This window comes from Oncorhynchus gorbuscha, linkage group LG10 (genome assembly GCF_021184085.1).
Source record: "Oncorhynchus gorbuscha isolate QuinsamMale2020 ecotype Even-year linkage group LG10, OgorEven_v1.0, whole genome shotgun sequence".
NCBI classification, from domain to species: domain Eukaryota; kingdom Metazoa; phylum Chordata; class Actinopteri; order Salmoniformes; family Salmonidae; genus Oncorhynchus; species Oncorhynchus gorbuscha.
This window is the reverse complement of record NC_060182.1, coordinates 89,986,476-90,057,824: the sequence shown is the minus strand read 5'-3', so window position 1 is coordinate 90,057,824 and position 71,349 is coordinate 89,986,476. Positions and strand designations below refer to the sequence as shown.

Sequence of the window (71,349 nt, the reverse complement as noted above, 5' to 3'; positions counted from 1 at the left end):
CGTGGGAATGAACCCACAACTCTGGCGCCACACAGTACCAACTGAGCCACCCTCCCAGGGGCTTACTGAAAGTGGACACGGGGCTTACTGAATGTGGACACGGGGCTTACTGAAAGTGGACACGGGGCTTACTGAAAGTGGACACGGGGCTTACTGAAAGTGGACACGGGGCTTACTGAAAGTGGACACGGGGCTTACTGAAAGTGGACACGGGGCTTACTGAAAGTGGACACGGAGCTTACTGAAAGTAGACACGGGGCTTACTGAAAGTAGCTTACTGAAAGTGGACACGGGGCTTACTGAAAGTAGACACGGGGCTTACTGAAAGTAGCTTACTGAAAGTGGACACGGGGCTTACTGAAAGTGGACACGGGGCTTACAGTACAGTACAGGACAATATTACTTGGATCCAGTAGGTAGAGTATGTTTGTGCTGGGACTGATCTGTCTTCTCAGTAGGGTTTCGCCCTGTTAATCCAGGCTAATTTCACATCGTTCAGACTGAACAGGGAGAACCACATAACAGAGGTACGTAGAGTTAGATACAACAGAACAGTATCAGGGAGGGACGTAGAGTTAGATACAACAGAACAGTATCAGGGAGGGACGTAGAGTTAGATACAACAGAACAGTATCAGGGAGGGACGTAGAGTTAGATACAACAGAACAGTATCAGGGAGGGACGTAGAGTACAGTAGATACAGCAGTAGAACAGACTCAGGTACAGTAGACAGTAGATACAGCAGTAGAACAGACTCAGGCACAGTAGACAGTAGATACAGCAGTAGAACAGACTCAGGTATAGTAGACAGTAGATACAGTAGTAGAACTGATTCAGGTACAGTAGACATTAGATACAGCAGTAGAACTGACTCAGGTACAGTAGATACAGCAGTATAACAGACTCAGGTACAGTAGATACAGCAGTAGAACAGACTCAGGTACAGTAGACAGTAGATACAGCAGTAGAACTGACTCAGGTACAGTAGACACAGCAGTAGAACAGACTCAGGTACAGTAGACAGTAGATACAGCAGTAGAACAGACTCAGGTACAGTAGACAGTAGATACAGCAGTAGAACAGACTCAGGTACAGTAGATACAGCAGTAGAACAGATACAGGAGCTAGATAGTGAGAGACAGAGTGGTGCTGCAGTGAACAGCACAGAGAACTATAACCTGCAGCGAGGACAGTCTGGAGGGTAGAGACTCATAATGATAATACAGCGGAATGTGCCATTGAGGGAGAGCGGGAAAATGACCGAACGCACACACACAGACAGACACAGACAGACAGACAGACAGACAGACAGACAGACAGACAGACAGACAGACAGACAGACAGACAGACAGACAGACAGACAGACAGACAGACAGACAGACAGACAGACAGACAGACAGACAGACAGACAGACAGACACACACACAGAGAGACACACACAGACACAGACAGACACACACACACACAGAGTAATGAAGCCGTGGTCTTACCATTCATGGCTGCAGGTGGCAGAGGGGGCGGCTCCCGTTCCTCTACTCAGCCGGCCGGCTCGCAGTCATCTGCAAAACACACACGCCCACACTAGTGTCCAAGCACACAAACACACTGAGCAAAACGTCCTCTCATTAATAATGAAGGGAGGGCAGAGCGCTGCTCATCCCAGAGAGAGAGATAAGGAGAGAGATAAAGAGAGAGAGAGAGATAGAGAGAGAGAGATAAAGAGAGAGATAAAGAGAGAGAGATAAAAAGAGAGAGAGAGAGAGAGAGAAAGAGAGAGAGATAAAGAGAGAGAGATAAAGAGGGCAGTAAAAAGAGAGAGAGATAAAGAGAGAGTACACAGTGGCAGAATACCTGACCACTGTGACTGACCCAAACTTAAGGAAAGCATTGACTATGTACAGACTCAGTGAGCATAGCCTTGCTATTGAGAAAGGCCGCCGTAGGCAGACAAGGATCTCAAGAGAAAGACCGGCTATGTGCTCACTGCCCACAAAATGAGGTGGAAACTGAGCTGCACTTCCCAACCTCCTGCCCAATGTATGATCACATTAGAGAGACATATTTCCCTCAGATTACACAGATCCACAAAGAATTTGAAAACAAACCCAATTTGATAAACTCCCATATATACTGGGTGAAATTCCACAGTGTGCCATCACAGCAACAAGATTTGAGACCTGTTGCCACGAGTAAAGGGGAACCAGTGAAGAACAAACACCATTATAAATACAACCCATATTTATGCTTATTTATTTTTCCCTTGTGTACTTTAACCATTTGTACATTGTCACAAAACTGTATATATATGACATTTGTAATGTCTTTATTGTTTTGAAACTTCTGTATGTGTAATGTTTATTGTTAATTTTTATTGTTTATTTCACTTTTGTATATTAACTACCTCACTTGCTTTGGCAATGTTAACACGTTTCCCATGCCAATAAAGACCCTTGAATTTAATTGAATTGAATTTGAATTGATAAAGAGAGGAGCAGCTGCTCAGTTTCTCATTGGTCAGTAGGTTAACAGGGTTTCTCCTGTTGCCCTTAGAGTCACACACAGAGACCCCAGGGCCACGTCCCAACTCTACAGCTACACAGAGACCCCAGGGCCACGTCCCAACTCTACAGCTACACAGAGACCCCAGGGCCACGTCCCAACTCAACAGCTACACAGAGACCCCAGGGCCACGTCCCAACTCTACAGCTACACAGAGACCCCAGGGCCACTTCCCAACTCTACAGCTACACAGAGACCCCAGGGCCACTTCCCAACTCTACAGCTACACAGAGACACTAGGACCACGTCCCAACTCTACAGCTACACAGAGACCCCAGGGCCACTTCCCAACTCTACAGCTACACAGAGACCCCAGGGCCACTTCCCAACTCTACAGCTACACAGAGACCCCAGGGCCACTTCCCAACTCTACAGCTACACAGAGACCCCAGGGCCACTTCCCAACTCTACAGCTACACAGAGACCCCAGGGCCACTTCCCAACTCAACAGCTACACAGAGACCCCAGGGCCACTTCCCAACTCTACAGCTACACAGAGACCCCATGGCCACTTCCCAACTCTACAGCTACACAGAGACACTAGGACCACGTCCCAACTCTACAGCTACACAGAGACCCCAGGGCCACGTCCCAACTCTACAGCTACACAGAGACCCCAGGGCCACTTCCCAACTCTACAGCTACACAGAGACCCCAGTAGGCCGTCATTGTAAAAGAAGAATTTGATTTAACTGACTTGTCTAGTTAAATAAAGGTTGAATAAAAATCCCCTTGTTCTCCCCAGCTACAGCAGGATAATGTAACCCGTAAAAGAACCGCTTCCAAACTCAAACACACCATTAACCGACATGAACAAGCCATTGTAGTGGTTACAGTGGTCAGGAGAACGCATGGCAGACTGGTCGACTATACAGATCAATTACAATTAACAGGAAAAATGTAGAAAACACTGTGTGTGTTCGACTAACATGGACATTATTTTGATTTACTGAGAAGAAAGCCAGCAAGCCAGAAAGGCAGCCAGCCAGCCAGCCAGCCAGCCAGCCAGCCTGCCTGCACAGGTGAAGGGTAGAGGTGTGTGTGAAGAAAGGTGTGTGTAATAACAAGCATAGCACCAAAACATCTAAACTCCTCAACAAGCATTTTCGCTAGATATTTGTTGGCTTTCTTGTGGAGGCAACCAGCTCTTCCTTAAGCTCACGAAGGCTTCTCCTCTTGACAGCATTATTATCCTTGCTTAGCAAACCCAACTTACTTACGTAAAAGTAGATGACACAGTGACTCACTGTAGCTCAGTTGGTAGAGCATGGCGCTTGTAACGCCAGGGTAGTGGGTTCGATTCCCGGGACCACCCATACGTAGAATGTATGCACACATGACTGTAAGTCGCTTTGGATAAAAGCGTCTGCTAAATGGCATATATTAGATCTTGATGCTATGACGGCCATAACTGAATCCATGGTGTTTATTAACTCATTCATACCCCCAGACTTATTCCACATTTAGTTACATCCTGAATTCAAAAATGTACACACAATAACCCACAATGACAAAAGTGAAAACATGTTTTTAGACATTTTTGCAAATGTATTAAAAAAATGAAATACTTAAATATCTAATGTTCATAAGTATTCATGCCACTGAGTCAACACATGTTAGAATAAGCTTTGGCAGTGATTAGAGCTGTGAGTCTTTCTGGTTATGTCTAAGAGTTTTGCACACCTGGATTGTACAATATTTGCACATCATTATTTAAAAAATTCTTCGAGCTCTGTCAAGTTGGTGGTTGATCATTGCTAGACAGCCATTTTCAAGTCTTTCCATAGTCAAATCTGTAACTAGGCCACTCAGGAACATTCAATGTCATCTTGGTAAGATACTCCAGTGTATATTTGGCCTTGTGTTTCAGGTTATTTTCCAGCTGAAAGGTGATTTAATCTCCCAGTGTCTGGTGGAAAGCACACTGAACAAGGTTTTGCATGTGTCTAGCTCCATTCTGTTTATTTTTATCCTAAAAGACTCCCAAGTCCTTGCCGATGACAAGCATACCCACAACCTGATGCAGCCACCACAGTGCTTGAAAATATGAGGAGTGGTATTCGGTAATGTGTTATGTTAGATTTGTTCCAAACTTAACACTTTCTATTCAGGACATTGAGTTAATTTCTTTGCCACATTTTTTTCAGTTTTACTTTAGTTAGTTGTTGCAAACAAGATGCGTGTTTTGGATTGTTTTATATTCTGTACAGGTTTCCTTCCCTTCACTGTGTCAATTGGGTTAGCATTGTGGAAGAACTACAATGTTGTTCATCCATCAGTTTGTTCCTATCACAGCCATTAAACTCTGTTTTAATGTCACCATTGGCCTCATGGTGAAATCCCTAAGTGGTTTCCTCTCCGGCAACTGAGTTAGGAAGGACAATGTATCTTTGTAGCGGCTGGGTGTATTGATACACCATCCAAAGTGTAATTAATAACTTCACTATTCTCAATTCAAGATTCAATGGCTCCTCCAGTTTTTTTTACCCATCTACCAATTTGTAAGTCGCTCTGGATAAGAGCGTCTGCTAAATGACTTAAATGTAAATGTAAATACCAATAGGTGCCCTTCTGTGCAAGGCATTGGAAAACCTCCCTGTGGTTGAATCTGTGTTTGAAATTCACTGCTCGACTGAGGGATCTTACAGATAATTGTATGTGTTGGGTACAGACGAGGTAGTCATTCAAAAACCATGTTAAATACTGTCATTGCACACAGAGTGAGTCCATGAAACTTATTATGTGACTTTTTGTTAAGGATTTAGGCTTACCATAACGAACCATAACAAACCAAACAAACCATAACGAACCATAACAAACCATAACAAACCATAACGAACCATAACGAACCATAAACCATAACAAACCATAACAAACCATAACGAACCATAACGAACCATAACGAACCATAACAAACCATAACGAACCATAACGAACCATAACAAACCATAACGAACCATAACAAACCATAACAAACCATAACAAACCATAACAAACCATAACAAACCATAACAAACCATAACAAACCAAACGAACCATAACGAACCATAACGAACCACATAACAAACCATAACAAACCATAACAAACCATAACAAAGGGGTTGAATACTTAGGCACTGTATGTGGCAGGGACTCCAGAAAATCACAGACTGTAAAGGCGAAAACCACACCAACGCCTTGCTCTCGGATAAGGGAAACATGGGGACTGTCTGCCCACGAGGACTGTCTGCCTACGAGGACTGTCTGCCTACGAGGACTGTCTGCCTACGAGGACTGTCTGCTCAGGAGGAATGTCCGCTCACGTTCGCCGTGGCCGACACGAGTAAGACATTTAAGCATGTTAACCCTCGCAAGGCTGCCGGCCCAGACGGCATAACAAGCTGCATCCTCAGAGTTGTGCAGACCAGCAGGCTGGAGTGTTTACAGACATATTCAATCTCTCCCTATCCCAGTCTGTCATCCCCTCTTGCTTCAAAATGTCCACCATTGTTCCTGTACCCAAGAAAGTGAAAGTACCTTCCCTAAATGTCTATCGTAGCACTCAGTCCTGTCATCATGAAGTGCTTTGAGAGACTAGTCAAGGATCATAGCACCTCCATCTTACCCAACACCTTAGACCACGTGTCAAACTCATTCCATGGAGGACCGAATGTCTGCAGATTTTTGCTCCACCCTTGTACTTGATAGAATTAAAGTCACTAATTAGTAAGGAACTCCCCTCACCTGTTTTTTTTAGGTCATTTTAAAAAAAAACATTTAAAAAAACTAAAACATACAGACACTTGGCCCACCATGGAATGAGTTCGACACCCCTGCCCTAGACCCACAACCATTTACATACCGCCCCAACAGATCCATGGATGTAGCAATCGCACTGCCTTTCCCATCTGGACAAGAAGAATACCTATGTAAGAATGCTGTTCATCGACTACATCTCATCCCTCAACACCATAGTGCCTTCCAATTTCATCACTAAGCTCGGGGCCCTTGGGTCTGAACCCCGCCCTGTGCAACAGAGTCATATGGACTTCCTGAAGGGCCGACTCCAGGTGGTACAGGTAGGCAACAAAAACTCCACCACACTGATCATCAACAAGGGGACCCCACAAGGGTGCGTGCTCAGCCCCCTTCTGCACTCCCTGTTCACCCATGACTACGTGACCATGTGCATGTCCAACTCAATCATCAAGTTTGCAGGTAACAGCGGTAGGCCTGATTACCAACAATGACGAGACTACAGGGAGGGAGGTGGTGAGGGCCCTGGTGGAGTGGTGCCAGGAAAATAACCACTCCCTTAATGTCAACCAAATGAAGGAGCTGATCAAGGACTTCAGGAGAAAGCACGTCCCCGACCACATGAGTGGAGAGGGTGAAAAGCTTCAAGTTCCTCAGCGTGCATGCAAAATAGCGCACCCAGAGAAGCCAAGGGAGGTGATAGGTCGGAATGAAGTGGACCCACAATTGTACAAAAATAATACCTGAATTTATTACAGATATAGGGTTTCAGGATACAAGGCTTGTCTCAAACAGTCCATAGCAGCAACATTCAGGACATGAAAACTCACAAAAAATGATAAATGTCGAGTCTAAAACTCAGCGTCTCAAAAGGGTTCCTACTGCATCTAAGTCTGGGCCTAAATGGTAAACTTCTGATGACCAGGTGGCGAATCGCATCTCTGCATGTCTGGCAGACATATCAGTGTGGATGACGGATCACCACCTCAAGCTGAACTTCGGCAAGACGGAGCTGCTCTTCCTCCCGGGGAAGGAGTGCCCGTTCCATGATCTCGCCATGACTCCATTGTGTCCTCCTCCCAGAGCGCTAAGAACCTTGGCGTGATCCTGGACAACACCCTGTCGTTCTCAACTAACATCAAGGCGGTGGCCCGTTCCTGTAGGTTCATGCTCTACAACATCCGCAGAGTACGACCCTGCCTCACACAGGAAGCGGCGCAGGTCCTAATCCAGGCACTTGTCATCTCCCGTCTGGATTACTGCAACTCGCTGTTGACTGGGCTCCCTGCCTGTGCCATTAAACCCCTACAAGTCATCCAGAACGCCGCAGCCCGTCTAGTGTTCAACCTTCCCAAGTTCTCTCACGTCACCCCGCTCCTCCGCTCTCTCCACTGGCTTCCAGTTGAAGCTCGCATCCGCTACAAGACCATGGTGCTTGCCTACGGAGCTGTGAGGGGAACGGCACCTCAGTACCTCCAGGCTCTGATCAGGCCCTACACCCAAATAAGGGCACTGCGTTCATCCACCTCTGGCCTGCTCGCCTCCCTACCACTGAGGAAGTACAGTTCCCGCTCAGCCCAGTCAAAACTGTTCGCTGCTCTGGCTCCCCAATGGTGGAACAAACTCCCTCACGACGCCAGGACAGCGGAGTCAATCACCACCTTCCGGAGACACCTGAAACCCCACCTCTTTAAGGAATACCTAGGATAGGATAAAGTAATCCTTCTCACCCTCCCCTCCCCCCCCTTAAAATATTTAGATGCACTATTGTAAAGTGGCTGTTCCACTGGATGTCATAAGGTGAATGCACCAATTTGTAAGTCGCTCTGGATAAGAGCGTCTGCTAAATGACTTAAATGTAAATGTAAATGTAAACAGCATAACTAGGGGATTACCCCTTTTCCAGATCTAAACAGAGCCCAACTCCCCTTACTGGGACTAAATATTGTCTACCAGAACAGCCTAAATCAACTGTCTGTGGAGCACAATGTAAAATGGTGTTCAAATCTCAGCTGAAAGAAAAGGAAAACATGTATCCCTTTTGATCCTAAACCCCACCCACACTTATTAACCAATGAGAAGCAGCATTTAATTAGAATAACTTTACTTTGTTAATTAGACCAGGTAACACTATGGAAAACATGATTCGTTAATTGATTTCATTTGTTTAAAATCACCATATTTCGTCATGTACAACTTAGTTTAAAAGACAGAGCTACATCAAATAGAAGATGATTAGAACTACTACTGAGGGAGAATAAACGCATGGCTGAACTACATGCTAATTATCTAACACACCACACCTGGTTTAAACCTGAACAACCAACTCGGTAGCAAACAACAAAGGAACACATAAACTGGTAGATAGCCATGCATGGAAAGGTCAGAAACACCTGAACTGGTAGATAGCCATACATGGGAAGGTCAGGAACACATAAACTGGTAGATAGCCATGCATGGGAAGGTCAGGAACACATAAACTGGTAGATAGCCATGCATGGGAAGGTCAGGAACACATAAACTGGTAGATAGCCATGCATGGAAAGGTCAGAAACACCTGAACTGGTAGATAGCCATGCATGGAACTTTGCACTTTATCCAAACCACACATGTATATATATTGAATCATTTAAAGATAATATTAACTTCCATTTTAAAATGGTAATGAGGCCAGACGAAGGCTGCCTCTTCACAGTGCACATCACTGACAACCTGAAAATGGTCCACACACACAGACAGTGTGGTGAAGAAGGTGCAACATCGCGCCTCTTCAACACAAGGAGGCTGAAGAAGTTTAGCTTGGCCCCTAAGACCCTCAGGAACTACTACAGATGCACCATTGAGAGCATCCTGTCGACCTGTATCGCCGTCCGGGCTCTACAGAGGGTGGTGAGTCACCAGGGGAACACTGCCTGCCCACCTGGTGTCACAGGAAGGCCAAGAAGATCATCAAGGACACGAGGTCACCCGAGCCACAACCTGTTCACCCCACTACCATCTAGAAGGTGGAGACAGTACAGGTGCATCAAAGCTGAGACCTAGAGACTGAAGCACAGCTTCTATCTCCAGGCCATCAGACTGTTAAATAGTTATCATCAGCCGGCATCCGCCCACTACCCTGCCCTGAACATTAGTCACTGTTACTAGCCGGCTACCACCTGGCACTCTACCCTGCACCTTACAGACTGCTGCCCAATGTACATAGAGTCATTGAACACTGGTCGCTTTAACAATGTTTACATACTGTTTTACCCACTTTATATGTAAATACTATATTCTAGTCAAGGCTATATAACTACTGCTGTACACACCTTTTCTATTCATACACTGTCCATACACACCATCATATACATTTACAGTGTATTTACACTGAACAAAAATATAAAATGCAACATGTAAAGTGTTGGTCCCATGTTTTCATGAACTGAAATAAAAGATCCCAGAAATGTTCCATATTCACAAAAAAAAAGGTTTCTTTCTCTCAAATTTTGTGCACACATTTTATACATCCCTGTTAGTGAGCATTTCTCATTTGCCAAAATAATCCATCCACCTGACAGGTGTGGCATATGAAGAAGCTGATAAAAACAGCATGATCATTACACGGGTGCACCTTGTTCTGGGGACAACGTAGAATGTATGCACACATGACTGTAAGTCGCTTTGGATAAAAGCGTCTGCTAAATGGCATATATTATTATTATATTATATAAAAGGCCACTCTAAAATGTGCAGATGTCACACAACACAGTGCCACAGATGTCTCAAGTTTTGAGGGAGTGAGAAATTGGCATGTTGACTGCAGGAATGTTCACCAGAGCAGTTGCCAGCAAATGTAATGTTAATTTCTCTACCATAAGCCGCCTCAAATGTTGTTTTAGAGAATTTGTATTATGTCCTACCGGCCTCACGACCAAAGACCACGTGTATGACGTGTGGGTGAGAGGTTTGCTGATGTCAACGTTGTGAACAGACTGCCCCATGGTGGCAGTGGGGTCATGGTATGGGCAGGCATAAGCTACTGACAAACAACACAATTGCATTTTATCGATGGCAATTTGAATGCACAAAAATACCTGATCCACACCACTACATTTTAACAGGGCAGGTGACCAACAGATGCATATCTGTATTCCCAGTCATGTGAAATCCATAGATTAGGGCCTAATGAATATATTTCATTTGACTGAATTCCTTATATGAACGGTGACTCAGTAAAACCGATTACATTTTGCATGTTGCGTTTATATTTTTGTTCAGTATTTATTCTGGACTCTGACACTGCATGTCCTAATATTTCTATAATTCCATTCTTAAAATTTTGGAGAAAAAAAAAATGTTCAGAATTGACCAAAGGGACATTTCTAAATTGATCAAATGGGACAGATATGGCCTGTGGGCCACCAGTTGAATAGCCCTGCCCTACAGGATGCTGGAGGTTGAGGCTTTAGAATTTATCTGTCCTGTCCCAAATAAACCCTTAGCGCCTGACCATAGAACCTTACAGATGGGAAGGTTTGGACAGGTGTACTAGAGGTAAACTAATGTGGTAAATGGCAGAGGAGGAAGAGACAGAGGGAGGGGTGGAGGGAAGGAGGGGTGGGTCACTCTCCCTCTCAGACCCGATCGGTCTTTCTGTCCTTCTCCCTAGGATCTAAGGGGTAGAGGCTAGGGGCTGTTTCTGTACAAACCTATCTGTATCGGTGAGAAAGGTGTCCATGTAGGTGCCTGTCTGGAAAGGAGAAAGGCCTAATCCAGGATGCAAAAGAGTCTAGGAAAACATTACTAACAGCCAGGGATCCCCTAGGTCTTTGTGGAGCCTGCTGACACATAACACTGAGCAGCACAACAGGAGAGAATGGGGTCTGACAGGACAGAGAACACAGGCAACTCCATGTTTACAATCCATTTAGAGGAGCGGAGGAGAGAAGGGCTGGGAATTGCCAGGGACCTCACGATACTATCAGGATACTTAGGTGCCGATACAATATGTATTGCGATTCTCACGACTCTATATGTATTGCGAATCCATACTGCGATTTAGGATGAAGTAGTTTTGGTGCAGGGAATGCCACCTAGCGTGAGCTAACGCCACCTAACGCGAGCTAACACCACCTAACTCGAGCTAACGCCATCTAGTGCTCAAAAGAAAGTATATGGATTCTGCACTGACCACATCTAGTGTTGAAAAGGAGAGAATACCGCTACAGAGAGAACAGAGTGACAACTCTGGGCCTGTAGAGATGACATCATCAGAACACCAGTTAACCCTGTCATCATTCTCTGTGGGAGTTCTACTCTACCAAACAGGGAATAACAGAACCCATATCAGGGCTGAGATACAGAGACCGAACAGACAGGAGAGAGGGTAGGAACAACACAGTCACGGTCCATACCTCTCACTGATCTATTGAGGCAATTCCGTTCGGGGCGATGAGCGCTGACTCAACACACACCTGAGTCATCCTGTCACAGCTCAGGAATGCAGACTGGCAGCTCTGAGAGAGAAATATAGAGAAAAGGAGAAAAAAAGAGCTGAGAGAATGAGAGCATGTAGGGTGGATTGAGGGATACGCCTAGCCGTGACGTGGCCTAAAGCCCATCTCACCATGGTGACATCAGGACTTTAAATGGTGAACTATAGAGATATTTCAATCACTGCAACATGAACACAGATTAATGATGTTTACCTTTCTTTCTTTCGGGGCACGCCTCGCCCTCCATTGTTTCACCCTGAAGCCTTTGGGTGAGTTCCATCTAGAAACTCCCTCTACACAGGCCTGGACAGATGATCATTGGGCCTACAGACAGATTAGCTGACAACGTCAGGAAAACGATGCAGGAGTTTCAATGGGGCAGAAGTCTGTTTGTTTGTTGTGATTCTGGACGGCCAGATAGCTAGCAATATTGACAAGAAACTGTGGGGAATCGTAAGTGGCTCGTTTGAGCTAGTTTAATCTGGTTCTTGATACCTTGTCTTGAGGTGTTCTGACTGATACCATGTCTATGCTAATATGGCTCAAATTCACTAGCTAGCTCACCAACAACTATATCAATGTATTTGAGAATCAACATGTGCTCATTGTGCAAATGTATTTATTTTTCAATAAACATTGAAAAGGAAATATAGTTTACATGACGTCAACAGTCTCTGCGTCTCTCTCTGTCTCTGGTAATGATGCACCGATATGCTGTAATAGAAATAAGGCCATGCTATTTCAACAAAAATAAATCATCCTCCCTGATCTTAAAAACAGCACCGACCATCACTGCAACCCATCTATAGCATATTGACATACTGAAGACCGCTCCAGACATTGTAAATATCTCTATATCTGCCTGGACCTACCAAGGATGAAGTTCTCCACAGCCAATCACAGACAAGATGGCGATCAGTGAACAGTTTCCCAAAAACATCTTAAGGCTAAATGAATCATTTTAGCGCAATGGTTCTAACGATGAATTTAACCTTGATCTAGAGAATATTTAGGTCACTTGATCTGATCTAGGCTGGATTGGCTTAATCTGGATTGGCTTAATCTGGATGAAGGCTTAATCTGGATGAAGGCTTAATCTGGATGAAGGCTTAATCTGGATTAACGGGTGTGGAACTACTTACAATCTCCCCCTGATCACAGTCAAGACCAGAGCTACTGTTGGTATAGTTTGGGTTATGGGCATTTCCATGGTAATGGAATTTGCGTTGAGACTCAAGATTTATCACTTAAAATGTATTCCAAACATAAACCATTGATTTCAAAGTTTAACGAACCATACAACTCTATGCACAAAGACTATTTTTAACACATTTACACAGAACATTTCACAAAACCTTGTTAACTGGAAGAACTGTGCAAATGCAAAGTTTGGTACGAGAATTTCGGTAAAATCGATTCGTTTTTTTTTTGTTTTCCAAAAAGTCTAAAATATCTGCTCCAAATTAAGATTCATCGATGTCTTCAGAAAGAATGGGGTGTCAGCTACGACATGACACAATGGACACAACGGTTATTGAACTATTGAGTTCAGTAAAGTACAGAACAGTACAGTACAGAACAGTAGAGAGGAGTAGAGTACAGTAGAGTAGAGAGGAGTAGAGTTCAGTACAGTACAGTACAGAACAGAACAGTAGAGAGGAGTAGAGTACAGTAGAGTAGAGAGGAGTAGAGTTCAGTACAGTACAGTACAGTACAGAACAGTACAGTACAGAACAGTAGAGAGGAGTAGAGTACAGTAGAGTAGAGAGGAGTAGAGTTCAGTACAGTACAGTACAGAACAGAACAGAACAGTAGAGAGGAGTAGAGTTCAGTACAGTACAGTACAGTACAGAACAGTACAGTACAGAACAGTAGAGAGGAGTAGAGTACAGTAGAGTAGAGAGGAGTAGAGTTCAGTACAGTACAGTACAGTACAGAACAGAACAGTAGAGAGGAGTAGAGTACAGTAGAGTAGAGAGGAGTAGAGTTCAGTACAGTACAGTACAGAACAGAACAGTAGAGAGGAGTAGAGTACAGTAGAGTAGAGAGGAGTAGAGTTCAGTACAGTACAGTACAGAACAGAACAGTAGAGAGGAGTAGAGTACAGTAGAGTAGAGAGGAGTAGAGTTCAGTATAGTAGAGTTCAGTACAGTACAGTACAGTATAGCACAGAACAGAACAGTAGAGAGGAGTAGAATACAGTACAGTAGAGTACAGTACAGTAGAGTTCAGTACAGTACAGTACAGAACAGTAGAGAGGAGTAGAGTACAGTACAGTAGAGTAGAGTTCAGTACAGTACAGTACAGTACAGTACAGTACAGTACAGTACAGTACAGTACAGTACAGTACAGTACAGTACAGTACAGTACAGTACAGAGGAGTAGAGTTCAGTACAGTACAGTACAGAACAGAACAGAACAGTAGAGAGGAGTAGAGTTCAGTACAGTACAGTACAGAACAGTAGAGAGGAGTAGAGTCCAGTAGAGTTCAGTACAGTACAGTAGAGTACAGAACAGTAGAGAGGAGTAGAGTTCAGTACAGTACAGTACAGTACAGTACAGTACAGTACAGTACAGTACAGAACAGAACAGTAGAGAGGAGTAGAGTTCAGTAAAGTACAGAACAGTAGAGTACAGAACAGTAGAGAGGAGTAGAGTCCAGTAAAGTACAGAACAGTAGAGAGGAGTAGAGTTCAGTAAAGTACAGTACAGTACAGTACAGAACAGTAGAGAGGAGTAGAGTTCAGTACAGTACAGTACAGAACAGAACAGTAGAGAGGAGTAGAGTTCAGTACAGTACAGTACAGTACAGTACAGTACAGTACAGTACAGTACAGAACAGTAGAGAGGAGTAGAGTTCAGTACAGTACAGTACAGTACAGAACAGAACAGTAGAGAGGAGTAGAGTTCAGTACAGTACAGTACAGTACAGAACAGTAGAGAGGAGTAGAGTTCAGTAAAGTACAGTACAGTACAGTACAGAACAGTAGAGAGGAGTAGAGTTCAGTACAGTACAGAACAGAACAGTAGAGAGGAGTAGAGTTCAGTACAGTACAGTACAGTACAGTACAGAACAGTAGAGAGGAGTAGAGTTCAGTAAAGTACAGAACAGTAGAGTACAGAACAGTAGAGAGGAGTAGAGTTCAGTAAAGTACAGTACAGTAGAGTACAGAACAGTAGAGTACAGAACTGTAGAGAGGAGTAGAGTTCAGTAAAGTACAGAACAGTAGAGTACAGAACAGTAGAGAGGAGTAGAGTCCAGTAAAGTACAGAACAGTAGAGTACAGAACAGTAGAGAGGAGTAGAGTCCAGTAAAGTACAGAACAGTAGAGAGGAGTAGAGTTCAGTAAAGTACAGTACAGTAGAGTTCAGAACGGTAGAGAGGAGTAGAGTTCAGTACAGTAGAGTTCAGTACAGTAGAGAGGAGTAGAGTTCAGTACAGTAGAGTTCAGTACAGTAGAGAGGAGTAGAGTTCAGTACAGTAGAGTTCAGAACGGTAGAGAGGAGTAGAGTTCAGTACAGTAGAGTACAGTACAGTAGAGAGGAGTAGAGTTCAGTACAGTAGAGTTCAGTACAGTAGAGTACAGTACAGTAGAGAGGAGTAGAGTTCAGTACAGTAGAGTTCAGTACAGTAGAGAGGAGTAGAGTTCAGTACAGTAGAGTTCAGTAGAGGAGTAGAGTTCAGTACAGTAGAGTTCAGTACAGTAGAGTAGAGAGGAGTAGAGTTCAGTACAGTAGAGAGGAGTAGAGTTCAGTACAGTACAGTAGAGTTCAGTACAGTAGAGTTCAGAACGGTAGAGAGGAGTAGAGTTCAGTACAGTACAGTAGAGTTCAGTACAGTAGAGAGGAGTAGAGTTCAGTACTTCAGTTCAGTACAGTAGAGTTCATTAGTTCAGTACAGTAGAGAGGAGTAGAGTTCAGTACAGTAGAGAGGAGTAGAGTTCAGTACAGTAGAGAGGAGTAGAGTTCAGAACGGTAGAGAGGAGTAGAGTTCAGTACCGTATTTAATTTCAGTAAATACCAATCACCTCACTGAAGACGTTCCTTTAAACAAAAGTAGACTCGGTCATAAGTCTTTATATGGGCCAATAAAACTCAGAATAAAAAGGAAGGTTTTACGTCTCCCGTAGTCTGAGGATGGTTTCAACCTTCCAGACTTGGAAGTGTATCAACTCACTATTCCAGGGCTTCTAGTTCAATGCACTAAAGACAAAACAATGGGAACATATTGAAGATGAGCTCTTCCCCAGAATATTCTTACCTGTCTATTTTCAAACGGATAAAGCTAAGAACATTAACATATTCATAGTTAACATCACTATTAAAAAACATGGAAGAATACGAAACGTATTCTACAACAACCAGTATTACTCCCTAAAAACACAACCTGTCACAGCTCTGGAACAATCCCCTGTCCCCATCTGTTTATCCACAGCTGATAGCTTTTTATCCCTGGCTCTGTTTATTCATCAGACACATTGTTTATCCCTGTCCCCATCCGTTTATCCTACAGCTCTGTTTATCCCTGTCCCCAAACAGCTCTGTTTATCCCTGTCCCCAACAGCTCTGTTTATCCCTGTCCCCAGAGAAATCCCTGTCCCCATCACAGCTCTGTTTATCCATGTCCCCACACAGCTCTGTTTATCCCTGTCCCCAACAGCTCTGTTTATCACAGCTCTGTTTATCCCTGTCCCCAAAGCTCTGTTTATCCCTGTCCCCATTTGTTTATCCCTGTCCCCATCACAGCTCTGTTTATCCAATTGTTTATCCCTGATCATCTGTTTATCCCTGTCCCCATATCTGTTTATCCCTGTCCCCAGCTCTGTTTATCCCTGTCCCCATCCAGCTCTGTTTATCCCCCCCTAACACAACTCTGTTTATCCATGTCCCCATCACAGCTCTGTTTATCCCTGTCCCCATCACAGCTCTGTTTATCCCCCATCACAGCTCTGTTTATCCCTGTCCCCATCACAGCTCTGTTTATCCCCCCATCACAGCCCCATGTCCCCATCAGCTCTGTTTATCCCTGTCCCCATCACAGCTCTGTTTATCCCTGTCCCCATCACAGCTCTGTTTATCCCTGTCCCCATCACAGCTCTGTTTATCCCTGTCCCCATCAGCATCCCTGCTCTGTTTTTATCCCTGTCCCCATCACAGCTCTGTTTATCCCTGTCCCCATCACAGCTCTGTTTATCCATGTCCCCCCCATCACAGCTCTGTTTATCCCTGTCCCCATCACAGCTCTGTTTATCCCTGTCCCCATCACAGCTCTGTTTATCCATGTCCCCATCACAGCTCTGTTTATCCCTGTTTATCCCTGTCCCCATCCCTGTCCCCATCACAGCTCTGTTTATCCCTGTCCCCATCACAGCTCTGTTTATCCATCACAGCTCTGTTTATCCATGTCCCCATCACAGCTCTGTTTATCCCTGTCCCCATCACAGCTCTGTTTATCCATGTCCCCATCACAGCTCTGTTTATCCCTGTCCCCATCATCCCTGCCCCATCTGTTTATCCATGTCCCCATCACAGCTCTGTTTATCCCTGTCCCCATCACAGCTCTGTTTATCCATGTCCCTGTCCCCATCACAGCTCTGTTTATCCCTGTCCCCATCACAGCTCTGTTTATCCCTGTCCCCATCACAGCTCTGTTTATCCCTGTCCCCATCACAGCTCTGTTTATCCCCCCATCACAGCTCTGTTTATCCATGTCCCCATCACAGCTCTGTTTATCCATGTCCCCATCACAGCTCTGTTTATCCCTGTCCCCATATCCCTGTCCCCATCACAGCTCTGTTTATCCATGTCCCCATCACAGCTCTGTTTATCCCTGTCCCCATCACAGCTCTGTTTATCCCTGTCCCCAGCTCTGTTTATCCACTGTCCCCATCACAGCTCTGTTTATCCCTGTCCCCATCACAGCTCTGTTTCCATGTCCCCATCACAGCTCTGTCCCCTGTCACAGCTCTGTTTATCCATCTGTTTATCCCCCCATCACAGCTCTGTTTATCCCTGTCCCCATCAGCTCTGTTTATCCATGTCCCCCCCATCACAGCTCTGTTTATCCCTGTCCCCATCACAGCTCTGTTTATCCATGTCCCCATCACAGCTCTGTTTATCCCTGTCCCCATCACAGCTCTGTTTATCCCATCACAGCTCTGTTTATCCCTGTCCCCATCACAGCTCTGTTTATCCCTGTCCCCATCACAGCTCTGTTTATCCCTGTCACAGCTCTGTTTATCCCTGTCCCCATCACAGCTCTGTTTATCCCTGTCCCCATCACAGCTCTGTTTATCCCTGTCCCCATCACAGCTCTGTTTATCCCTGTCCCCATCACAGCTCTGTTTATCCCTGTCCCCATCACAGCTCTGTTTATCCCTGTCCCCATCACAACCCCATCTGTTTATCCCTGTCCCCATCTGTTTATCCCTGTCCCCATCACAGCTCTGTTTATCCCTGTCCCCCCCATCACAGCTCTGTTTATCCAGCTCTGTTTATCCCTGTCAGCTCTGTTTATCCCTGTCCCCATCACAGCTCTGTTTATCCCTGTCCCCTAACACAGCTCTGTTTATCCCTGTCCCCATCACAGCTCTGTTTATCCCTGTCCCCATCACAGCTCTGTTTATCCCTGTCACAGCTCTGTTTATCCCTGTCCCCTAACACAGCTCTGTTTATCCCTGTCCCCATCACAGCTCTGTTTATCCCTGTTTATCCCTGTCCCCATCACAGCTCTGTTTATCCCTGTCCCCATCACAGCTCTGTTTATCCCTGTCCCCATCAGCTCTGTTTATCTGTTTATCCAGCTCTGTTTATCCCCCCCATCAACACAACTCTGTTTATCCCTGTCCCCATCACAGCTCTGTTTATCCCTGTCCCCATCACAGCTCTGTTTATCCCTGTCCCCATCACAGCTCTGTTTATCCCTGTCCCCTAACACAGCTCTGTTTATCCCTGTCCCCATCACAGCTCTGTTTATCCCTGTCACAGCTCTGTTTATCCCTGTCACAGCTCTGTTTATCCCTGTCCCCATCACAGCTCTGTTTATCCCTGTCCCCACATCACAGCTCTGTTTATCCCTGTCCCCATCACAGCTCTGTTTATCCCCCATCACAGTCCCCATCACAGCTCTGTTTATCCCTGTCCCCATATCACAGCTCTGTTTATCCCTGTCCCCATCACAGCTCTGTTTATCCATGTCCCCATCACAGCTCTGTTTATCCCTGTCCCCATCACAGCTCTGTTTATCCATGTCCCCATCACAGCTCTGTTTATCCCTGTCCCCATCACAGCTCTGTTTATCCCTGTCCCCATCACAGCTCTGTTTATCCCTGTCCCCATCACAGCTCTGTTTATCCCTGTCCCCATCACAGCTCTGTTTATCCCTGTCCCCATCACAGCTCTGTTTATCCATGTCCCCTATCAGCTCTGTTTATCCCTGTCCCCATCACAGCTCTGTTTATCCCTGTCCCCATCACAGCTCTGTTTATCCCTGTCCCCATCACAGCTCTGTTTATCCCTGTCCCCATCACAGCTCTGTTTATCCCTGTCCCCATCACAGCTCTGTTTATCCCTGTCCCCATCACAGCTCTGTTTATCCCTGTCCCCATCACAGCTCTGTTTATCCCTGTCCCCATCACAGCTCTGTTTATCCCTGTCCCCATCACAGCTCTGTTTATCACCAATCCTCACTAGCTCTCTTGTTGACCCCTATTCGATGGCCCTCAAGTTATGGAAAACAAAGCAAGTTGTGTGCATTGCAGTCTGAGTGTTAAACAATCCACCATGAGTTCAACCTTCACCACCTGCTATGTACAGGTGAGTCTGGGTCATTCAGCGCTACCCAAATGAATGCAGGCCTAATAGAAGATAACATCTAATACCATGTCCACTCCACTATCAACAACAGCAGCCTGTCTGGGGGATGGGATGTTACATCTGTGTAGAAACACATCACCGAGGTTTGCTGACATAAAACAAAAAGTAAACAGGCACGAAGCCCCTGGGTATGTAGATCCACAGGACAACACCAGACAGACACAAAACAACCGTTCAAGTGGAGGATAAGACGGTTTAGTTTATTTACAATGTAGGCTAACAGTGTCAATAGTATCAGAACCCCTTTGCATTGTGCTATGTTGTACTGCTGCTATCAAATCTAGAACTGACACCTCGCTGGCTACTGTGGAAGTCTCTGATCACTTGTCTCAAGCAAGAGACACACATTTGCAACCTGCTCAACGTGTTTGGTTTGAGTTTTGTGCATGAGATACGGTTTTAAACACAACAGGCTAATTATTGGCTATCTGGATAGCAATGTCTGCTTTGTCATTTTAGCTATCTTTTAGTTCGAACAACTTCAAACAGGTTCCTGTGATGAAGGCACACTTATCAGTGTTGATTTGTTTTTAAAACAATCCCATGTTTCAAGCGCATCAAAATAAATCCCTCGTTATGGATAATACAACTATTACGTAGCTAAGTACATTCAATCAATATTTTATTTAAGTAAGGGCAACAGCTCCTTGTAAGGAAGGGCAGTAAAACTCAATGTTTTCGCAAGCAATATCTTCCCAACAAAAATAACATGGGCTCGTTGGGAAAGGCGGTTTGGGGTCCTTACCTCTCATCAACTTTATCTTATTTTCTGTCCGCAGTAAAAAAAAATCTAAATATCCCCGACAAGGTCTCCCTGGCGTTATGTAGCCTTCTCGTAATGGCAGAATTGTGTAATTCCGAGAGTAATGTGTAGTTTAATAAACCGGACCGGTTGCTGACAGCTTGATCACATTGACAACATGGATGACGGGCGGGTCGCCGGTGCGCGGCGAAGTTTGACTGGGAGGAGGGGAGCGCGCATCGAGTTCTCCAGCTGATTCGACAATCATCTTCTTCGGTATTGTAGCGATCGCACATTTGTTTGTGTATGCAACCACCTACTGTGCGGGAGTGAGTGGTCGATCACGTTACATTTGTTGATACAAAGATTTAAAAGGAATCATCATTTAAAATTGTAGCAACAATTACACCTTGTTACTCTTCTGCAGTAAAACCGTGTACACCCAAGTACTTTTTTAATTGAACCTTTATTTAACTAGGCAAGTCAGTTAAGATCAAATACTTATTTACAATGACTGCCTACCCCAGCCCAACCCGGACGAAGCTAGACCAATTGTGCACTGCCCTATGGGACTCCCAATCACAGCCAGATGTGATGTTGCCTGGATTTGAACCAGCTACTTCTCTGCAGCTGTCAACACAACATCTATTCTTTGCATTCCATTTATGCGGTACAGGTGATAACCATGGAAATTAATGCTAAGAAGCCAAACTTACTGGAGCACAAATTTGTATCTCTATGTATTGGCCTAGGACTACTACTCACCCCCTATCATCCTCTGCTCAGCATATGGCATCTTCTGTTAAACTCTGACAACCTCAAACTGTCTCTATTGCACAGGGAACTTCTGATCCCCAGCAACATATCCCCCCCCATACGACACATGTGTTTGTCCCATGCCCTCCTGCACAATTCTCACATCTCGGAATCTCCATCCTATACACTGCTGCATCATGTAGCTCAGTTGGTAGAGCATGGCGCTTGTAACGCCAGGGTAGTGGGTTCGATTCCTGGGACCACCCATACGTAGAATGTATGCACACATGACTGTAAGTCGCTTTGGATAAAAGTGTCTGCTAAATGGCATATATTATTATTATGACCATAATGACCACTGCTGCATCATGACCATAAGCTTGGCATCTAAAACACCTTAGTGGGTTCGGCACAAAAGCTCTCAAGGGATAACTGACATATACTAACATGACATTGCCAGTTAAAGACTCCGCTTCAAAACTCAAAAGGACAGACCGTGTCTTCTCAGTTTCACCACGCTCGCCACCAGGCCTGCGTCACAGACCCAGGGAATCCTCTATTTCAGTTGCTCCACCTCAACACTTAACGCCACCCCCAAAAAAATCAAAAGGTGCCCTGCTCCGGAGAGTAAAGCACAGGTCTTGTCCCAAGTAAAGTCACAGGTCTTGTCCCAAGTAAAGTCACAGGTCTTGTCCCAAGTAAAGTCACAGGTCTTGTCCCAAGTAAAGTCACAGGTCTTGTCCCAAGTAAAGTCACAGGTCTTGTCCCAAGTAAAGTCACAGGTCTTGTCCCAAGTAAAGTCACAGGTCTTGTCCCAAGTAAAGTCACAGGTCTTGTCCCAAGACGTGTGATGCGAAGCACCTGCTCCCTCTGGGTGGAAGAAACGTGGGAAATGATCACAAGTCCAAATCAAGCAACCTTCACTGATTTAACAGTAAACTATTTATTTTCCACCCAGCCTGAGACTAAATGTGGGTCAGCCAAAAGGCAGGGATTCTCTTTCTCCAAAAATGTCACTCTCACTGGGCCAGAATCATTCTTTGCATGACCATCGGGGTGAGGCTCGGACTCTGAGGTCTCCACCACACCTGCCACCACAGTTATTATTTAACTTCACTCTCGTCAGGTTCAATTTCTGAGCCATCAGAGACAGCGGAGTACAGTTTGTAGTACTTGGTGCCATTCTTGCTCAACACATCTTCCGTCCTGCACTGGGCTCTTCTTCTTCTTTCTCGCTGTCCATAACCACGTCTATCTGTTCACCATACTCATGCCTCACCTTCATCCATGCCTTACCTTCATCCATGCCTCACCTTCATCCATGCCTCACCTTCATCCATGCCTCTCCTTCATCCACTGTATTGTTTGCAGAAAAGACCCACCTTCTGTTCCTTATTAACCCAATTTACTAGTCTGGCTGTCGCTGGCCTGGCCATGCCCGCAAAATGTGCCACAGTCGTCAGCCAGGTCTCCTCCTCGTCATCCATCTTGGGACATGTCACATCCTTCCACCCCTGATCTAAGGTCAGTTTTGCGGTCAGTTATTGGTCGTATACCCCTCCTAAGACATAGCATGCATCAACTAATGGTTAGGGTGCCACATCATCAACTGCACCGTTGGGCATCTGATTGATATATTACTGTGTTCAAATGAACTGGGAACTCTGAAATCTCCAACGTCTGACTTTAGTATGTTCAACGGGGAACTCAGAAGAAAAAAGCTAGTTCCGACTGGGGACAAATAGTTTTGAATGGTCATCCAACTCAGAATTCCAAGTCGGAAACTCGGGCATCTTTCTAGAGCTCTGAGTTTCCGACCTCAAGATCACTGGCATCATGATTTGACCTTTAATAATAATAATAATAATATATGCCATTTAGCAGACGCTTTTATCCAAAGCGACTTACAGTCATGTGTGCATACATTCTACGTATGGGTGGTCCCGGGGATCGAACCCACTACCCTGGCGTTACAAGCGCCATGCTCTACCAACTGAGCTACAGAACCCCAACCCCCCTGATGATGAAGCTCATGAATTCAGAATAAGTGGGAAACTTTATGCATTTCCGTCTTCTGTGACCTCTTTCGTCATCTATCCAAGATATTAGCCCAACACATGATATGTTTCTGAAATTCGCAAGACATGAACTAATCACACAAAAAGGACAAATGTTGACACAATATTCAGTGGAAGCATGACACACCCATTTGTGTACACTGAGCTAAAACCATATTTTCAGTTCGCATTTGGTAAACTGTGACAGAAGGTTAGATAGACTGTCTCAGTCTATTTGTTCCCCAAAGACAATTCAATTCAATTTTGTGTGATTAGGAAACATGACATAGTAATTTAATAGGATCTCTGTGGTTGTACTGCCAGAGGGTAAGCTGATCCTACGGACATACTGACTTCCCAAGCCAGCCGCAAACACACACCCAGCCACACACACCCAGCCACATGGCTCAGCTCACCCCTGGAAGTTGCCCCATCAGTTCTTTGATACACTTTAAATTCTACTGCCTAAAGAAGTCTTGCACTTGCATCACAAATCACCTAGCAACTGCACCAGGCGCCATGTTGGAAGACCAGAGTCGGTCTGGTGGACTGGCCAATCAGCTGTTGTCGAAAGAATTGATGCGGTATCCTTCCAACTTCCCTCTATGGACGGGTTGGTTGTTTAGCAACAAATCCGACTGGTGCGCAACTATGGCGTAAACTATATTTCATCCCCAACGTTTATTGAATACAAAGTTGCATAATGAGCCCTTGACTCTCAAATACATCTTTACAGTTGTTGATTAGCTAGCTAGCAAATATTTTGTCCAATTATCATCAGTTGTGTTTATTCATGGACATCAAGTGAAGCCAGGCCCCCCTCCCCCAAACAAACATTAAATTATTTATCTTTCGTGTCTTTGTGTTTCATAATTTTCCTTCAATTCACAAGAGGCAGAACGTATCTCACAGGAGAAAGCATCAGAGCGAGTAAAACAGCGCCACTCTGTCTCTCAACGTATAGGCCATCTACAGTGGGGCAAAATAGTATTTAGTCAGCCACCAATTGTGCAAGTTCTCCCACTTACAAAGATGAGAGAGGCCTGTAATTTTCATCATAGGTACACTTCAACTATGACAGACAAAATGAGAAAAAATATCCAGAAAATCACATTATAGGATTTTTAATGAACTTATTTGCAAATGATGGTGGAAAATAAGTATTTGTGTGTACAATGTGATTTTCTGGAAAAAAAAATCTCATTTTGTCTGTCATAGTTGAAGTGTACCTATGATGAAAATTTAAGTGGGGGGTGCAGGGCTGTTGACCGGGGTAGGGGTAGCCAGGTGGAAAGCATGGCCAGCTGTATAAAAATGCTTATTGAAATTCTCAATTATCGTAGGTTTATGAGTGGTGACAGTGTTTCCTAGCCTAGAACTTTTTTTGGAGTTTGTGCTACAGGATGCAAATTTCTGTTTGAAAAAGATAACCTTTGCTTTCCTAACTGCCTGTGTATATTGGTTCCTAATTTCCCTGAAGTTGCTTATCGCGGGAGCTACTCGACGGCTAAGGGAGTATGCCACAGGAGGTTTTTGTGCTGGTCAAGGGCAGTCAGTTCTGGAGTGAACCAAGGGCTATATCTGTTCCTGGTTCTACATTTTTTGAATGGGGCATGTTTATCTAAGATGGTGTAAATGTAAATGTGTGAGTTTGGTTCAAATACTTTAAGACGTTGGCTCAAGTTCAGGTTGTGCCTTTAGATGTTTTTAAAATGAACTACTAAGGAATAATGTTTAACATCTTGTGAGCAAACATTCCATATTTGTAACTGGCAGTAAATCGCCAACCTTGGCTTTAGACTTCAGGAAACAGCAGAGGGAACACCCCCCTAACCACATCGATGGAACAGTAGTGGAGAGGGTAGCAAGTTTTAAGTTCCTCGGCAGACACATCACAGACAAACTGAATTGGTCCACTCACACAGACAGCATCGTGAAGAAGGCGCAGCAGCGCCTCTTCAACCTCAGGAGGCTGAAGAAATTCGGCTTGTCACCAAAAGCACTCACAAACTTCTACAGATGCACAATCGAGAGCATCCTGGCGGGCTGTATCACCGCCTGGTACGGCAACTGCTCCGCCCTCAACCGTAAGGCTCTCCAGAGGGTAGTAAGGACTGCACAACGCATCCCTGGGGGCAAACTACCTGCCCTCCAGGACACACACCACCCGATGTTACAGGAGGGCCATAAAGATCATCAAGGACATCAACCACCCGAGCCACTGCCTGTTCACCCCGCTATCATCCAGAAGGCGAGGTCAGTACAGGTGCATCAAAGCTGGGACCGAGAGACTGAAAAACAGCTTCTATCTCAAGGCCATCAGACTGTTAAACAGCCACCACTAACATTGAGTGGCTGCTGCCAACACACTGACACTGACACTGACTCAACTCCAGCCACTTTAATAATGGGAATTGATGGGAAATGATGTAAATATATCACTAGCCACTTTAAACAATGCTACCGTATATAATGTTACTTACCCTACATTATTCATCTCATATGCATACGTATATACTGTACTCTATTACATCGACTGCATCCTTATGTAATACATGTATCACTAGCCACTTTAACTATGCCACTTTGTTTACATACTCATCTCATATGTATATACTGTACTCGATACCACCTACTGTATCTTGCCTATGCTGCTCTGTACCATCACTCATCCATATATCCTTATGTACATATTCTTTATTCCCTTACACCAACTGTGTATAAGACAGTAGTTTTGGAATTGTTAGTTAGATTACTTGTTGGTTATCACTGCATTGTCGGAACTAGAAGCACAAGCATTTCGCTACACTCGCATTAACATCTGCTAACCATGTGTATGTGACAAATAACATTTGATTTTGATTTGATTTGACATGTCGAAACAACACACTTTAGATGGAAGTATGTTTCAGTTTGTTTGCCAATACATAGAAGTAGTAGAATAAGAAAATTGACTAGGCCTACTTCAAAATGGAGATGGCCTCAATGGCGCTGCCCATGCTCTCACAAATGCCATGATGGATCAGATACAATGATGCGATGTCTATGTAAGTCTATGGGTATTCCTCTTGTTGGATCAGCTAAAAAGGAGGACTTGGAAACAATAATAAGAAAATACTGTTACTGTTTTTCAGACTTCTATAGTGTTTTTATTCAATTAATCACAAAATACTGTAACTATCACATAATACTATAATTTCAGAAATTGGTAAAATATTGATATAATTAAAACGCCGTTATTGTGACCGTGAACGCATCCCACCCGAGTCCCTGACACTGACTAACTACATGACCCAAAATGCATTTCGAGAGGATTGCCGACAGATTTACTTCTTCTCAAATGTATTTCCGACTTACCGTATTGCGATTTATTTACACGGCGATCACCTTGTCCTGAAAATGTTCAACAAGAAACCGCGAAGAAACTTCAGGCAAAGGAAAGGAAAATCGAGCGATGAAGATGAACAGAAGAGCGGAGAGGATGATGGAAGTAAAATACAAGCTACCGCTTCTAGCATAAAGCCCGTCAAGTTGCCGCAGAATCGGGGGATCTCATGCAGTTCCAAGCGGGAGGCGAAGTCACCCAAGTCGGACTCGAGTGGTGCTGAAGACGCGGTAGAATATGGTACTAGTGGGCCGTTCGTTGGCACCAGACCGCCTGACAGTAAAGAGGACAAGGATGGACGGAAGAAGAAAGGAAACGTGCTCAGCTTCTCTAATGAGAAAGAAGGTACGCGTTTGACCTGTTTTTGTTATGTAAACTCACAGTCCACAGACGTATTTCAAACGTCACTAACTGACAGTAAGGTGGGTGTTGTGAAAGAGTATCTGTAAAGTGGCTTCCCCTCATTGTGTCCTTAATTTGTACTGTCTGAAAAGTGAAAACACAGGACTGGTGGCGGCGGCAGCAATATGGGACATTAATTGAATATCCCATGTATGAATTTCCTATCCTTCACCTGGCTAGTTCTCTAGTTCAGGTGGAGGAGAGGGGTGAATCTCAATTGTATTTCCTTGATTCAATGCATTGTTGCTTCTTGCTCCCTTCTCAAAACACATTGGAAGAGAAGATCAGAGGGGAGGGCATGAGGAATCAAGGAAATACAATTTAGATTCACCCAAGGTTTCAATGACATGTTTGACAAGGATATGAAGCCATTTGAGATGTACGGTGAACCCAATGTCTTGATTTAGAGAGACGGTCAGTTGTGTTATTAATAACAGTTTTCTCTCTCTCTCTCTTCCCATTTTGAAGGATCTGAGTTCAAACTAAAGAAATCATCAGATAAAGCTGTGGTCTTCCAAGCCAGGAGAAAGGAGGCTTCCTCTGCAAAGACCTCCCGGCCTACTGGTGAGCACAACGTTGCCATGTTAATGCTGTAAAAACACCACTGTTAAGGCTCCATGATTGATCAGTCTAACCAAGTCTGTTTTGACCCCAGCCAGGAAAGATGTGACTGTGGTCGTGTCCCAGAAAGAAAAGTCCGGAGAAGAACTGTCATCAGAGAGTGACGGAGAGGGAGGCGCCAAGTCATCCACATCCAGCTCTGTCTCCTCCATGTCCTCCACATCCTCCAAGTCCTCCACTCAGAAACACAAACCAGGTCAGCCTCACAGATAGCTCAGGCCCCAAAGAAAAGGCTATAATGTATCCAATGCCAAAAATGTGCACCGACAATCAGCCAAATGCTGGTGAAAATTCTGAGTGGCTAGTAATAATTATATATATATATATTTTTTTTTTTTTAATCAGTCAGCCACACTGGCTGGTACACACAAAAGTTAGTTTCAGGACATGGACAAAATCAAATAGCTCCGAAGAATGAGTTTGTCTTAACCAGCCTGTAGCTACAACGGCCCCTTGCAGGGTAAGATGGTCCACCACTGGTCTACACAGAGACAGGCAGATAGGCAGCATTCTGAAGAGACATCCCGTGTGTGTGTGTGTGTGTGTGTGTGTGTGTGTGTGTGTGTGTGTGTGTGTGTGTGTGTGTGTGTGTGTGTGTGTGTGTGTGTGTGTGTGTGTGTGTGTGTGTGTGTGTGTGTGGTGATCCCAGATGCAAGAAGGATCCAGGCGGCCAGAAGGCAGCGTCAGGCGGCCAGAGCCCAGAAAGACTATATCTCCCTGGGGAGAGATGGGGAGAGCTCCCCTCGGACCCCAGACCAGGACCTGGAGGAACGCACTGACGAAGATTATGATGACGATGATGAGCCAGACGACCATGAACGCAGGATTGAGTTTGCCCCGCGGTCCAAAACCATCAGGGAGAGGATAGCAGAGAAGATGGGTGAGAGGAGGGAGTTGAGAGAATGGAAGATCTATTGTTTTGTGGTCCTGGGCAACAGTTTATTTTTTTAAAGTTTTAGTAATAAATAATAAACAGGCAGTTAATAATCAAACCCCATAATGATGTATCTATGGCTTGGAGACGGTGTAATGAGTTGTAGATGAGCTTATCACACCTCCTTTGACTGAATGCTGAAATGTGTTCTCTTTGTTTTTAGTCCTTGTTGTGTTGATACTTGAGGAAGTGACAGTCTGTCTTTCTCTCTGTATTTCCTTGTATGGCTCTGTCGCTCCATCCCTGCCTGTTCGGTACAGGAGGTAGTGGTGCTAGTGAGTCTGACGACCAGGAGATTGAGGACAACAACCTCTGGGAGGAGCAACAGATTGGAAAGGGAGTCAAGAGACACCCTGGGGAACAGGTAATATACTCACCCCTCTGTCTCACCACACACACCCACACACTTCCAGTTTCATTCCACCTCCTAACTCTGTCTGTCCCCCTAGAGTCCATCAGGCAGTGAGGGCAGTGGCTCTGTGAGGAGCAGTAGTAGTAGACGGATACAGAGAGTCAACATCCCAGAGTGTCTGCCTCTCATCAGCCTCAGCGTGGTGAAGAAGAGGATCACTGGGAAGTAAGTTCATTCATCCTTCCATTGCCTCCTCAATACAATATACCTCATGTACTCTAGCTGCAAAATAATGTTTGTCTAGTAAATCAAAGCTCCACCTTTTCTCCATTTCTCTTCTCTCTCCCCTTCATCCTCCCACCATACATCTCCTTCTTTCTCTCCTTCCCCTCTCCAGACTGTGTGATCTGAGGGAGGTCCACAGGGCTCATGAGGCAGACCTGAGGAGGATGGAAGTGGACATGGACAGCTCTAGAACCTCTCTGGAGAACCTGGAGAGTGGTTCCTCCGACCGCCAGCTTCAGTTCTACCGGGCCACCAACACCTACATCCAGAACCTGGTGGAATGTCTCAGAGAGAAGGTCAGCGGAATTCTGGAAGTGTCTCTTGGCATGTTCTGGTCTTTAAAATGACAAACACTGTGAAATATGTGAAAGTTTGTGATTGAGACAATGTTAATGAGGGGTGATAATAACAGTGATTGACTGATTAATTGATCATCTCTAGGTGGTAGAGATCAACAGTGTGGAGGTGGACATGCACACCCTTCTGTCTGACCAGGCGGAGGTACTGTTGTCAAGGAGACGAGAGGCTATACGGCAGGAGTCATCTTGCCTCCAGCAGCTCAGCTGTGAGTGTCTCTGTTTGTGTACTGTGAGTGTGTGGTCCTAGTCAGTGGAAAGGCAGAATGTTAACTGTCGTACTCCTCCTCCCACTCTCTTCATCTGTTTATTAGTTCTAGTTGGGTGAATGTCTAGACGTATTATCTCTCTCTCTCTCTAGATGCCACTGATCCACAGAGGGAAGGATTCACCGGGGAAAGTGGGAATGAAGAAACAAATAAAAGGTGAGAATACTCTGTTTAGTACTTACATCGCTTTAGGTTTAACCAGTCACGATGTTACGCACTCACTTCCACCACTGTGTCACGATGTTACGCACTCACTTCCACCACTGTGTCACGATGTTACGCACTCACTTCCACCACTGTGTCACGATGTTACGCACTCACTTCCACCACTGTCACGATGTTACACACTCACTTCCACCACTGTGTCACGATGTTACGCACTCACTTCCACCACTGTGTCACGATGTTACGCACTCACTTCCACCACTGTGTCACGATGTTACGCACTCACTTCCACCACTGTGTCACGATGTTACGCACTCACTTCCACCACTGTGTCACGATGTTACGCACTCACTTCCACCACTGTCACGATGTTACGCACTCACTTCCACCACTGTCACGATGTTACACACTCACTTCCACCACTGTGTCACGATGTTACACACTCACTTCCACCACTGTGTCACGATGTTACGCACTCACTTCCACCACTGTGTCACGATGTTACGCACTCACTTCCACCACTGTGTCACGATGTTACGCACTCACTTCCACCACTGTGTCACGATGTTACGCACTCACTTCCACCACTGTGTCACGATGTTACGCACTCACTTCCACCACTGTGTCACGATGTTACGCACTCACTTCCACCACTGTGTCACGATGTTACGCACTCACTTCCACCACTGTGTCACAATGTTACGCACTCACTTCCACCACTGTGTCACAATGTTACGCACTCACTTCCACCACTGTGTCACAATGTTACGCACTCACTTCCACCACTGTGTCACGATGTTACGCACTCACTTCCACCACTGTGTCACGATGTTACGCACTCACTTCCACCACTGTGTCACGATGTTACGCACTCACTTCCACCACTGTGTCACGATGTTACGCACTCACTTCCACCACTGTCACGATGTTACGCACTCACTTCCACCACTGTGTCAATGTTACGCACTCACTTCCACCACTGTGTCACGATGTTACACACTCACTTCCACCACTGTGTCACGATGTTACGCACTCACTTCCACCACTGTCACGATGTTACGCACTCACTTCCACCACTGTCACGATGTTACGCACTCACTTCCACCACTGTGTCACGATGTTACACACTCACTTCCACCACTGTGTCACGATGTTACGCACTCACTTCCACCACTGTGTCACGATGTTACGCACTCACTTCCACCACTGTGTCACGATGTTACGCACTCACTTCCACCACTGTGTCACGATGTTACGCACTCACTTCCACCACTGTGTCACGATGTTACGCACTCACTTCCACCACTGTGTCACGATGTTACGCACTCACTTCCACCACTGTCACGATGTTACGCACTCACTTCCACCACTGTCACGATGTTACTCGCTCACTTCCACCACTGTGTCAATGTTACGCGCTCACTTCCACCACTGTGTCAATGTTACGCGCTCACTTCCACCACTGTGTCAATGTTACGCGCTCACTTCCACCACTGTGTCAATGTTACGCGCTCACTTCCACCACTGTGTCAATGTTACGCGCTCACTTCCACCACTGTGTCAATGTTACGCGCTCACTTCCACCACTGTGTCAATGTTACGCGCTCACTTCCACCACTGTGTCAATGTTACAGTCTCACTTCCACCACTGTGTCAATGTTACGCGCTCACTTCCACCACTGTGTCAATGTTACGCGCTCACTTCCACCACTGTGTCAATGTTACAGTCTCACTTCCACCACTGTGTCAATGTTACAGTCTCACATCCACCACTGTGTCAATGTTACAGTCTCACATCCACCACTGTGTCAATGTTACGCGCTCACTTCCACCACTGTGTCAATGTTACGCGCTCACTTCCACCACTGTGTCAATGTTAGTCTCACTTCCACCACTGTGTCAATGTTACGCGCTCACTTCCACCACTGTGTCAATGTTACGCGCTCACTTCCACCACTGTGTCAATGTTACGCGCTCACTTCCACCACTGTGTCAATGTTACAGTCTCACTTCCACCACTGTGTCAATGTTACAGTCTCACTTCCACCACTGTGTCAATGTTACGCGCTCACTTCCACCACTGTGTCAATGTTACAGTCTCACTTCCACCACTGTGTCAATGTTACAGTCTCACATCCACCACTGTGTCAATGTTACGCGCTCACTTCCACCACTGTGTCAATGTTACGCGCTCACTTCCACCACTGTGTCAATGTTAGTCTCACTTCCACCACTGTGTCAATGTTACGCGATCACTTCCACCACTGTGTCAATGTTACGCGCTCACTTCCACCACCTACTGTTTGATCAGATCATCCAGTGAGTCAGGAGAGCCAGGTGAGGAAGACTATGGTAGCCTGACGGTCGACAGCGAACCTTCTCCTGAGGAAGAGGCAGAACTGCAGAGGGCGAGAGGTGAGCGGTGTAGCTGTCTTGGGCGAAGACATATGTCCTCCACTTACCAAACGTGTGTTGGTGACACCTTCATTTCAGCCTAGTATTTAATTCCCAAATGGGTATCTGCAATAAAGGATTTCTGCAATATTCAAAATATATCTATTTATCTATCTATCCAGCTATAGATTTGCCATCCCATTCCTTAGAGTTTAGTGCTGCTCTCTATACCGTAGAATAACAGACAGCGATTACACTCTCGCATCTCTTTATCCCTCCTGTCTAATTCAGCGGAGATCCTGAGCAGGTCCCAGGATGTGTTCTGTGACGTGCAGGAGGACTTCTGGGAGGTGAAGAAGGTTCTGTCTCGCTTCAACGAGTGGAGAGTAGCCTTCTCGGAGTCCTACCACTCAGCCTACATCAGCCTCTGTCTGCCCAAACTACTCAATCCGCTTATCAGACACCAACTTTTAGGCTGGAACCCCCTACAGGTACAAAATACGTACTGGACGCCACACCGTTCATTCTTTGTGTTTTATTTTGACGTACCTCTGTGTTTGATGTCATAATAATTCTCTGTGTGTATCAGGCTGCAGGAGAGGACTTTGAGGCCCTGCCGTGGTTCTCTGCTGTAGAGACGTTCTGTCACGGCCTGGGTTACCAGGAGGCAGACCACACTGACAGGAAAACACTGCCTGCAATCATAGAGAAGACTCTCCTGCCCAAGATACAAGGTCACCATACACACATACACAGTACCAGTCAAAAATGTGGACACTAATATTAAGGGTTTTTCTTTATTTTTAGTATTTTCTACATTGTAGAATAACAGTGAAGACATCGAACTATGAAATAATACATAGAATCCTGTAGTAACCAGAAGTGTTAAGAAAAAAAATATATACACTGCTCAAAAAAATAAAGGGAACTCTAAAATACCACATCCTAGATCTGAATGAATGAAATATTCTTATTAAATACTTTTTTCTTTACATAGTTGAATGTGCTGACAACAAAAATCACACAAAAAGGATCAATGGAAATCAAATGTATCAACCCATGGAGGACTGGATTTGGAGTCACACTCAAAATGAAAATGGAAAACCACACTACAGGCTGATCCAACTTTGATGTAATGTCCTTAAAACAAGTCAAAATGAGGCTCAGCAGTGTGTGTGGCCTCCACGTGCCTGTATGACCTCCCTACAACGCCTGGGCATGCTCCTGATGAGGTGGCGGATGGTCTCCTGAGGGATCTCCTCCCAGACCTGGACTAAAGCATTCGCCAACTCCTGGACAGTCTGTGGTGGATGGAGCAAGACATGATGTCCCAGATGGGCTCAATTGGATTCAGGTCTGGGGAACGGGCGGGCCAGTCCATAGCATCAATGCCTTCCTCTTACAGGAACTGCTGACACACTCCAGCCACATGAGGTCTAGCATTAGGAGGAACCCATGGCCAACCGCACCAGCATATGGTCTCACAAGGGGTCTGAGGATCTCATCTCGGTACCTAATGGCAGTCAGGCTACCTCTGGCGAGCACATGGAGGGCTGTGCGCCCCCCCAAAGAAATGCCACCCCACACCATGACTAACCCACCGCCAAACCGGTCATGCTGGAGGATGTTGCAGGCAGCAGAACATTCTCCACGGCGTCTCCAGACTCTGTCACATGTGCTCAGTGTGAACCTGCTTTCATCTGTGAAGAGCACAGGGCGCCAGTGGCGAATTTGCCAATCTTGGTGTTCTCTGGCAAATGCCAAACATCCTGCACGGTGTTGGGCTGTAAGCACAACCCCCACCTGTGGACATCGGGCCCTCATACCACCCTCATGGAGTCTATTTCTGGCCGTTTGAGCAGACACATGCACATTTGTGGCCTGCTGGAGGTCATTTTGCAGTGCTCTGGCAGTGCTCCTCCTGCTCCTCCTTGCACAAAGGCAGAGGTAGCAGTCCTGCTGCTGGGTTGTTGCCCTCCTACGGCCTCCTCCACATCTCCTGATGTACTGGCCTGTCTCCTGGTAGCGCCTCCATGCTCTGGACACTACGCTGACAGACACAGCAAACCTTCTTGCCACAGCTCGCATTGATGTGCCATCGTGGATGAGCTGCACTACCTGAGTCACTTGTATGTGTTGTAGACTCCGTTTCATGCTACCACTAGAGTGAAAGCACCGCCAGCATTCAAAAGTGACCAAAACATCAGCCAGGAAGCATAGGAACTGAGAAGTGGACTGTGGTCACCACCTGCAGAACCACTCCTTTATTGGGGGTGTCTTGCTAATTGCCTATAATTCCCACCTGTTGTCTATTCCATTTGCACAACAGCATGTGAAATTTATTGTCAATCCGTGTTGCTTCCTAAGTGGACAGTTTGATTTCACAGAAGTGTGATTGACTTGGAGTTACATTGTGTTGTTTAAGTGTTCCCTTTATTTTTTTGAGCAGTGTATATATTTTTAAATACATTATTTAAAGGAGCCACCCTTTGCCTTTGACAGCTTTGCACACTTTTTCAACCAGCTTCATCTGGAATGCTTTTCTAACAGTCTTGAAGGAGTTCCCACATATGCTGAGCACTTGTCTGCTTTTCCTTCACTCTCCACTCGTTGAAGTGTGGCTTCTTTGAAGAATGTAAAATATATTTTGATTTGTTTACTACATGATTCCATATGTGTTATTTCATACTTTGATGTCTTGACTATTATTCTACAATGTAGAACATAGTCCAAGTAAAAACCCCATACTGATGTGTAACTCACTCCCTTTATCAATGTTGTCATGAGTGGGCCTGTGACTTTACCGAGGACTGTGTCACCTTAATGTGCGTCCCTCCTCCTCACAGGTTTTGTGGAGTTGGTGTGGGACCCTCTGTCCAGCCGTCAGTCTCTGTGTCTGTCTGAGCTGTGTCACAGACTGGAGGATGACTACTTTCTGTTTGAGGGAGAGCAGAGCAGACCGGTCAAGGTAACAGTTCATATTGCATCTCCAGTGCAGCAACAACACTCCCAGCCAGTCACATATGCAACTCCCAACTGGAAACAGCCTGTCCTCCCCCTCTGTTTCCAATGCAGGTTGACGTTTTATTGTCATGAATCTTGTCCTGGAGGCAGAACTGAGCGACTTCGTCTTATATAGGCCGGCTGCAGAATTGGCTATATTGTAAATTGTTGGTCATAATTTAAGGTTAGGCTTTAGGGTTCGCAGTGTGTTTAAGGTAAGGTTTATAATCGGATGTTATGACATTGTGTCTGTGCCAGCTAGTGACCACTCTGCAGAGCTGCCTCCAGAACAAGATTCATGACGAAAAACGCTAACCTGCATTTCAAACAGTATATAAAGTGTACCTTTAAAAAACAAAAATACTAATACACTGAATTCGGTAACTATTCAGACCCCTTGACTTTTTCTACATTTTGTTATGTTACAGCCTTATTCTAAAACGGATTAAATTATTTAGTTTTTCCCCTCATCAATCTACACACATTTTACTTTTGTAGAATTATAGTGAAGACATCAAAACTAATGAAATAACACATCATGTGGTAATCAACAAAAAAAAGTGTTAAACAAATCTAAATATATTTGAAACTCTTCAAAGTAGCCAATCCTTTGGCTTTGCTTTGCGAACCACTTCCCTAGTCAAGGTTCTTAGTCACAAAGAATGCCAACCAGAATGTTGACTGGCTGTAGTCACAGAATTGGAGAGAAACATTTTGAAACCTAACCTACTTCCTGTGAGTGTGTCAGAATGTAAATGGTTCCCTCTGTCCGTCCCTGTCCTGTGTTTTCATTCGATCCCCTGCCAGGCCTTTGTTGAAGCAGTGAGTGGTAGATTGAGGAGTTCCGTGGATGATGACATCTTCATCCCTCTGTACCCTAAGAAGTGAGTGAATCCACCCAGGGTTGTCTCAATGTGATTCTTTAAGTGGTTCATCTAGCTAGACCAAGGCTCTCCAACCATGTTCCTGGAGAACCACCCTCCTGTACGTTTTTTCACTCTAACCTCAGTTGTGATCAATTGATCATCCAGAATTAGAATCATGTGCTCTAAATTAGAGTTACAGTTACAGGATGGTAACTCTCCAGGAATAGGGCTGGAGAGCCCTGAGCTAGAAATGTCACACTGGAACATGTTTATACCAAGCTTGTCATAGCGTAGCTTACTTGACCATAACTGCCTGGTTGTTTTGACAGGTTTTTAGATGACAAGTCCTCTCCACAGAGGAGGTTCAGAGACCAGCAGTTCTGGACAGCTGTGAAGGTACGTAAAAACACTGTTTTAAAATAGTATTTTTTTTCGATGGTGTGCTTCCCATGAGTGGATGGTGTACTGTAGTGACCATGTGGCTCAGTTAGCCCATTATAACTTCCCACTGCAAATGCTAACTCCCGTTCGTATGAACTGGTAGCATAGCTAACATACAGAACTTGGTGGTGGTAGCAAGTCATTTTCTAACTGCAATGCATTTGATTGCATTATCCATACAAGTATTATACTAAGATGTTTACCTCAGCATAGCGTGAAATACACATATCAACAATGGCCTAATGCAGGCAAATGTTGCTGCAGGAAAATGAGGAGATTACAATTTCTACCAATAGTTAAGAGGGAGACAGAGCTTCGTGCTGATTATTGCAGCTGCAGTGCATTCAGAATGTATTCAGACCCTTCCACAATTTGTTATGTTTACCGCCTTATTCTAAAATGTATTGTGCACAGCCCAGTACATCCCTGGGACCAGGCTGCCTACCATCCAGGACCTATATACTAGGCTGTGTCAGAGGAAGACCCTAAAAATGGTCAAAGACTCCAGTCACCCTTGTCAAACTGTTCTCCCTGCTACCGCACGGCAAGTGGTACCGGAGCGCCAAGTCTAGGTCCAAAAGGCTCCTTAACAGCTTCCACCCCCAAGTCATAAGACTCCTGAACAGCTAATCAAATGGCCAACCAGACTATTTACATTGACCCCCCCCCCCCCCTGTTTCTATACTGCTGCTGTTTATTATCTATGCATAGTCACTTTACCCCTACCTACATGTACAAATGACCTCGACTAACCTGTGCCCCAGCACATTGACTCGGTACCGGTACCCCGTGTATACAGTCTCATTATTGTTATTTTGTTTCTTTTTGATTTTATTTTTTACTTTAATTTATTTAGTAGATCTTTTCTTAACTCTTTCTTGAACTAGGTTGTTGGTTGAGGGCTTGTAAGTAAGCATTTCACGGTAAGGTTGTATTTGGTGCATGTGACCAAATAAAATATGATTTGATTGTCTCTCTTCTGTAACATCCAATGCATTGTTTTTAGTGTTGTTTTGTCTCTTGTGCATCAGCTCCTAGGTAACGTTGGTCAGTGGGATGGGTTGATATCTGAACATGTTCTGAAGGAGCTAATGTTGGACAAACTCCTGAACCGCTACCTGATGATGACGCTACTCAACGAGACCCACTCACATGACTCTGTCCACACATGTAAAAAGGTGTGTAGGTGAATCGCATGTGTGTCTAATGTTAATGTATTGTCTATGGAGGTTTCAAGCTGTTTTCTTGGGGAATAATTGCTCTGCTGTCTTTTGAGATGACTCAGTTTAGTGGTGTCATTTTCAAGTTTTTCTCAAATGAACTAAGATTTCCCTCTCGCTGAGCAGGTCGCGGTGTGTTTTCCTAAGTCCTGGTTTAAAGACCTGAGCTCCTGTCCCTCTCAGCTGAAGTCCTTCAGTGACCACCTCCTCCAGACTGCCCATTCAGTTTGCAAACAGCAGCCTGACCACCCCAACACACGGTAACACTGCCTGCCTACCTCAAATGTACTTTTAGGCAGATTAATGTACCATGGTGAAGGTAGTGTTTGGATGTTAATGTATGTAATGTGGTTTCTGTAGGGCTGTGGTGAGCGACGTGCTGACTGTTTTGGCAAGCATCCAGGCCTGGGACAAGGTAGAGACGATATCGGACAAATACCATTACAAAGACCTGGTGGACACACTCAAACTGTCCTAGTGTGTCCTACTGTGTCAACCATACATCATGTAATATGTGTTGCAACTTTATTTGTATTTTTTTAATCTATAAATAAATATTTGAGATGTTTGAACAGATGTTTGGTCCAGTTCTCTTCCGAACTGTTTTATTTTTGCTTCTGGTCTTATCTCACAAGAAAAAGGTAGAGCGCTTGTAGCTTCATCCCCAGGGCTAAAAATGCATCCATCCTTTCTTGTAAAAATGTGTTGAATGGGTGTTTTTTTGTGTGTAGAGGAGCAAAAAAAGTATTGTACAGTATGTAATGGCACAGTGTTTTCTTTCTTTTTTAAATGGATGTACGCAAAATGTATCAAGGATCAATTACAATGGGAACCATTAGCAGACGCATGTTTTCACTACGATCTCTTTAGGCTGGTAACACCCACCGATGGTCTCCATGGAAACGTCGTCCACCACGCCGAAGGGGGAAACGTATCAGCAGTAACGCTAACGTTAGTTCTCCGATCTAGGCAAGACATACTATACAGTCTTTTGACAAAATTGGTTATTATGAACCAATTTCAGAATTTGATAAATGACTGTCTTATCGATACAAAACACGTGGAAAGCGCTGTCATTCTGGTTGCCAAGACTGCAGCAGTAACTGCGGCGTCTGCAAGGTTTCAGGCAAGTTCGTCATGTCTCTCTTGTTGTAAAAAAAAATAAAATTAACATTCAGACATCGCAATCAACACAATTCCCGTATTGACATCCAAGTCAAAGCCCACTTCACAGGGTACCCCATTGTGTAGCAACTACTTATCTTCCAAAACCTCAAATTGGAAGAGGTATTGTGGTGCAATGTATTATAGTTTTCAGAATTCATGATTTTCCACATATGGGGTTGAGGCAGTTGGATGGATCAAAGCAATGAGGAAGTGGATTAATCTGGAAGCCTTAAAAACCATCTGTCTCCGATCAGATTCATTATGTTAACCTTCGCACTGTAACTTTACAGGTTCTTCCTACACAAGCCCAGATTTTCATAGACTCTTTCAAGCACATGACATCGACCAGAGAGCGGGGCTTCTACTTTCAAGACAAAGCATACACCTGTGTCCGAGCTGACAGGAACTCCATCTACTGCAAATGTGTCAGTAGGCTCATCACAATTTATGAATATGCATGTATTACTGTCCCAGTTTTCCAGCTGTGGTTTTGCAGTTTAATGCAGCTACACTGCAGTTTAGTGCAGTACACTGCAGTTTAGTGCAGCTATATTGCACTGTACTTGTTTTGTTGTTGAAAGGGTATGTCTGGTCTGATGGATATTTTTTCTCGTAACAGGGAACACATGGCTTGATTCTTGTGAAGACTGCTCTGTATGTTATAGTGGCCACATACAACGACAGCATGTACCCTAGCGTGTGTGTGGAGGCTGTCGAGAAACTAGGTAGGGGGATGTTGATGCATACAACATTTTAATTAAACAGCTTTCAACTGCAGGTTTTAAAGGCGATGAATTATTGACTGTGTATTATTTACAAGTCAGATATGAGGGATATTTGTTTAATGCGTTTGACTAATATGTAATATCATGAGCTATATGCTTTTCAGCTGTGTACCTCAAGGAAAAGGGAAAATGAAGCAAGACCTGAAGAGGAGCAGCGTTCTGATGGATGAAACTGATGAAGTGGACTGGTCAAGTTAAACAGTTGCCTGAACAGTTAGGCCACCTGCTAAGGAGGACAAACATGTTTCGGAGAAAGTCGGTGTGTGTTTGTTTTCTTTCTATGAACTCGCCCCTGTCCCCTCTCGCAGTATACAGGTTTAACCACTAGGTGGTAGTAAATAGTAAATAACCCAGCTGTGTGGTCCAAGAACAGTTTTTAGTGTTGAGATCCTCTTAGAACAGGAATTATGACCAACCATGGTCAATGAGATGCTGTATTTCCAGCCCTGCTCTATAATAATAATAATAATAATCACATCTGATTCTACTCCTCAGCAAACAGAAATGGTTCTGGGGCTTCGTGGCTAAAGGCCTTTTTAAACTGTCTCTGTTCATCGCAGACTTTCTGTTCAAACGCTTCAATTACTCTCCAACCCCCTCTGGTGATAACATGATTAACCTAACTACACACTCGCACTTTACTCGCATCAACACACACACACACACACACACCCTGGCGTAGCCTTGATGAGTGTTTCAGAGCTGAAGCTGTGTAAATGAATTTCCTCATGTGAACAAATAAAGGAAATCTGTAACTGAGTCAAAACATCAAAGATCCCCCACCATATTTTACAGTAGGAATGAGGTGTTTTCTGCATATGTGTTGTTGTTTCGGAAGGCCAAACCCACCATTGGTGTGCTTGGCCTAATACCTACATGTTCATGTCATCTGACCATACCACTGCCTGGAGTTTGCTAAATGGCTTTGACACTTGTATTGTTGCTATGGTTATATGACATGAAAATAGAGCTCTGGCCACACTACAGCAGGGGCTTTGGCCTTCGAAAGAACAACACATTTTCAGAAAATACCTCATTCCTACTGTAAAATATTGTGGTGGATCTTTGATGTTTATGAGGCTATTTTACTTCCACTGGTCCTAGGGTCTTTGTTAAGGTCAACGACATCATGAACTCTACCAAGTACCAGGACATTTTTTGCCAAAAACCTGGTTGCCTCTGCCAGGAGGCAGAAACGTGGCCGCAAGTGGATCTTCCAGCAAGACAATAACCCCAAGCATAAAATAATAATACATGGTTTAGCAATGTAGCTGCTTTCTGTATTATTCATTTTATACAGTCTTTTTTTACTCATCTTTGTCAAGGGATCCAATCATTCCAGACTCCACAGTACATGCTGCAGAGAGACAAACAAGAATGCATGGTAGCACACAGACTTCCTGCACTCTCTGTCACATTCGGTTAGGGCACCTGTGCTTTTAAAGGAATGTGACCTTTGTTGTCAAGTTCTGGTTGAAACCTCTAAAAATGGAAGCAGGGCGGTCACAAAGAATCAGCCGCCTGTCCATGTGGTTGCACACACACTCTGACACGTCTCCTGAATTCCTCAGAGAGGATTTGTGCTTGTGTCAGCCTGCATGATTGGTTAGAAGAGGAGAGACCTTTTTAACATGGAGAACAACATCTATCAAGCACAGAGTCCCACAGTATGAGTCATAAAACTCCGTGGTCAAAAGAAATGGTTCCGATCATTTTTCCCTCATTCATTTTAGAAACACTTAAAATAATTGCTGTGTTTTGATAACCGTGTAAATCTCTCTAGGACAAGATTATTTATATCGATAGAGTCACCTGAATTTCCCCACCCCACCCACCCACTAATTACTGTAGCATTTTAGAATCCGAGTAAATAGAGCCGATATGTCACCCTGTCCAGAGAGAGTTACATCATCAAAACGTCACGCCAGGGTCAGTCTACACGAAACGCTGCCCTTATTTCAAGTGTTTCTAAAATACCCAATTGGAAAAATGAATTGTGCAAAGAAAATCGAGTGGAGCCATTTCCCTGTTTGACTGCTAGGTTGCATGGGTATTATGACACCTCGCCTGTGGCGCTCTATTAATCAACAGAACTCACAGGAAAACAGATATTTTGTAACTTGAAGGCGTATTATTTATTTGTGTTAGCGAAGAATACTTTTCCACAAGGGAGAAACAGCAGTGAGACAGTGGATGAAAGGTTACGTAATGATCCTACAGTGAGATTGAGGCGCAGAGGAGGACTATGGGTAAATGAGGGGCAGCGGTGCGCACTAACAACTCTAGTGTCCTGCTACGTCTGCATAGTGACATCTCTTAAGTGCACTCCATGACCCACTTATCAGAGGTGCGCTCCAACTCCATTGTACGGTATATGATGTGACTGAAGTCTCTCACTGGAACTTTAACACAGTGGTGGGAAACACTCCTGGAGAGATGCACAGTTTTCTCCACCCCTGCACCAACAGCAGCTAATCACACAATGTCCTGATGAACAGGGGCACCCCTGTCTGTAACTTGAAGACTGATGTTTGGATAAAAGCGTCTGCTAAATGGCATATATATGTTAGCGGATGCCAAGCTTTTAGCTCAGTGGGCTCACACAGTCTTGAGTCATGCCACCAACTGCCATGTTCATTATAATTAATATCATCATTGCTTGTTTGGTTGTTTGTTAATATGTGCTTGAGAAAAAGGGAGGTGTGTATATTCCCTGATGTGTCTGTGTGTATTTTCCTTGACGTGGCCTCTCTCTCTGCATGCTAGTCTTGGTTGGTTTGTGTTTTTGGCTCAGAGACAGTCGCTTCATTATTTTTTGAGATGTGTGTGTTACATAAATGATGGTCCTACACAGTCATAATCTAATCATTCCCATGACTGAGGCAGTAGGAGCAGAGACCCAATCTGCCTTTCCTTCTCCCTTCTTCTAGTCTCTATATCCCACTCTTTCACTCTCGTTTTCTGGGAGTTCCTCTCCTAATCTAGACATTAATGAGCAGATTAGTTCAGGCAAGCAGGGATAGGATAGTCAGAGACACACAATAACTCTGTTCGCAGAGGAATGCCTGTTCTGTTGGCAGGTCAATAGGTAGGTGACCGGGGGTTGTGTGGAAGTTGTATGCTGGTTGTGTTCTCTAAAAGGTTGTGGGAGCGTTGTGTGCGTTTATTGGTCGAGTCAAAGTCGTGTAGGCCTACAGTTATGCTGTTGTTCTCTAGGGAAAAGGTTGTCTTTGTGTGTTGTAGGACTAAAGGTCAGCAACAATAAATGATTCTGTCAGCAACCTTTTTATTCAGAGTTAAAGACCTTATCATCTAACACTGATAACATTTGATTGGCTCATTCAGATCATTTGATCATTGTTCCAGCTCTCAAATACACACACACTCACACGTGCGCACGTAAGTAATGCAGTATGGTAAATCTTCACAGTTCATAAAAGCAACATGAAGCATATTAACAACAGCAAAGTAGGTCTGCTCCTACGTGTGTGTGATCGTAGCAGGGGGTCTTGTTTAGCCCACTGGTCAACAGTACTACTCCTAGTAGGAGCAGGAACTATGGACAGGATTATTCAATGGAGTGTTTGTTGACATTCATAGAGAGACTAATAGTTCTCAAGCATCAAACGTCTCAGTTAGATGTCAAATTGCACGACTAAGACTTCCTTGGCAAAAACGTCAAAATCACTGACAGATTTCTTGATTTATCTGAGATGAATTCTGTCTATTTTGAGGAAGTGTTGCTGGGTATGTTGTTGCTACGGTGGCTCAAGAGACAAACTTTATATTGACGGGAAAAGTCAGGAGGCAAATTCCCAGTCAAAGATGAATGAAATTCCCATGCCATACTCAATCCTCCCTCTTTCTCTGTCTCGTTCCCTCTCTTTCACCCTCACTTCATTGGTTCTCCAATCTTATTCGCTTGTCTCTCTTTTTCTCCATAGCCAAATCCAAAGCTCTACCCCCCACCACACCCTGCTTCTCTCTCTCCCTCTTTGTCTGTCTTTGTGCCACAGAGTTGCTCTCTCTGCTCAATGTAGTCAGGTTGGGTGGTAAGAGGGGAATGTATAGCAGAGACGATGGGTCTTACAGAGTGTGGGAGATGAGAGTGTGAGGGTTTTTTACGAACAAGAGTGCGGAGCACGAGTGTGTGTGTGTGTGTGTGTGTGTGAATATCCGTGGGGGTGAGCTTCTCCTGTGTCACATTCCAGCTTCCAGGGCTCGATCCCTGCCTGCTGAGAGACGAACCTGGAAAACTTTGGAAAATCATTCTTGGAAAACTGATTGGAAGCTGGAAAGTCTTTTAAAACCATCCCTATATCTCTTTGTGACTTCACATTGTTGCTGTAGGAGTGACTCCCCCTTCTGCTGCTGTTATATTTGGGTCTCTGGGTCTTTGGATAGTGGTCTCACTGGAGCCGCGCTGATGCTCTCTGGATTACTACGGCAGAGGAGAGGAGGGGAGAGAACATGGAACTTTAAACGTGTTTCGTTGGAAGGGATTTACAATCTGGATCATGGAAATGTAAGTATGCACAGTACTAGAGTCTTTAGTCAACAAGCAACTACAGTCTTTTCTATATGTAAATGGCATCCTTAATATAAATACACCTGGCTTTAGACTTAAACGTAGCACTGCTAGCACCACAATGCTTGTTGGGAGTGATATTGGAAACGTCTTGGATAATAGAAAAAGTTGTGCTGCCATGTTTATTGACTTTTGCAAAGCTTTTGACTGTGTTGATCATGGAACTCTGTTAAATCAGCTGTCTTCGATTGGATTGGGCGCTGATGTTTGCTTATGGTTCAATAATTATCTCCATGAAAGAACCCAAGTCATCATGGCAGATGGTATTAAATCTGAGTTTCTAGCGTTTCAAAAAGTTGTCCCATAAGGCTCAGTACTATCTCCGCTATTGTTTAATATCTATATTAATAACAAATTACAAAATGAGAAATTGTAAAAATTAATTTATAGTCTGATGTTAGTGTGTTATACTCCATCGCTCCTACTATTGGCCAAGCATTTTCACATTTGAAATCTGATTTTCTGGTACTTCAGAAGACACTTTCTGATCTTAAATTGGTGCTAAATGCTAACAAAACAACATATATTCTCTTCTCTAGACTACATCATTTTTTATCTACAGTTGCAAGAAGAGTATGTGAACCCTTTGGAATTACCTGGATTTCTGCATACATTTATCAAAAAATGTGATCTGATCTTCCCCTAAGTCAAAACAAGACAAAAACAGTGTGCTAAAACTAATAACTTGTCTATATTGAATACATAATTTAACATTCACAGTGTAGGTTGGAAAAAGTATGTGAACCCCTAGGCTAACGACTTCTCCAAAAGATAATTGGAGTCAGGAGTCAACTAACCTGGAGTCAATGAGATGAGTTTGGAGATGTTGGTTAGAGCTGCCTTGCCCAATAAAAAACACTATTTGCTATTCACACGAAGCATTGCCTGATGTGAACCATGCCTCGAACAAAAGAAGACCTAGGATTAAGAATGATTGACTTGCATAAAGCTGGAAAGGGTTACAACAGTATCTCTAAAAGCTTTGATATTCATCAGTCCACTGTAAGACAAATTGTCGATAAATTGAGAAAGTTCAGCACTGTTGCTACTCTCCCTAGGAGTGGCTGTCCTGCAAAGATGACTGCAAGAGAACAGTGCAGAATACTCAAGAATCCTAGTGTCAGCTAAAGACTAACAGAAATCTCTGGAACATGCTAACATCTCTGTTGATGAGTCTACGATACGTAAAACACTAAACAAGAATGGTGTTCATGGGAGGACACCACGGAAGAAGCCACTGCTGTCCAAAAAACCCATTGCTGCACGTCTGAAGTTCGCAAAAGAGCACCTGGATGTTCCACAGCGCCACTGGCAAACATTCTGTGGACAAATGAAACTGAAGTTGAGTTGTTTGGAAGGAACACACAAAACTATGTGTGGAGGAAAAAAACGGACTGTACACCAACATCAAAACCTCATCCCAACTGTGGTGGAGGGAGCGTCATGGTTTACGCTGCTTTGCTGCCTCAGGTACTGGACAACTTGCTGTCATCGACAGAAAAATGAATTCCCATGTTCATCAATACATTTTGCAGGAGAATGTAAGGCTATCTGTCCGACAATTGAAGCTCAACAGAAGTTGGGTGATTTAACAGAACGACCCAAAACACAGAAGTAAATCAACAACAGAATGGCTTCAACCAAAGAAAATATGCCTTCTGGAGTCCTGACCTCAACCCGTTTGAGATTCTGTGGCATGACCTCGAGCGCGGTTCACACCAGACATCCCAAGAATATTTCTGAACTGAAACAGTTTTGTAAAGAGGAATGGTCCAAAATGCCTTTTGACCGTTGTGCACGTCTGATCCGCAACTATAGAAAACATTTGTCAACCAGGGTTCACATACTTTTCCCACCCTGCACTGTGAATGTTTATACGGTGTTTTCAATAAAGACATAAAAACAAATAATATTTTGTGCGTTATTAGTTTAAGAAAACTGTGTTTGTCTATTGTTGTGGCCGAGATGAAGAACAGATGAAATTTTATGACCAATTTATGCAGAAATACAGGTATTTCCAAAGGGTTCCAATACTTTTCTTGCCACTATAAATGACTATAAAATGAATAGGCTAAATGGTGTAGAAATGGAACTAGTTCCTTATTATAAATATCTTGGTAAATGCCTAGATGACAAGTTGTCTTTCAAAACACATATCTGAGCTGGTAAGAAAGTTGAAGTTTAAAATGTGGTTTATTTTACAGAAAGAAAAGCCTGCTCATCATCTGCTAATAGGAAGAAAACGGTTCAGTCTACCTTTGTGTGTGTATTGTATTATGGGGATGTTGTTTACATGCATGCTGCCACAGTTAAACCATTAGGTGCCGTATGTATTTGTGCTCTGAGGTTCATTACTGGCTCTGTGTCACGTTTTGTCTTCGGGTGAAAGAGAGGAGGACCAAAATGCAGCGTGATGATAATCCATATTTTAAATGGGATACTTAAACAACGAACAAAACAATAAACCGCCAAATCAACAAAGCCCAAACAGTCCCGTAACAGGAACAATCGACCACAAAATACCCAAAGAATATGGCTGCCTAAATATGGTTCCCAATCAGAGACAACGATAGACAGCTGCCTCTAATTGAGAACCAATCTAGGCAACCATAGACTTACAAAAACACCTAGATAGGCTACACCCCCATATACATACAAAACCCCTAGACAATACAAAACCCCTAGACAAGACAAAACACATACATCACCCATGTCACACCCTGACCTAACCAAAATAACAAAGAAAACAAAGAATACTAAGGTCAGGGTGTGATACTCTGGTTTTAAAACTCACCACCGTTCCTTATGTCTACAAGTAGGTTGGGTCTCGTTAACCGACAGAAGGGAGCAGTAGTTTGTAATTATCTATAAAGAGTTAATGCAAAAACCACTTCCAATGTATCTGACATCTCTAATCTCTTATAGAATTACTAATTATACAACTAGGTCAATGAATTACATTACACTTTCAGATCCCTCCCAGTTTCTACACAGATCGGACAATGCGCCTTCAGTTATGCTGCACTTTACATAATGAACACTTTACAAAAAACTCTTAGAATAGATGTTCCGCTCCCTCCTTAGGAAATAAAACAAAATCGATATCTGATCTGTTAAATGCTAATTGTGGATGTTTTTCTTAATGCGTATATATGTCTTTTATTTGTGCATATATGTGATTTTTCTTTGTATTGAAAACAGGGCTCAGTTGATCTGCTGTATAAATAAAATGAATAATAATAACAGTTAACGTTAATGGTCCTTTAACGTTTCTGATGGATGAGTTAATAGGACATACGTGTGTGTGTGTGTGTGTGTGTGTGTGTGTGTGTGTGTGTGTGTGTGTGTGTGTGTGTGTGTGTGTGTGTGTGTGTGTGTGTGTGTGTGTGTGTGTGTGTGTGTGTGTGTGTGTGTGTGTGCCTGTGTGACGTGTGTGTGTGTGTGTGTGTGTGTGTGTGTGTGTGTGTGTGTGTGTGTGTGTGTGTGTGTGTGTGTGTGTGTGTGTGTGTGTGTGTGTGTGTGTGTGTGTGTGTTTTAGGGTGTGTGTGTGTTTGGGGGATGTGTGTGTGTGTTTGTGTGTGTGTGTGTGTGTGTGTGTGTGTGTGTGTGTGTGTGTGTGTGTGTGTGTGTGTGTGTGTGTGTGTGTGTGTGTGTGTGTGTGTGTGTGTGTGTTTTGGGGGGGATGTTTGTGTGTGTGTGTTTTAGGGTGTGGGTGTGTTTGGGGGATGTTTGTGTGTGTGTGTTTGTGTGTGTGTGTGTGTGTGTGTGTGTGTGTGTGTGTGTGTGTGTGTGTGTGTGTGTGTGTGTGACATTGTGTGTGTGACATTGTGTGTGTGTGTATGTGTGTGTTTTAGGGTGTGTGTGTTGGATAATGTGTGGTATCTAGAGAAGCATAATAACAGCTTGTCCTCCTCACTCCACCGATGCCTGTGGGTTGGGCTGCAGGGTGTAGGGAACACACAGCCACTGGCACCAGCAGAGAGTCCGTTGAATTCATTTATCAATGGGGGGGCTTCAGAAAGGCCTGATGCCTCATATCAGAGGGATCTCATGGGGGGGATGAGAGGAATCAGTTGCAGTGAAAATATCCACTACTCTCACTCTCAGCACTAAATCTACAAACCTATATTATTTCCCTTTCTTACTCTCACTCTCCATCTTTGTCTGTATTCCCATTCGCTCTTTAAGCAGATTCATGAGATGATAAAGGGATACTTCAGGATTTTGGCACTGAACCCATTTATCTACTTCCCCAGAGCCAGATTAACTTGTGGATAACATTACTATGTCTCTGCGTTCAGTTTGAAGGAAGTTGCTATCTAGTGATAGCTCAATTGCTAACTAGCGTTAGCACAATAACTGGCAGCCAATGACTGGAAGTCTATGGTAACTGCTAGCATGCTAGTAGATACCATAGACTTCCAGTCATTGCACTAACGCCAGTTAGCATTGGCAGGAGAAACTACCTCCCTCTTCCTTCATACTGGATGCAGACACATGAAAATGATATCCACAAGTTCATCTGATTCTGGGGAAGTAGATAAAGGGCTTCATTGCCAAAATCCCAAAGTATCCCTTTAAAAGCAGAAAGAGAGAAAAGGCCAATGTCACTATGCATCAGTCTCAGAGTCAACACAGGCATGCTTTTTGGGCTAAATTTGGTCTGGAACCTGGAGGAATGGTTTCTCTGGAATATTAAGGCCAGTGTGGTCAGAGCTCTGTGTGTGTGTGTGTGTGTGTGTGTGTGTGTGTGTGTGTGTGTGTGTGTGTGTGTGTGTGTGTGTGTGTGTGTGTGTGTGTGTGTGTGTGTGTGTGTGTGTGTGTGTGTGTGTGTGTGTGTGTGTGTGTGTGTGTGTCTGTGTCTGTGTGTCTGTGTGTGTGTTTTGTCATGATTCTGCACACACTGGTCAGAGTCATTCCAAAGTGGGGTAGGAGTTGAGCAGTGTAGGAAGCCCAGTTTAAAACAGCACAGGGACTCTGCACAACATTGGACGATTGTGCAGTAAGGCTCTGTGTGTCTGTCTGTATACATCTTTGTGTTTTACCAAAGCGATAGGTTTTAGTCTGCAGAAAGAGAGTGGTGACTTGAAGAAGAAAACAGAGAGAAGGAGACATACAAACAGAAAGAAGAGAAAACTAATTAGAAGGATAAGAAAGAGAGTTCATGAACTGTTGAGTGTTTATTCGAGTCGATCTAACTGTATCAGACTCTAATCCGTTTAGTTGAACGTTCTAACGAGCTGTAACGATGTCTAACGAGCTGAAACCACCGTTAATTAACCGAGTCTGACTCTTAAAAAACTCACCTATCACATCAGCTCAGTTTGATTGATAAGGAAATCTGACAAACCATGCATAGATATTAGTAGATTTAATTTCACCTTCAGCTGATCTGTGATCAGTTTTCAGCTGATCTGGGCAGTTTCCAGCTACGTTGTTCTCTTGTTCTCTCCTTTCTCTCTCTCCGTCCATCACAAAGCTGCATTCCTGGATTGTTTCACTGACACCTGTGTGTCACGCACACACACACACACACACACACACACACACACACACACACACACACACACACACACACACACACACACACACACACACACACACACACACACAGGCCACACACACACACACACACACACACACACACACACACACACACACACACACACACACACACACACACACACACACACACACACACACACACACAGGCCACGCAGAGCGATGGAGAAAGGAAGTGATATGGAAAGAGAAGGAGAGAGATTTTTAAAGCGTGGTGTTCAGCCTGAGATTGTGTTTTGTTTTTCTAATGAGGGTGAGAAGGTCAGCCCCCAGGAAGGAACACACACACAGACCCGACTCCCCATCTCAACCCGCTGTGATACTGTTGTTGCATTTAGACAGTTCTGATCTTCAGCCTGTCTAAACGGAGTAGCCTACAGTCCCCTGTTCCTCATTTTTGGTACTGTCAGTATCATCTCCATGGAGGATAGATTAAAGACATGTTCTGGAACAGATTAAAGATATGCTCTGGAACAGATTAAAGACATGTTCTGGAACAGATTAAAGACATGTTCTGGAACAGATTAGACATGTTCTGGAACAGATTAAAGACATGTTCTGGAACAGATTAAAGACATGTTCTGGAACAGATTAAAGACATGCTCTGGAACAGATTAAAGACATGTTCTGGAACAGATTAAAGACATGCTCTGGAACAGATTAAAGACATGTTCTGGAACAGATTAAAGACATGCTCTGGAACAGATTAAAGACATGTTCTGGAACAGATTATAGACATGCTCTGGAACAGATTAAAGACATGTTCTGGAACAGATTAAACACATGCTCTGGAACAGATTAAAGACATGTTCTGGAACAGATTAAAGACACGTTCTGGAACAGATTAAAGACATGTTCTGGAACAGATTAAAGACATGTTCTGGAACAGATTAAAGACATGTTCTGGAACAGATTAAAGACATGTTCTGGAACAGATTAAAGACATGTTCTGGAACTTTGGCGATGACCAACTATTCTTTAAACCTCCCGCTTTGGGCTGAATGAGTCAACGTGTAGTTCAAACGTGCTTAATCTATGAGCAGAATTACTATTTTACTTCAATTAGCCACAAAATCTCTATTTTGAAAGCGACTGTTTTTCTGGAAGCTGTGCTGCGCCATTTTCCCTACATTTTCCCCTCGTGGGCCAGCCTCCTTGAAATTCGAGTTCCAGCCAATCAGCTTTAGCCCTCGTCATTTCAAATCAAACCAAATCAAATGTTATTTGTCACATGTACCGAATACAACAGGTGTAGACTTTACAGTGAAATGCTGAATACTTACAAAAGTCGTCATTCTATTGTTGTTGAGTTGGCATTTCTTTCTTCCCCTGCAGATGTCAAGACAGAGGCTGCTGCTATTTCAATTTACAGCTCAAATCTCCCTGTTTTCCTTCGTCTTTTGTTGGTGTAATTAACCCTCCTCGTCCTCTAGATGGGTTTAATTAATCCTCCTCGTCCTCTAGATGGGTTTAATTAATCCTCCTCGTCCTCTAGATGGGTTTAATTCCTCCTCCTCGTCCTCTAGATGGGTTTAATTCCTCCTCCTCGTCCTCTAGATGGGTTTAATTCCTCCTCCTCGTCCTCTAGATGGGTTTAATTCCTCCTCCTCGTCCTCTAGATGGGTTTAATTCCTCCTCCTCGTCCTCTAGATGGGTTTAATTAATCCTCCTCGTCCTCTAGATGGGTTTAATTAATCCTCCTCGTCCTCTAGATGGGTTTAATTAATCCTCCTCGTCCTCTAGATGGGTTTAATTAATCCTCCTCGTCCTCTAGATGGGTTTAATTAATCCTCCTCGCCCTCTAGATGGGTTTAATTAATCCTCCTCGTCCTCTAGATGGGTTTAATTAATCCTCCTCGTCTACTAGATGGGTTTAATTAATCCTCCTCGTCCTCTAGATGGGTTTAATTAATCCTCCTCGTCCTCTAGATGGGTTTAATTCCTCCTCCTTTTCCTCGAGATGGGTTTAATTCCTCGTCCTCTAGATGGGTTTAATTCCTCCTCCTTTTCCTCAAGATGGGTTTAATTGTCATGCAGGTGAAAGAGGACCCAAAAGCGACTTGGCGAAAACAGAGTCTTTAATCCAGTAAAGTAAATACAATCAAAAAAACACAACTTTCACTCGAAATGACGAGGACAACTGGAGACTCGATCTTGAACAGCAGGTGAACAGCAGGTTGCCTCGGGAAGGCACTTGAACCAGACAGACTCAGACACCTGCTCACCACGCAGCATCTGAGGAAAACACGACACGACAGGGCGATACACAAACACAGCACGGTGAATTCTAGACAAGGAACCGACAGGGCAGAAACGAATAACAAGGAGAGAAATAGGGACTCTAATCAGGGAAAAGGATCGGGAACAGGTGTGGGAAGACTAAATGATGATTAGGGGAATAGGAACAGCTGGGAGCAGGAACGGAACGATAGAGAGAAGAGAGAGCGAGAGAGTGAGAGAGGGAGGGGGAGAGAGAGGGATAGAAAGAGGGAAAGAACCTAATAAGACCAGCAGAGGGAAACGAATAGAATGGGAAGCACAGGGACAAGACAAGATAATAAATGACAAAACATGACAGTACCCCCCACTCACCGAGCGCCTCCTGGCGCACTCGAGGAGGAATCCTGGCGGCAACGGAGGAAATCATCAATGAGTGAACGGTCCAGCACGTCCCGAGACGGAACCCAACTCCTCTCCTCAGGACCGTAACCCTCCCAATCCACTAAGTATTGGTGACCCCGTCCCCGAGAACGCATGTCCATGATCTTATGTACCTTGTAAATAGGTGCGCTCTCGACAAGGACGGGAGGGGGGGAGGGAAGACGAACGGGGTGCGAAGAAAGGGCTTAACACAGGAGACATGGAAGACAGGATGGACGCGACGAAGATGTCGCGGAAGAAGCAGTCGCACAGCGACAGGATTGACGACCTGGGAGACACGGAACGGACCAATGAACCGCGGAGTCAACTTACGAGAAGCTGTCGTAAGAGGAAGGTTGCGAGTGGAAAGCCACACTCTCTGGCCGCAACAATACCTTGGACTCTTAATCCTGCGTTTATTGGCGGCTCTCACAGTCTGTGCCCTGTAACGGCAAAGTGCAGACCTCACCCTCCTCCAGGTGCGCTCACAACGTTGGACAAACGCTTGAGCGGAGGGAACGCTGGACTCGGCAAGCTGGGATGAGAACAGAGGAGGCTGGTAACCCAGACTACTCTGAAACGGAGATAACCCGGTAGCAGACGAAGGAAGCGAATTGTGAGCGTATTCTGCCCAGGGGAGCTGTTCTGCCCAAGACGCAGGGTTTCTGAAAGAAAGGCTGCGTAGTATGCGACCAATCGTCTGATTGGCCCTCTTTGCTTGACCGTTAGACTGGGGATGAAACCCGGAAGAGAGACTGACGGACGCACCAATCAAACGACAGAACTCCCTCCAAAACTGTGACGTGAATTGCGGGCCTCTGTCTGAAACGGCGTCTAACGGAAGGCCATGAATTCTGAATACATTCTCGATAATGATTTGTGCCGTCTCCTTAGCGGAAGGAAGTTTAGCGAGGGGAATGAAATGTGCCGCCTTAGAGAACCTATCGACAACCGTAAGAATCACAGTCTTCCCCCGCAGACAAAGGCAGACCGGTAATGAAGTCTAGGGCGATGTGAGACCATGGTCGAGAAGGAATGGGGAGCGGTCTGAGACGACCGGCAGGAGGAGAGTTACCCGACTTAGTCTGCGCGCAGTCCGAACAAGCAGCCACGAAACGGCGCGTGTCACGCTCCTGAGTCGGCCACCAAAAGCGCTGGCGAATAGACGCAAGAGTGCCTCGAACACCGGGATGACCAGCTAACTTGGCAGAGTGAGCCCACTGAAGAACAGCCAGACGAGTGGAAACAGGAACGAAAAGGAGGTTACTAGGACAAGCGCGGCGACGCAGTGTGCGTGAGTGCTTGCTTAACCTGTCTTTCAATTCCCCAGACTGTTAACCCGACAACACGCCCATAAGGAAGAATCCCCTCGGGATCAGTAGAAGCCACAGAAGAACTAAACAGACGGGATAAGGCATCAGGCTTGGTGTTCTTGCTACCCGGACGGTAAGAAATCACAAACTCGAAACGAGCGAAAAACAACGCCCAACGAGCTTGACGGGCATTAAGTCGTTTGGCAGAACGGATGTACTCAAGGTTCTTATGGTCTGTCCAAACGACAAAAGGAACGGTCGCCCCCTCCAACCACTGTCGCCATTCGCCTAGGGCTAAGCGGATGGCGAGCAGTTCACGGTTACCCACATCATAGTTGCGCTCAGATGGCGACAGGCGATGAGAAAAATAAGCGCAAGGATGAACCTTATCGTCAGACTGGAAGCGCTGGGATAGAATGGCTCCCACGCCTACCTCTGAAGCGTCAACCTCGACAATGAATTGTCTAGTGACGTCAGGAGTAACGAGGATAGGAGCGGACGTAAAACGTTCTTTAGAAGATCAAAAGCTCCCTGGGCGGAACCGGACCACTTAAAACACGTCTTGACAGAAGTAAGAGCTGTGAGAGGGGCAGCAACTTGACCGAAATTACGAATGAAACGCCGATAGAAATTAGCGAAACCTAAAAAGCGCTGCAACTCGACACGTGACCTTGGAACGGGCCAATCACTGACAGCTTGGACCTTAGCGGAATCCATCTGAATGCCTTCAGCGGAAATAACGGAACCGAGAAAAGTAACGGAGGAGACATGAAAAGAGCACTTCTCAGCCTTTACGTAGAGACAATTCTCTAAAAGGCGCTGTAGAACACGTCGAACGTGCTGAACATGAATCTCGAGTGACGGAGAAAAATCAGGATATCGTCAAGATAGACAAAAACAAAGATGTTCAGCATGTCTCTCAGAACATCATTAACTAATGCCTGAAAAACAGCTGGCGCATTGGCGAGACCAAACGGCAGAACCCGGTACTCAAAATGCCCTAACGGAGTGTTAAACGCCGTTTTCCACTCGTCCCCCTCTCTGATGCGCACGAGATGGTAAGCGTTACGAAGGTCCAACTTAGTAAAGCACCTGGCTCCCTGCAGAATCTCGAAGGCTGATGACATAAGGGAAGCGGATAACGATTCTTAACCGTTATGTCATTCAGCCCTCGATAATCCACGCAGGGCGCAGAGTACCGTCCTTCTTCTTAACAAAAAGAACCCCGCCCCGGCCGGAGAGGAAGAAGGCACTATGGTACCGGCGTCAAGAGACACAGACAAATAATCCTCGAGAGCCTTACGTTCGGGAGCCGACAGAGAGTATAGTCTACCCCGAGGAGGAGTGGTCCCCGGAAGGAGATCAATACTACAATCATACGACCGGTGAGGAGGAAGGGAGTTGGCTCGGGACCGACTGAAGACCGTGCGCAGATCATGATATTCCTCCGGCACTCCTGTCAAATCGCCAGGTTCCTCCTGAGAAGTAGGGACAGAAGAAACGGGGGATGGCAGACATTAAACACTTCACATGACAAGAAACGTTCCAGGATAGGATAGAATTACTAGACCAATTAATAGAAGGATTATGACATACTAGCCAGGGATGACCCAAAACAACAGGTGTAAACGGTGAACGAAAAATCAAAAAAGAAATAGTCTCACTGTGGTTACCAGATACTGTGAGGGTTAAAGGTAGTGTCTCAAATCTGATACTGGGAAGATGACTACCATCTAAGGCGAACATGGGCGTAGGCTTCTCTAACTCTCTGAAAGGAATGTCATGTTTCCGAACCCATGCTTCGTCCATGAAACAACCCTCAGCCCCAGAGTCTATCAAGGCACTACATGTAGCACCCGAACCGGTCCAGCGTAGATGGACCGACAAAGCAGTACAGGATTTTGATGGAGAGACTTGAGTAGTTGCGCTCACCTGTAGCCCTCCGCTTACAGATGAGCTCTGGCTTTTACTGGACATGAATTAACAAAATGTCCAGCAACTCCGCAATAGAGGCACAGGCGGTTGGTGATCCTCCGTTCCCTCTCCTTAGTCGAGATGCGAATCCCTCCCAGCTGCATGGGCTCAGTCTCTGAGCCAGAGGAGGGAGATGGTTGCGATGCGGAGCAGGGAAACACCGTTGATGCGAGCTCTCTTCCACGAGCCCGGTGACGAAGATCTACCCGTCGTTCTATGCGGATGGCGAGAGCAATCAAAGAGTCCACATCTGAAGGAACCTCCCGGGAGAGAATCTCATCCTTAACCACTGCGTGGAGTCCCTCCAGAAAACGAGCGAGCAGCGCCGGCTCGTTCCACTCACTAGAGGCAGCAAGAGTGTGAAACTCAATAGAATAATCCGTTATGGACCGTTCACCTTGGCATAAGGAAGCCAGGGCCCTAGAATCCTCCCTACCAAAAACTGAACGGTCAAAAACCCGAATCATCTCCTCTTTAAAGTTCTGGAACTTGTTAGAGCAATCAGCCCTTGCCTCCCAGATAGCTGTGCCCCATTCTCGAGCCCGGCCAGTAAGGAGTGAAATGACGTAAGCAACCCGAGCTCTCTCTCTAGAGTATGTGTTGGGTTGGAGAGAGAACACAATCTCACACTGCGTGAGAAAGGAGCGGCACTCAGTGGGCTGCCCGGAGTAGCAAGGTGGGTTATTAACCCTAGGTTCTGGAGGCTCGGCAGGACAGGAAGTAACAGGTGGCACGAGACGTAGACTCTGGAACTGTCCAGAGAGGTCGGAAACCTGAGCGGCCAGGTTCTCCACGGCATGGCGAGCAGCAGACAATTCCTGCTCGTGTCTGCCGAGCATGGCTCCTTGGATCTCGACGGCAGTGTAACGAGCGTCTGAAGTCGCTGGGTCCATTCCTTGGTCGGTTCCTTCTGTCATGCAGGTGAAAGAGGACCCAAAAGCGACTTGGCGAAAACAGAGTCTTTAATCCAGTAAAGTAAATACAATCAAAAAAACACAACTTTCACTCGAAATGACGAGGACAACTGGAGACTCGATCTTGAACAGCAGGTGAACAGCAGGTTGCCTCGGGAAGGCACTTGAACCAGACAGACTCAGACACCTGCTCACCACGCAGCATCTGAGGAAAACACGACACGACAGGGCGATACACAAACACAGCACGGTGAATTCTAGACAAGGAACCGACAGGGCAGAAACGAATAACAAGGAGAGAAATAGGGACTCTAATCAGGGAAAAGGATCGGGAACAGGTGTGGGAAGACTAAATGATGATTAGGGGAATAGGAACAGCTGGGAGCAGGAACGGAACGATAGAGAGAAGAGAGAGCGAGAGAGTGAGAGAGGGAGGGGGAGAGAGAGGGATAGAAAGAGGGAAAGAACCTAATAAGACCAGCAGAGGGAAACGAATAGAATGGGAAGCACAGGGACAAGACAAGATAATAAATGACAAAACATGACATTAATTCCTCGTCCTCTAGATGGGTTTAATTCCTCCTCCTCATCCTCTAGATGGGTTTAATTCCTCCTCCCCATCCTCTAGATGGGTTTAATTAATCCTCCTTGTCCTCTAGATGGGTTTAATTAATCCTCCTCGTCCTCTAGATGGGTTTAATTCCTCCTCCTCGTCCTCTAGATGGGTTTAATTCCTCCTCCTCGTCCTCTAGATGGGTTTAATTCCTCCTCCTCGTCCTCTAGATGGGTTTAATTAATCCTCCTTGTCCTCTAGATGGGTTTAATTAATCCTCCTCGTCCTCTAGATGGGTTGATCCTACATCTGTGACTCTATTGGAATGTTTTCAGGGGAAAAATGGAAACCAATGATTGGGAGGTATTCTACGAGTTTTCCTATGAGCACTCTGTATTTTTCTCTAGCTTCGTCAGACAGCCCCATAGTCACCCAGAGCCATCAGGGTCGGAGACAGAGTTCATCGCTGGTTCAATGTTTATGTGACACTTTGATTGAACACTCTCTCTCTCTCTCTCTCTCTCTCCTCTCTCTCTCTCTCTCTCTCTCTCTCTCTCTCTCTCTCTCTCTCTCTCTCTCTCTCTCTCTCTCTCTCTCTCTCTCTCTCTCTCTCTCTCTCTCTCTCTCTCTCTCTCTCTCTCTCTCTCTCTCTCTCTCTCTTTCTGTTTGAACCTTACAGTGACAGAGAAGACTGCTGTCCTGTTCTCGGCTGAGGGGACCAGTGCATATTTCATAGAAGACAGAGAGAGAAAAGAGAGAACCCAGTACAGACTTTATGGAAGGGGGTAGCCAGAATTGTTTCCATAAAACCATACAGAATTGAAGACCACAGTCAGCCAAGTCTGACTTATACACAGAAGATATGAACCTTGGCCTCTCTCATGCCAGAGAGAGACAGTTAGTGACATCATCATGAATGCCCCGCCCACAGGAAGCCCCAGCCAAAGTATGGAGGTGAAGGTGGTCTCCCAGGAGATGGCTTTGTTTAGCAACGCCCTGGCAGCCTACACCTTCATAGCAGGTAAACAGTGACTGAAACATCAGGTGTTTTTGTTGAACTGTTTGAATATTTGTTGTTACAAATGATGATAGAAAAACATGTTCAGGTGTCTGTCAGTGTAACCTGGATAAAGAAATAAATCACTCTTTCTCTTTTATTTTTTGCTCTCAATCTGTCTCTCTGTCTCTCTCTCTCTCTCTCTCTCTCTCTCTCTCTCTCTCTCTCTCTCTCTCTCTCTCTCTCTCTCTCTCTCTCTGTCTCTCTCTCTCTCTCTCTCTCTCTCTCTCTCTCTCTCTCTCTCTCTCTCTCTCTCTCTCTCTCTCTCTCTCTCTCTCTCTCTCTCTCTCTCTCTGTCTCTCTCTGTCTCTCTCTCTCTGTCTCTCTCTCTCTCTCTCTCTCACCATCCTCCTCTCTCTCTCTCTCTCTCTCTGTCTCTCTCTCTGTCTCTCTCTCTCTCTCACCATCCTCCTCTCTCTCTCTCTCTCTCTCTCTCTCTCTCTCTCTCTCTCTCTCTCTCTCTCTCTCTCTCTCTCTCTCTCTCTCTCTCTCTCTCTCTCTCTCTCTCTCTCTCTCTCTCTCACCATCCTCTCTGTCTCTCTCTCTCTCTCCCTCCTCTCTCTCTCTCTCTCTCTCTCTCTCTCTCTCTCTCTCTCTCTCTCTCTCTCTCTCTCTCTCTCTCTCTCTCTCTCTCTCTCTCTCTCTCTCTCTCTCTCTCTCTCTCTCTCTCTCTCTCTCACCATCCTCCTCTCCCTCTCCCTCTCACCTCTCTCTCTCTCTCTCTCTCTCTCTCTCTCTCTCTCTCTCTCTCTCTCTCTCTCTCTCTCTCTCTCTCTCTCCTCTCTCTCTCACCCTCCTCTCTCTCTCTCTCTCTCTCTCTCTCTCTCTCTCTCTCTCTCTCTCTCTCTCTCTCTCTCTCTCTCTCTTCTCTCCCCCTCTCTCTCTCTCTCTCTCTCTCTCTCTCTCTCTCTCTCTCTCTCTCTCTCTCTCTCTCTCTCTCTCTCTCTCTCTCTCTCTCTCTCACCATCCTCCTCCTCTCTCTCTCACCCTCCTCCTCTCTCTCTCCCTCCTCCCCTCTCTCTCTCGTCTCAGACCAGCCTGAGCGAGTAACTCTGGTGTTTGTTAGTGGTGTGTGTGTGGGTCTCCTCCTCACCCTCTGTGCCCTCGTGGTCCAGATACACTGTCGCACTGACTGTCACTACAGTAACCGACGACGACATCACCATCAGCATAGCAACAGGCATCACCACCATCACCATGGGGACCATCCCTGTCACCACCATCCCCAACCTGGCAACCCTAACACAAGCAATCCCGGCGTAGCCACAGAGACGAGCAGAGACAGCGAATCAGTGGAGTGGGACGACGGGACTTCTGACCTATCGGCTCGACGACGGAGGCGATTTGAGAGAACGCTGCTGCACACTAGCATGTTCACATCCATAGAAGGTAAACACACACACTACGCTGGAAACTCTTAAGTGCTTAGTGGGTTTTTTTAATGGTTAAGTATACAATGCATTATTTAATGAATGTTGTTGGTTTGGTTGTGTTTTGGTCTGTAGAGTTGGAGCGAGCTCAGAGGGTTGAGGAGAGAGAGAGGATCATACAAGAGATCTGGATGAACGGACATCCCGACGTCAACACTGTCACACGCAGCCTCAACCGATACTACTGACAGGGACAGAGAAAACAGGGCGAAAAGGAGATGGATAGACAGACAAAACGGACAAAGAGGAAGGATAATATACACTTTCAGACAAGGTCGCATCGAGAGGCTCGTGAAGCACAGGTGTGGACAGGACTGTTAGCCAGGGTGAGTGGGTACAATGACACTGGGCCACAGAACCATGGGTGTGTCTGAGGACACCAGACTGATGTCACGACAGGTTATGAATCCGGGTCCCCCATTGGAGAAACCAACGTCTTGACCAGTAGACCAAGAGCAACCATGAACCTGACTCCACTACACTTAACACACAGCTTTTAGATCTGTGATGAGGAGAATGCCTCCTGATTGTGGCCCAGGATGGTTCCTCCGGGGTCAGACCCCTTTCTAATACTGAGGTGGACGATGTCACCACCTAGTGGACACCATCCCCATCACCGTTGACAAAGGCCCACAATTCACCTCTGTGGAAAACTCTGATTTCCTAGCCGAACGTACCGCACTACGTTGTACCTGACTGGCACGGTCATACACAGCACGGTTCACTACCAGGACAAGGACCACAGAGAAAACCTGTTAACTAAAACATTTAATGTTTGCCTTCACTCAATCTTAATGTGTATTTAATTGTCCACTCTTGTCTTTTGTAAATAAATTAATTTTTATAAAATAGAAAAACTTTGTTTGTCTCGGGGATGCTTTTAAGGGTTGTTGCAGGGGAAAATGTTGTTTTGTATTTTTAAGATGGAGCAACAATCATTCCTCAGAGAGACTGTGACTATAAAACTATATGTGTTTGGTTGTCAGCAGAGGAGTATTAATTAGGGACCCTTAGTCACGACAGACAGAGGCAGTGCTCCAATCCAATCCAGTCAGCTCCTGAGTAGTTCCCCTCAGTCCACCTATAGCCCTTCAGAAAGATAGATGGAGACACCACCATATCGCAATAATACATGTGTTAGGTGCTTATTTCACACGTGTGTTAGGTGCTTATTTCACACGTGTGTTAGGTGCTTATTTCACACGTGTGTTAGGTGCTTATTTCACACGTGTGTTAGGTGCTTATTTCACACATGTGTTAGGTGCTTATTTCACACACGTGTTAGGTGCTTATTTCATACACGTGTTAGGTGCTTATTTCACACATGTGTTAGGTGCTTATTTCACACACGTGTGTTAGGTGCTTATTTCACACATGTTAGGTGCTTATTTCACACACGTGTGTTAGGTGCTTATTTCACACATGTTAGGTGCTTATTTCACACACGTGTGTTAGGTGCTTATTTCACACATGTTAGGTGCTTATTTCACACACGTGTGTTAGGTGCTTATTTCACACATGTTACGTGCTTATTTCACACGTGTTAGGTGCTTATTTCACACGTGTGTTAGGTGCTTATTTCACACGTGTGTTAGGTGCTTATTTCACACATGTTACGTGCTTATTTCACACGTGTTAGGTGCTTATTTCACACACGTGTGTTAGGTGCTTATTTCACACGTGTTAGGTGCTTATTTCACACATGTTAGGTGCTTATTTCACACGTGTTAGGTGCTTATTTCACACATGTTACGTGCTTATTTCACACGTGTTAGGTGCTTATTTCACACGTGTGTTAGGTGCTTATTTCACACACGTGTGTTAGGTGCTTATTTCACACATGTTAGGTGCTTATTTCACACACGTGTGTTAGGTGCTTATTTTACACGTGTTAGGTGCTTATTTCACACATGTTAGGTGCTTATTTCACACGTGTTAGGTGCTTATTTCACACATGTTAGGTGCTTATTTCACACGTGTTAGGTGCTTATTTCACACATGTTAGGTGCTTATTTCACACGTGTTAGGTGCTTATTTCACACATGTTAGGTGCTTATTTCACACGTGTTAGGTGCTTATTTCACACATGTTAGGTGCTTATTTCACACGTGTTAGGTGCTTATTTCACACATGTTAGGTGCTTATTTCACACGTGTGTTAGGTGCTTATTTCACACGTGTTAGGTGCTTATTTCACACATGTGTTAGGTGCTTATTTCACACACATGTGTTAGGTGCTTATTTCACACGTGTTAGGTGCTTATTTCACACATGTTAGGTGCTTATTTCACACATGTGTTAGGTGCTTATTTCACACGTGTTAGGTGCTTATTTCACACGTGTGTTAGGTGCTTATTTCACACGTGTGTTAGGTGCTTATTTCACACGTGTGTTAGGTGCTTATTTCACACGTGTGTTAGGTGCTTATTTCACACGTGTTAGGTGCTTATTTCACACATGTTATGTGCTTATTTCACACATGTTACGCGCTTATTTCACACGTGTTAGGTGCTTATTTCACACGTGTGTTAGGTGCTTATTTCACACGTGTTAGGTGCTTATTTCACACATGTTACGTGCTTATTTCACACATGTTAGGTGCTTATTTCACACGTGTTAGGTGCTTATTTCACACATGTGTTAGGTGCTTATTTCACACACGTGTGTTAGGTGCTTATTTCACACGTGTTAGGTGCTTATTTCACACATGTTAGGTGCTTATTTCACACACGTGTGTTAGGTGCTTATTTCACACATGTGTTAGGTGCTTATTTCACACGTGTTAGGTGCTTATTTCACACATGTTAGGTGCTTATTTCACACACGTGTGTTAGGTGCTTATTTCACACGTGTGTTAGGTGCTTATTTCACACATGTGTTAGGTGCTTATTTCACACGTGTGTTAGGTGCTTATTTCACACGTGTGTTAGGTGCTTATTTCACACGTGTTAGGTGCTTATTTCACACGTGTGTTAGGTGCTTATTTCACACGTGTGTTAGGTGCTTATTTCACAAGTGTGTTAGGTGCTTATTTCACACATGTGCTTGTTTGTATTGGAAATGTATGTTTTCCTTTTCATATCCCAACTCCACCTGAGACACCCACGGAGAGGGTCAGCCATTGCTGACGCCAATCTGGTCCCTTCAGCTCTGCTAAAACTGAAGCGGTAGCTAGACTCTCTACGGTACGTGTTGCTTTTGGAGTGACATGTTGTGGTGCAACACTACCTGGTGATGTTTTTAATGGGGTATCACAGGGTAAACTGTGCAACACTACATTGTCATGTTTTTAATGGGGGATCAATAGGGTAAACTGTGTAACATTACATTGTGATGTTTTAATGGGGCATCACAGGGTAAACTGTGCAACACTACATTGTGATGTTTTTAATGGGGGATCAATAGGGTAAACTGTGTAACACTACATTGTGATGTTTTTAATGGGGCATCACAGGGTAAACTGTGCAACACTACATTGTGATGTTTTTAATGGGGCATCACAGGGTAAACTGTGAAACACTACATTGTGATGTTTTTAATGGGGCATCACAGGGTAAACTGTGCAACCTTATGTTGTGATGTTTTTAATGGGGCATCACAGGGTAAACTGTGCAACACTACATTGTGATGTTTTTAATGGGGCATCACAGGGTAAACTGTGCAACACTACATTGTGATGTTTTTTAATGGGGCATCACATGGTAAACTGTGCAACACTACATTGTGATGTTTTTAATGGGGCATCACAGGGTAAACTGTGCAACCTTATGTTGTGATGTTTTTAATGGGGTATCACAAGGTAAACTGTGTAACACTACATTGTGATGTTTTTAATGGGGCATCACAGGGTAAACTGTGTAACACTACATTGTGATGTTTTTAATGGGGCATCACATAAACTGGCAACCTAATGTTTTTAATGGGGTATCACACTGTGCAACACTACATTGTGATGTTTTTAATGGGGCATCACAGGGTAAACTGTGTAACACTACATTGTGATGTTTTTAATGGGGCATCACAAGGTAAACTGTGTAACACTACATTGTGATGTTTTTAATGGGGCATCACAGGGTAAACTGTGCAACACTACATTGTCATGTTTTTAATGGGGGATCACAAGGTAAACTGTGCAATACTACATTGTCATGTTTTTAATGGGGGATCACAAGGTAAACTGTGCAACACTACATTGTCATGTTTTTAATGGGGGATCACAAGGTAAACTGTGCAACACTACATTGTCATGTTTTTAATGGGGGAACACAGGGTAAACTGTGCAACACTACATTGTCATGTTTTTAATGGGGGGGGAACACAGGGTAAACTGTGCAACACTACATTGTCATGTTTTTAATGGGGCATCACAGGGTAAACTGTGCAACATTATATTGTGATGTTTTTAATGGGGGATCACAGGGTAAACTGTGCAACACTACATTGTGATGTTTTTCATGGGGGATCACAAGGTAAACTGTGCAACATTACATTGTCATGTTTTTAATGGGGGATCACAAGGTAAACTGTGCAACACTATATTGTGATGTTTTTAATGGGGGATCACAGGGTAAACTGTGCAGCACTACATTGTGATGTTTTTAATGGGGGATCACAGGGTAAACTGTGCAACACTATATTGTGATGTTTTTAATGGGGGATCACAGGGTAAACTGTGCAGCATTACATTGTGATGTTTTTCATGGGGGGGATCACAAGGTAAACTGTGCAGCACTACATTGTGATGTTTTTCATGGGGGATCACAAGGTAAACTGTGCAGCACTACATTGTGATGTTTTTAATGGGGGATCACAGGGTAAACTGTTCAGCACAATAGTATTATCTCTGCATCATTTCTGGGGGTCTCCCCTAGCTTGTCACCGGTATTGGAAAAACTGTGTGTAAAGTGAACACTTGTTTCTCTGTGAGAGAGGTTCTCTATGTACAGAATGTATGCATCCTTCCTCTCTTCCTTGAAGTAACCACATATCTGAGATAGGTGCATAGGTGAACACAGTAGGATAGAGGTTAAAGCAGTAGAATAGCTGAACACAGTAGGATAGAGGATAGGTGAACACAGTAGGATAGAGGTTAAAGCAGTAGAATAGGTGAACACAGTAGGGTAGAGGATAGGTGAACACGGTAGTATAGAGGTTAAAGCAGTAGGATAGGTGAACACAGTAGGATAGAGAATAGATGAACACAGTAGCATAGAGGATAAGTGAACACAGTAGGATAGAGGATAGGTGAACACAGTAGGAGAGTGGATAGGTGAACACAGTAGGATAGAGGATAGGTGAACACAGTAGGATAGAGGATAGGTGAACACAGTAGGGTAGAGGATAGGTGAACACAGTAGGATAGAGGATAGGTGAACACAGTATGATAGATGATAGGTGAACACAGTAGGATAGAGGTTAAAGCAGTAGAATAGGTGAACACAGTAGGGTGGAGGATAGGTGAACATGATAGGATAGAGGATAGGTGAACATGATAGGATAGAGGATAGGTGAACACAGTAGGAGAGAGGATAGGTTAACACAGTAGGGTAGAGGATAGGTGAACACAGTAGGAGAGAGGATAGGTTGTCACAGTAGGGTAGAGGATAGGTGAACACAGTAGGGTAGAGGATAGGTGAACACAGTAGGATAGAGGTTAGGTTAACACAGTAGGATAGAGGATAGGTGAACACAGTAGGATAGAGGATAGGTGAACACAGTAGGATAGAGGATAAGTGAACACAGTAGGATAGAGGATAGGTGAACACAGTAGGATAGAGGATAGGTGAACATGATAGGATAGAGGATAGGTGAACATGATAGGATAGAGGATAGGTGAACATGATAGGATAGAGGATAGGTGAACACAGTAGGAGAGAGGATAGGTTGTCACAGTAGGGTAATAATAATATAATAATATATGCCATTTAGCAGACGCTTTTATCCAAAGCGACTTACAGTCATGTGTGCATACATTCTACGTATGGGTGAACACTAGGCGTAGGAGCTAGAAGGACCAAGAGTAGGTAGAGGATAGGTGAACACAGTAGGGTAGAGGATAGGTGAACACAGTAGGGTAGAGGATAGGTGAACACAGTAGGATAGAGGATAGGTGAACATGATAGGATAGAGGATAGGTGAACACAGTAGGGTAGAGGATAGGTGAACACAGTAGGATAGAGGATAGGTGAACATGATAGGATAGAGGATAGGTGAACACAGTAGGAGAGAGGATAGGTGAACACAGTAGGGTAGAGGATAGGTGAACACAGTAGGATAGAGGATAGGTGAACATGATAGGATAGAGGATAGGTGAACACAGTCGGAGAGAGGATAGGTGAACACAGTAGGGTAGAGGATAGGTGAACACAGTAGGATAGAGGATAGGTGAACACAGTAGGATAGAGGATAGGTGAACACAGTAGGATAGAGGATAGGTGAACACAGTAGGATAGAGGATAGGTGAACACAGTAGGATAGAGGTTAAAGCAGTAGGATAGGTGAACACAGTATGATAGAGGATAGGTGAACACAGTAGGATAGAGGATAGGTGAACACAGTATGATAGAGGATAGGTGAACACAGTAGGATAGAGGATAGGTGAACACGGTAGGGTAGAGGATAGGTGAACACAGTAGGGTAGAGGATAGGTGAACATGGTAGGATAGAGGATAGGTGAACACAGTAGGAGAGAGGATAGGTGAACACAGTAGGATAGAGGATAGGTGAACACAGTATGATAGAGGATAGGTGAACACAGTAGGATAGAGGATAGGTGAACACAGTAGGATAGAGGATAGGTGAACATGGTAGGGTAGAGGATAGGTGAACATGGTAGGATAGAGGACAGGTGAACATGGTAGGATAGAGGATAGGTGAACACAGTAGGAGAGTGGATAGGTGAACACAGTAGGATAGAGGATAGGTGAACACAGTAGGGTAGAGGATAGGTGAACACAGTAGGGTAGAGGATAGGTGAACACAGTAGGAGAAAGGATAGGTGAACACAGTAGGATAGAGGATAGGTGAACATGGTAGGATAGAGGATAGGTGAACATGGTAGGATAGAGGATAGGTGAACACAGTAGGGTAGAGGATAGGTGAACACAGTAGGAGAAATGATAGGTGAACACAGTAGGAGAAAGGATAGGTGAACACAGTAGGAGAGAGGATAGGTGAACACAGTAGGAGAGAGGATAGGTGAACACAGTATGATAGAGGATAGGTGAACACAGTATGATAGAGGATAGGTGAACACAGTAGGATAGAGGATAGGTGAACATGGTAGGAGAGAGGATAGGTGAACATGGTAGGATAGAGGATAGGTGAACACAGTATGATAGAGGATAGGTGAACACAGTATGATAGAGGATAGGTGAACACAGTAGGATAGAGGATAGGTGAACACAGTATGATAGAGGATAGGTGAACACAGTATGATAGAGGATAGGTGAACACAGTATGTTAGAGGATAGGTGAACACAGTATGATAGAGGATAGGTGAACATAGTAGGATAGAGGATAGGTGAACACAGTATGATAGAGGATAGGTGAACACAGTAGGATAGAGGATAGGTGAACACAGTATGATAGATGATAGGTGAACACAGTAGGATAGAGGATAGGTGAACACAGTAGGAGAGAGGATAGGTGAACATGGTAGGATAGAGGATAGGTGAACACAGTATGATAGAGGATAGGTGAACACAGTAGGATAGAGGATAGGTGAACACAGTATGATAGAGGATAGGTGAACACAGTATGATAGAGGATAGGTGAACACAGTAGGATAGAGGATAGGTGAACACGGTAGGGTAGAGGATAGGTGAACACAGTAGGGTAGAGGATAGGTGAACATGGTAGGATAGAGGATAGGTGAACACAGTAGAAGAGAGGATAGGTGAACACAGTAGGATAGAGGATAGGTGAACACAGTATGATAGAGGATAGGTGAACACAGTAGGATAGAGGATAGGTGAACACAGTAGGATAGAGGATAGGTGAACATGGTAGGGTAGAGGATAGGTGAACATGGTAGGATAGAGGACAGGTGAACATGGTAGGATAGAGGATAGGTGAACACAGTAGGAGAGTGGATAGGTGAACACAGTAGGATAGAGGATAGGTGAACACAGTAGGGTAGAGGATAGGTGAACACAGTAGGGTAGAGGATAGGTGAACACAGTAGGGTAGAGGATAGGTGAACACAGTAGGAGAAAGGATAGGTGAACACAGTAGGAGAAATGATAGGTGAACACAGTAGGATAGAGGATAGGTGAACACAGTAGGGTAGAGGATAGGTGAACACAGTAGGAGAGTGGATAGGTGAACACAGTAGGATAGAGGATAGGTGAACACAGTAGGGTAGAGGATAGGTGAACACAGTAGGGTAGAGGATAGGTGAACACAGTAGGAGAAAGGATAGGTGAACACAGTAGGATAGAGGATAGGTGAACATGGTAGGATAGAGGATAGGTGAACATGGTAGGATAGAGGATAGGTGAACACAGTAGGGTAGAGGATAGGTGAACACAGTAGGAGAAAGGATAGGTGAACACAGTAGGAGAAAGGATAGGTGAACACAGTAGGAGAGAGGATAGGTGAACTAGGAGAGAGGATAGGTGAACACAGTATGATAGAGGATAGGTGAACACAGTAGGATAGAGGATAGGTGAACACAGTAGGATTCTGGTAGGATAGAGGATAGGTGAACACAGTATGATAGAGGATAGGTGAACACAGTATGATAGAGGATAGGTGAACACAGTATGTTAGAGGATAGGTGAACACAGTATGATAGAGGATAGGTGAACACAGTAGGATTCACAGTAGGATAGAGGATAGGTGAACATGGTAGGATAGAGGATAGGTGAACACAGTATGTTAGAGGATAGGTGAACACAGTAGGATAGAGGATAGGTGAACACAGTAGGATAGAGGATAGGTGAACATGGTAGGATATAGGATAGGTGAACACAGTATGTTAGAGGATAGGTGAACACAGTATGTTAGAGGATAGGTGAACACAGTAGGATAGAGGATAGGTGAACACAGTAGGATAGAGGATAGGTGAACATGGTAGGATAGAGGATAGGTGAACACAGTAGGATAGAGGATAGGTGAACATGGTAGGATAGAGGATAGGTGAACACAGTAGGATAGAGGATAGGTGAACATGGTAGGATAGAGGATAGGTGAACATGGTAGGATAGAGGATAGGTGAACATGGTAGGATAGAGGATAGGTGAACACAGTAGGATAGAGAATAGGTGAACATGGTAGGATAGAGGATAGGTGAACACAGTAGGATAGAGGATAGGTGAACTGGTAGGATGTAGGTGAACATGGTAGGATAGAGGATAGGTGAACATGGTAGGATAGAGAATAGGTGAACACAGTATGTTAGAGGATCGCGGAACACAATCATCATACAGATCAGTGGTTTCTTCAAGGAAGAGAAAAATAAATACAATTGATGTGAAGGATAGAATTTAATCACTCAAACAGGGAGTGGATGACTAAGACCAACACTCTGCACATTAATTGAAGAATAAAACCCTCTAGAAGCAACTTATGTCCCTGCTCTGTTCTGTTCTGTTCTGTTCTGCCCTATTCTGGTCTGGTCTGTTCTAGTCTAGTCTGCCCTGTTCTGGTCTGGTCTGTTCTGTCCTGGTCTGTTCTGTTCTGTCCTGGTCTGCTCTAGTCTAGTCCACCCTGTTCTGGTCTGTTCTGTTCTGTCCTGTTCTGTTCTGTCCTGTTCTGGTCTGTTCTGTTCTGTCCTGTTCTGGTATGTTCTGTTCTGTCCTGGTCTGTTCTGTTCTGTCCTGGTCTGCTCTAGTCTAGTCCACCCTGTTCTGGTCTGTTCTGTTCTGTCCTGTTCTGTTCTGTCCTGTTCTGTCCTGTTCTGTTCTGTCCTGTTCTGGTCTGTTCTGTTCTGTCCTGTTCTGGTATGTTCTGTTCTGTCCTGGTCTGTTCTAGTCTAGTCCACCCTGTTCTGGTCTGTTCTAGTCTAGTCTGCCCTGTTCTGGTCTGTTCTGTTCTGTCCTGTTCTGTCCTGTTCTGTTCTGTCCTGTTCTGGTCTGTTCTGTTCTGTCCTGTTCTGGTATGTTCTGTTCTGTCCTGGTCTGTTCTGGTCTAGTCCACCCTGTTCTGGTCTGTTCTAGTCTAGTCTGCCCTGTTCTGGTCTGTTCTGTTCTGTCCTGGTCTGTTCTAGTCTAGTCCACCCTGTTCTGGTCTGTTCTGTTCTGTCCTGTTCTGTTCTGTCCTATTCTGGTCTGTTCTAGTCTAGTCCACCCTGTTCTGGTCTGTTCTGTTCTGTCCTGTTCTGTTCTGTCCTATTCTGGTCTGTTCTGTTCAGGTCTGTTCTGTTCAGGTCTGTCCTGTCATGTTCTGTATTGTTCTGGTATTTCCTGTTCTGGTCAGGTTTGTCTTGTTTTGTTCTGGTCTGGTCTGTCCTGTTCTGTTCTGTATTGTTCTGGTATGGTCTGGTCTGGTCTGTCCTGTTCTGTTCTGGTCACCTCTGTTCTGGTCTGTTCTGTTCTGTATTGTTCTGGTATGGTCTGGTCTGTTCTGTTCTGTATTGTTCTGGTATGGTCTGGTCAGGTCTGTCCTGTTCTGTTCTGTCATGTTCTGTATTGTTCTGGTATGGTCTGTTCTGTTCTGTATTGTTCTGGTATGGTCTGGTCTGGTCTGTCCTGTTCTGTTCTGTCATGTTCTGTATTGTTCTGGTATGGTCTGGTCTGTTCTGTCATGTTCTGTATTGTTCTGGTATGGTCTGGTCTGTTCTGTCATGTTCTGTATTGTTCTGGTATGGTCTGGTCTGGTCTGTCCTGTGAGCTTATACCGCCATCTGCTGTTGACTATAATATACTACACTTTTCCCATCCCTCCAAAACTTGGCAGTAGGCACGAATGGGACTTCCTGTCCTCATCACCTTTCCTTCATGTGCATTCAGTTCAGATCATTTAACAATTTGATCCATGAATAGCAATTTCTATCTGTAGTGGTCAAGGAATGACATGTCATCAGCAGTGGTGTAAAGTACTTGAGTAAAAATACTTTAAAGTACTACTTAATTAATTAGTTTTTTGGTGGGTATCTGTACTATTTATATTTATCGCAACTTTTACTTTTACTTCAATACATTCCTAAAGAAAATAATGTACTTTTTATTACATGTATTTTCCCTGACACCCAGAAGTTTTACAGGAAAATGGTCCAATTATCAGGAGAACATCCCTGGTCGTCCCTACTGCCTCTGATCTGGCAGACTCACTAAACAGAGAACATCCCTGGTCGTCCCTACTGCCTCTGATCTGGGAGACTAACTAAACAGAGAACATCCCTGGTCATCCCTACTGCCTCTGATCTGGCAGACTCACTAAACAGAGAACATCCCTGGTCGTCCCTACTGCCTCTGATCTGGCAGACGCACTAAACAGAGAACATCCCCGGTCGTCCCTACTGCCTCTGATC

General features: G+C 44.7%; 4 protein-coding genes and 1 long non-coding RNA gene across 5 annotated transcripts in view; 3 read left to right on the top strand and 2 right to left on the bottom strand.

Moving 5' to 3' along the window:
- Positions 1–20,621, bottom strand: part of itsn2b (intersectin 2b) — a 95,250-nt gene extending 74,629 nt beyond the window's left edge. The window contains exons 1-3 of the mRNA XM_046367441.1: positions 20,392–20,621; positions 11,691–11,792; positions 1,491–1,559 (exon numbers count right to left, since the gene is read on the bottom strand). Coding sequence (XP_046223397.1) covers positions 1,491–1,497 — 7 coding nt within the window. The 5' untranslated portion in view covers positions 1,498–1,559; positions 11,691–11,792; positions 20,392–20,621. The remainder of the gene's footprint in view (positions 1–1,490; positions 1,560–11,690; positions 11,793–20,391) is intronic.
- Positions 20,622–26,546: 5,925 nt separating this feature from the next.
- On the top strand, positions 26,547–38,466 carry gcfc2 (GC-rich sequence DNA-binding factor 2). Its single transcript, XM_046367429.1, has 18 exons — positions 26,547–26,931; positions 27,457–27,552; positions 27,644–27,805; positions 28,247–28,489; positions 28,804–28,907; positions 28,993–29,120; positions 29,293–29,476; positions 29,622–29,745; positions 29,898–29,961; positions 32,282–32,385; positions 32,656–32,855; positions 32,954–33,098; positions 35,211–35,332; positions 36,175–36,251; positions 36,563–36,629; positions 37,706–37,852; positions 38,021–38,154; positions 38,255–38,466. The coding sequence occupies exons 1-18, from the start codon at positions 26,601–26,603 to the stop codon at positions 38,370–38,372; spliced, it is 2,550 nt and encodes an 849-aa protein (XP_046223385.1). The 5' UTR covers positions 26,547–26,600; the 3' UTR covers positions 38,373–38,466.
- Positions 38,467–38,555: 89 nt separating this feature from the next.
- pfn4 (profilin family member 4) lies at positions 38,556–42,965 on the top strand. The gene is made up of 4 exons (XM_046367437.1): positions 38,556–39,020; positions 39,352–39,486; positions 39,681–39,786; positions 39,951–42,965. Exons 1-4 carry the CDS (start codon positions 38,604–38,606, stop codon positions 39,977–39,979), a joined length of 687 nt encoding a protein of 228 aa, XP_046223393.1. The 5' UTR covers positions 38,556–38,603; the 3' UTR covers positions 39,980–42,965.
- Positions 42,966–43,853: 888 nt separating this feature from the next.
- On the top strand, positions 43,854–60,336 carry LOC124046727 (protein eva-1 homolog A-like). Its single transcript, XM_046367440.1, has 4 exons — positions 43,854–44,371; positions 58,070–58,411; positions 59,480–59,836; positions 59,953–60,336. Exons 2-4 carry the CDS (start codon positions 58,303–58,305, stop codon positions 60,063–60,065), a joined length of 579 nt encoding a protein of 192 aa, XP_046223396.1. The 5' UTR covers positions 43,854–44,371; positions 58,070–58,302; the 3' UTR covers positions 60,066–60,336.
- Positions 43,857–51,559, bottom strand: LOC124046730. The gene is made up of 3 exons (XR_006841054.1): positions 51,280–51,559; positions 49,816–49,941; positions 43,857–44,287 (listed from the first exon to the last, which is right to left on the bottom strand). It is a non-coding gene; the product is annotated as an uncharacterized LOC124046730 (long non-coding RNA).
- Positions 60,337–71,349: the final 11,013 nt, after the last annotated feature.

What these genes read in the sequence shown, in the direction of transcription:
- gcfc2 (XM_046367429.1), top strand. Translation starts at nt 26,601, where the DNA reads ATGTTCAACAAGAAACCGCGAAGAAACTTCAGGCAAAGGAAAGGAAAA. An exon ending in AAAGACCTCCCGGCCTACTG is followed by an intron (nt 27,553 to 27,643) that starts GTGAGCACAACG and finishes TTTTGACCCCAG; the next exon opens with CCAGGAAAGATGTGACTGTG. An exon ending in AGCAGAGCAGACCGGTCAAG is followed by an intron (nt 35,333 to 36,174) that starts GTAACAGTTCAT and finishes ATCCCCTGCCAG; the next exon opens with GCCTTTGTTGAAGCAGTGAG.
- pfn4 (XM_046367437.1), top strand. Translation starts at nt 38,604, where the DNA reads ATGGGTGTTTTTTTGTGTGTAGAGGAGCAAAAAAAGTATTGTACAGTA. An exon ending in CGGCGTCTGCAAGGTTTCAG is followed by an intron (nt 39,021 to 39,351) that starts GCAAGTTCGTCA and finishes GTAACTTTACAG; the next exon opens with GTTCTTCCTACACAAGCCCA. An exon ending in ACTCCATCTACTGCAAATGT is followed by an intron (nt 39,487 to 39,680) that starts GTCAGTAGGCTC and finishes TTCTCGTAACAG; the next exon opens with GGAACACATGGCTTGATTCT.
- LOC124046727 (XM_046367440.1), top strand. Translation starts at nt 58,303, where the DNA reads ATGAATGCCCCGCCCACAGGAAGCCCCAGCCAAAGTATGGAGGTGAAG. An exon ending in AGCCTACACCTTCATAGCAG is followed by an intron (nt 58,412 to 59,479) that starts GTAAACAGTGAC and finishes CTCTCGTCTCAG; the next exon opens with ACCAGCCTGAGCGAGTAACT. An exon ending in CATGTTCACATCCATAGAAG is followed by an intron (nt 59,837 to 59,952) that starts GTAAACACACAC and finishes TTTGGTCTGTAG; the next exon opens with AGTTGGAGCGAGCTCAGAGG.